The 60,948-nt window shown below is 43.1% G+C and overlaps 4 protein-coding genes across 18 annotated transcripts; 1 reads left to right on the forward strand and 3 right to left on the reverse strand.

Moving 5' to 3' along the window:
- Positions 1–8,948: 8,948 nt before the first annotated feature.
- Positions 8,949–11,514, reverse strand: LOC125006113 (potassium channel subfamily K member 15-like). Its single transcript, XM_047581851.1, has 2 exons — positions 11,232–11,514; positions 8,949–9,958 (listed from the first exon to the last, which is right to left on the reverse strand). The coding sequence occupies exons 1-2, from the start codon at positions 11,512–11,514 to the stop codon at positions 9,003–9,005; spliced, it is 1,239 nt and encodes a 412-aa protein (XP_047437807.1). The 3' UTR covers positions 8,949–9,002.
- A 6,256-nt stretch (positions 11,515–17,770) lies between these two features.
- Positions 17,771–20,796, forward strand: LOC125006112 (opioid growth factor receptor-like). The gene is made up of 8 exons (XM_047581850.1): positions 17,771–18,483; positions 18,695–18,757; positions 18,871–18,909; positions 18,997–19,051; positions 19,624–19,702; positions 19,779–19,845; positions 19,928–20,076; positions 20,162–20,796. The coding sequence occupies exons 1-8, from the start codon at positions 17,998–18,000 to the stop codon at positions 20,526–20,528; spliced, it is 1,305 nt and encodes a 434-aa protein (XP_047437806.1). The 5' UTR covers positions 17,771–17,997; the 3' UTR covers positions 20,529–20,796.
- Positions 20,797–22,081: 1,285 nt separating this feature from the next.
- On the reverse strand, positions 22,082–40,658 carry LOC125006788 (death-inducer obliterator 1-like). 5 transcript variants are annotated; one of them, XM_047583167.1, is made up of 17 exons: positions 40,341–40,658; positions 38,851–38,945; positions 38,023–38,137; positions 36,661–37,732; positions 36,024–36,447; positions 35,184–35,549; positions 33,418–33,634; positions 30,149–30,707; positions 29,874–30,033; positions 29,660–29,776; positions 29,368–29,514; positions 28,913–29,078; positions 28,304–28,814; positions 27,864–28,011; positions 27,603–27,692; positions 27,305–27,500; positions 22,082–26,274 (listed from the first exon to the last, which is right to left on the reverse strand). In XM_047583167.1, exons 3-17 carry the CDS (start codon positions 38,102–38,104, stop codon positions 22,673–22,675), a joined length of 7,857 nt encoding a protein of 2,618 aa, XP_047439123.1. In that variant the 5' UTR covers positions 38,105–38,137; positions 38,851–38,945; positions 40,341–40,658; the 3' UTR covers positions 22,082–22,672. The 5 variants fall into 5 exon arrangements, with proteins under 5 accessions (XP_047439123.1, XP_047439122.1, XP_047439121.1 ...); XM_047583166.1 differs by having other exon boundaries at positions 33,418–33,637; positions 35,184–35,546; positions 40,341–40,657; XM_047583165.1 differs by having other exon boundaries at positions 33,418–33,637; positions 40,341–40,654.
- An 818-nt stretch (positions 40,659–41,476) lies between these two features.
- Positions 41,477–59,367, reverse strand: zmynd8 (zinc finger, MYND-type containing 8). Of its 11 annotated transcripts, none has more exons than XM_047583173.1 (23): positions 56,948–57,124; positions 56,590–56,853; positions 55,985–56,264; positions 53,728–53,795; positions 53,325–53,476; positions 50,617–50,838; positions 50,331–50,444; positions 49,814–49,879; positions 49,514–49,606; positions 49,337–49,424; positions 47,643–47,698; positions 47,474–47,551; positions 47,239–47,354; positions 46,648–47,150; positions 45,847–45,981; positions 45,558–45,713; positions 44,893–45,429; positions 44,103–44,615; positions 43,182–43,378; positions 42,866–42,946; positions 42,702–42,780; positions 42,364–42,603; positions 41,477–42,191 (listed from the first exon to the last, which is right to left on the reverse strand). In XM_047583173.1, exons 3-23 carry the CDS (start codon positions 56,023–56,025, stop codon positions 42,016–42,018), a joined length of 3,711 nt encoding a protein of 1,236 aa, XP_047439129.1. In that variant the 5' UTR covers positions 56,026–56,264; positions 56,590–56,853; positions 56,948–57,124; the 3' UTR covers positions 41,477–42,015. The 11 variants fall into 11 exon arrangements, with proteins under 11 accessions (XP_047439129.1, XP_047439128.1, XP_047439130.1 ...); XM_047583172.1 differs by having other exon boundaries at positions 56,944–57,124; XM_047583174.1 differs by lacking the exons at positions 55,985–56,264; positions 56,590–56,853; positions 56,948–57,124 and adding an exon at positions 59,211–59,367.
- Positions 59,368–60,948: the final 1,581 nt, after the last annotated feature.

The following is a 60,948-nucleotide window of genomic DNA, read 5'->3' on the forward strand; positions in this document are numbered from 1 at the left end:
CCACAATATGGAAACAGCAAAACTGTATTTCTATGCAATAATCATGCCCCGTCTCACTGTTATACTATTCATCACAAAAGTTCAGATCTGTTTGTAGACTAGTAAAGTTGTGCACTGCATTGAGCCACTGTAGTAGGCCATTTCATTTTTTACAGCATGTCTGTTTTCATAGGCTTGTGCTTTTTTTGATCAAATCATTTTTTCAAAATGCCTGGCAGCAGGAGCCTCCATAATTGGGGATGAAGTAAACACATCAGCATGTTCATATTGGCATATTGACATGATTAAATATGTTGATGTATTGTTGCAGCCCTAGCTGACATTTCACTGTGCACTTAAAGAAAATCAAGGGAAACAACAAGGGTGGTTTGAAATTGAGAAATAAAAAATAAATAAATAAATAAATAAAAATGTATATACATGCATTAAATAAAAGAGGATGATAAGTTATTTTACATTACGTAAGGCAAAATATTGTTATATTAACCCTAAAAATTGGTGGTCAAACCTCTTCAAGACAGCTGAAAAAAATCCAATATAGCATCCAAAAAACATGACATCCAATCAATACTAGGACTTACTGGTATTAAAATGTAGGAATCATTTCAGATACCAAAATGCCAAAACACCTCCATAAATGAGCAAGAACTCTTAAGCATCTATAACTTCAGTTATAGCTTTTACATTGAAACAACTAATAACATTATCCTTGAATATCTGTAGTCCTTTAAGACTTCAACACAAAACTGGTCTGGACCACAAGTTTGCTTTTCTCGTTCATATCAAAGGCAACACCTTTGGAGCTCAGCAGAGATCTGTTGTCATGCACAAGGACATCTTGTGTGGCCGACAATCGGGTATCCCCCATAGACAGTGAATACATTTCCAATGATAAGGCGTGCCATGAGGGGAGTTGGACTACAGGTGCTTGAATTCATTACAGCAGTTCCCGTGTTCCCCTGGAGACAGCACGTCCCCGAGGATCCAAGGCAAAGCAAGCCCACATGGAGCCAGACTCAAAGGATATATCTCATCATTTACCGTTAAACTGATTTCTGCCAGCGTCAGGTCAGAAATAAAATACAGTTGCATAATGGCAATTCCATACAACTCCCTTTTTTTTCTTTCTTTCTTTTTTTTTTTTTTAATTTTTTTACAAGGGGCCATTCATGGCATGGCTTTAATAAAAGCATTAGTCTACGTTTGGCTGTAAGATTGCTCAAGGCACCACAATGGTTTCTTTCAAGAGACTATACCATTTATGAAGGACCGAGTCCACCATAACCACAGTAGCATGTTCTTTCACAGCATTTTTATCCTGTGAAACCAAGTCTTCCTGCTGTTATTCACACATTGACAAAAACTGCCTACAGGTTATTACTAATTAATAACATTGACGCTAGAGCTCTAGATGCAGCAAAACAAACTGTGTGTTTAATAGAGAAGTCACACATTAATTTCCCGAATTCCATCATTCTGTGAAGGGCTTACTTCTGACTTTATTCTACACGTGGTGTGAGTCTTTGAACTGCAGCACAATGTAAGGTGTGCAGCCTGCAGCTCTTCATCTAACAGCTCAATGCTGCTGTTCCTTCTTGTTCCATTCTTGTTCCTGTAATGTTTCAAACTGATTTGCTGGCAAAAAAAAAAATTGCAAAAGGCGACCATTGCCATTCACTTCATTTGATGAATGACACAACGACAGCTAAATTTTCTGACAAATCACAATGCATCACATGTGACTACTTCATAGTGAGTCGGTCTTGTCGGCCAAAAGCTTTCAGTGCAACATTATTTGCAACATAATTTTGATCTAACATTGTTTTCCTGGAAATGTTGCCACAGTAAAAACCTTGAGGGCTATTGCTTTAAAGTGGTATGATGTAATGCAATAAGTTAACTGACCCTTTTAAATGTTGAAATGTGGAGATGGTACCTAAAAGAAACTCAATATAAGTCTGTTTTAAATGTTCAGGGTGGAAATTTTTGCGTATACTTTTGCAACATACTCAGCGGATTGCCTTCACGGTGCTAGTGTGTGTTAATCCATGTTTTATTGTCTAGTTAAACCACTCTCTTATCACATTCAATGAGTTAGGATCAGCTCTGATGGACTACAATTGCAGCTCCATTTGGTTCTTGCCATTGCAGTACCACTTCCGCTGCCAAACTAATTTACTCCTGCCGCGGGCACTCTTCATAGTTGCCTTGGAAACAAAACTTATGGTATCTTCTTCTTTTTTTTGTTTCGTGAAAGCGAAGTAATTGATGCATTATATGCTAATCAGAAATAACAGTGTGGGTAGGATGATGTGGAAGTTCACCCAGTTGGCATACCAAGCAGATGCAGATGAGTATAAAGCTGTCTGTTTCCTGGGCAGACCTTTGATGATGAATGCCAGGCGCAGCTCTGCTGATGGAAACGTCTGCTTCCTGCTCAGCAGACCAGCAAAGACACAGTCAATGGAATATTAAAATCATTATATCTGGCAAAGAAAAAAAGGGGAAAGCTACGGAGGCAAGAAATGGTGTTGCAATAAACAGCAGCGATTGTTCAAAAGGAACCGTTTCATCAGACTGGAATTTATGAGATGCTGTGGTCACCAGTGGTATTCCCACAGCAGGCTTGGTGGACGCTCAATGGTCCCACAGAAATAGATGATTGTTTTAATTAGTTGTGAAGTTCTGTGAGATCTTAATAGCGAAACAGGCGCACATACTGGAAGAGCTATCACAGTTAAATGCATCACTTTTATGTTACCCTATGGACAATGGCTTAAATTGCTAAATAAATGTTCCTTTATCTCAGTGTTCCAATTTGTTTCCCCACACATCCCCAAAAGGCTTCTCTTTAATGAACATGGCTCTGTAAGAGGGAAACACAGAAATGGTTTGTGATACAGTAGCAATGAACTGGGCTTCTTGTGGTTGACAGGGATAGAAAAAAAAAAGAAAAAAGTGGAAAAAAACTAAAGTGCAGTATTGTAAATTATTTAGCGCAGGGGCCGTAGCAAAGATCTGAGTACTTGCTCATTTATGAAGATTAACAGATGTGGCAAATCACTCTGTTGTCAGTCTTTTGCTCGGCTGAGCTAAAGAACTATGAATAAATTGGGTTTCATATCTCCAGTGGGAATGATTCTTTATAAGGGTCTCCCATTCCTTTCTTCCCTCCACAGTACATCTAAAAAAATATATATAAAAGGGATACATTTGTTATCTAATGGAAGTGAGGGCCATTGTGTTGCATTTTTTTCTCTCTTGCCTTATCTTGCTCATTCAAATTCTGTTCCGACAGCCACTTCTGAATCAGTCTTATACCTTTAGAAGGAAACACATTTGTTCTGTGTAGAGCTGCACACAAGGAGTAAAGTGCGAGACTGCTGGACAGATCAGAATGACCTGTACAACAATGAGAGGCTAGCGGCAATAGATTTCATAGAACAGACAAATGTCCTCATCTTGCAACGTATTTGTTGTTCTACATCACTGAGACTCACATGCGCCATTACTTCTATGATAAGCTTTTGACTCCACTTTTTACCTCCTCACTTTTTATAATCTGTCGTCTGACAGAGAAGCACTTAGACCCAATGTAGACGCTTTCACACAGACATTAATCTGCCACTGGCCGCAGCCTTGCTTCCTGGCTGCAGATATATTGTCCAAGGAGAATAAGAGCTTCGCTTCACCACCTATTACTGTGTCCCTCTTTCTCCCATCTCCTGGTCACTGTTTAGACAAGACGTTATGTGCTCAGAGAAGCCGTCATCTCAGGAGAAAAATGGATAACAGCCACCTTGATTATTTTACATCATCTCCCGCAAACAAAAGCCGGGGATGATTCGTCTTCAGAGCTACTTCCTTTTACGCGCTGCTTTGGTAGTGTTGCCATGCTAACATCAGCCTTCTTACAGGCGTATTTACAGGAACAATGGAGCCTGTCAATTAGCACCACCAGCCCCAAGTAACACTGACGTAGCTGGGACTGACGGGAACGATCATAAACCAACATAGTCAAGACATTTAAATTTGATCTGGGGTAGAACAGACTAATGTAGCTATAACATGCCGTTTGGGGGTTTCCAACAAACAATCAAAACAGCATTTAATTAAGGAGATCACTGTGTAGAGCAGAAGTAAAGCTAAAACAAAGGTGATGGGACTTGGTTAAATTGAGACATTTCACCACTCATCCAAATGGCTTCTTCTATTTTTAAGTCTGTTTGTTCAGATTAACCTCGATTACATTGTTTGCGTCCTGGTAGTGGTCTTCTAACAACACATTTGAAACTCTCCAGACTCAAGGAGTGAACAGAGGATGAAAGTTTTGTGGGTTTTGTGGAGTGTCTGTGGTTCTTAGTCATCCAGGTCACGGTAAAAAAAAAAAAAAAAAAAAAAAAGGGCAACTGGACTTGTAGAGTTTCTTGAAGTAGTTTTTCATCACTCATCTGAGAAGAGTCTGCAGTCCTAAAAGTCTGGTGGGGAGTTGGGGTTTAAATATTAACATCTGTGGGTGTGGTCCAGCTGGCACTCGTATGACAAGGGTCTCTTAATGACAAGCTACTCATCTGTAATTGGAGGGCTCTGAGAGATGTTAAGAGTGTCTCAGGCCTTCGACTCTGTTTAGAGAAAGGTGCAACAGTTTTACAAACAGTAGTTGACTTCCTTTATTCATCTTTGAACCCTTCTCACTGTCTTAAATGTGCACATTGTTGTCCTCAAAAGAGTGTTGTTCATCTCGGAGAATCACAAATGTCTCTCGAAGAACAGCCCAACCCTCTGTTACCATGAATCTGCCACTGTCTATAGAATCAGAGTACAACAGTCCATACTTTGATTGTTCAGAGGTCTCCAGTGGACATATGGAAAATGAATGAATACCCGGGCAACTTGAAAACAGTCACTTAACAGTTTTTGATTATCATATACATATGCAGTTTAGCATGCTTGTGTATGTGGCGCCGTTTGTAAAGTTGCACATGTTAAAATGAGCACACAATCTTCCTACATTTAACTCCAAAATGCTAAAAAAAAATGAGACAGTCACTTTTTTTAATCACATTTACTAAATGTTAAATCCAAATATTAAATGTTAAATGTAAATGTTAAATGTTAAATCCAAATATTAAATGTTAAATGTAAATGTTAAATATTAAATCTAAATGTAAATTTTAAATCTAAATGTAAATTATTTTGAATATAAATGTTCAATATGAAATATAAATGTAAATATTAAATCGAAAAACTGACCAATATACCAGTAGGTTTGTGTATCTAGAATGTGCACTGAAATGGAAAGAAATGAATGTTGTTGCACCATTAATAGTCAAACACTCAAAATACACCGGGATGTTGTTCACCTCACTTGTTTGCCAGTTTTGTCAGTGTTGTCTGGCATCAGATTTGGATGACATTCGAATTCTCCTTTAAGGCTTAATTTAAACTGCAATTAATCAAGCAGCGCGACCTCTTTGGCATTTTGTGTCAAAGAGACAGTGTGTCAAACACACTGTCTGATTGGAGGAGACATCCACTGCGTAAAAACAGCCCTTTCACCCAGTTCGACACAAGCAGCAAATTGGCTGGAAATTAAAACTAATGAGCAATTACCCCACCAATGAACTTATATTAATGCCTGTTTTCTCCAGTGCTCTCTAGCCGAATCTCAGTTTCTACTTATTTAATTATACTGACTAAATATGACTTTTGTTTTTACTTCCTCCGTCTTTCTTTGTGCTCCCTGTGAGCTGCACAGAAGGCATTTTGCATTCTGATGCGCCTCAAAGAAAACGACTCATAATCTTCCAACTCCTCCTGAAAGATTATGAATACAGTGTACATAGACAAATATATTTCTCCATAATCAAAACATGGCAACTAGTTTTGGTTCAGTTTATTTGCACGTACATGAATACTTTATTCACACGCAGCTTCTATTGAGAACATCCTGCCCGTATTTCTGCCGTGTTGAAGCTATTTGGCCTTCGGAACAATTGGAGCTGCACTCTGCATGAACTGACAGCTTGTTTCTGATTTAATCTATCCTCTAGCATATGATTGCACATGAAAGACCCTTCAGCGCGCGGCAGTAATGACTTAACAGGGCGTGTTCACAAACAGGAATATCTGACAATATAATGAATTTTTCACCTATTCTCCTGGGCCCCAGCTACAACAGCACAGGCACGGAGACGCATGTGCACGGCTTTAATGGCGGAATCACAATCATCTGTAGAGGAAACGTCTAATAAGTTCTGTGTCGTTTTTAATTAACATTGCTGTGTGCAGGTTAACGTTTCCAACTGAATTTTTATGGATTTGCTGTTTGCACCACAGATCTGAGCAGTTTATTGGAGAACCTGTGTGGTGAAAACCAACAATGACACCTAAATGAAATGAGTTCCTGCAGAACTGGATTTTCATTAATGTGAACAGCACACTTGATGATGTGCATGGCCTCACCTGTCTTCTGCATTCAGGGAGATGGGTATTTTATATAGATCACTAACACCATCTTCAGCTCACTAACTGTAAAATCCATTGTATGCATATATATAAAAAAATACATTATCTATCCTAGCACTGATATAAAAGCAGCTCGGCCACTCAGGGAGCAATAAAAGAGGCTCGGGAGGGAAAAGAAACTCAATCATGGTTGTCGCAGTCCTTCACAGCCATGCACGAGGTAGCATAAGAGCAGAGAATCTTCATGCAGGGGTCTTTGTTTTGGAGTAAAGCTACTCATTCTGCATGTCCAATTCATTTCATGGCATCATTAGCCCCCCTCAGTGTTTTTGGTTTTTGATCAGCGGTCTGTGTAGAAAGTTTTCAACCCTTTGAGGCTCAAAGTGTTGGAGCAGCCGCGGATATGAGAAGGCATACGAGACATCATAACAGAATTAAGTGAAACAGCTCAATATTAATGTTGTAATTATGCAAATTGGATACCAGCTTTCATCGCTCACACAAAAAAAAGCACTCTTTATGCCATGAAGCTCATCTTTCAGACCCTCCTTTCTGCCGCATCTTCCTACATCACACTCGATAATGCTGGAAACCGATGCATGTCTGTGCGCCTGAATGCTCACTTAACAAGTAGTCAAACATCTATTCCCACAGAAGAAATCTGCGTCATAGTGCACCCTGCAAAGGAAAACTAATTTCTTGCTGTCATGCTTTAATTCCATATGCAACTCTGATGGCACGCACAATGGCTCCACACAGGCAGTCTTGTCTCCAGTGGAGGTGTAACACACATGGGGAATATTAGCACATGAGATGTATTTACATTAATGTCATTCTTGGTCCTGTAAATTCAAAAGAGACATTTAAAATACATAGATTTCAGCAAACAAAACATGTTCCAGAACTCATAAAACACTACCCGTGTCTTATGAGGATCAATGCTGCCCCCTCCTGTGAGAAATGAGAATAGAACAAAATGAATAAAAAGCCACCTCTGGAGTCTGCGGTTAATTACATGATGCAATGCAAAACCTGAGTGATCCTCGCACTGACCCTCCACAGAGAGGTCAGGACACAGGTCAGCCACTGATTAATAGATATAAAACTGTAATTTAAAATGAGGCCAGACTGATTCGAAACTCGTCCAAAAGGGCTGTGCACCTGGAGCTTTATTGCCCTTTCTCTGTGGTATTTAACAGGGCAGATGTTTGCCATCATGAATATGGCTCCTCTGTTTAATGGGCAGACCCTAAGCCATCGGTTCCTCCTCTGCTTTTTCAGGCAATGCAAGCTGAAATTGATCAAAGATTTGTTAGAATAAAAAACAGACAAGGTTCCTGTGACTGAAGTCGAGACGCTGTGGCCCTGCTGAGGAACAAATATCAATAGAGGAAAAATACCAGTGCGAGGGCTGCAAAGAGAGAAGCCAGCACGAGCAGCTATTTTTAGAGATCTGAGATCAAACAAAGATCGGGATTCTCTTTTTTCCTGTGTGTCTGTCTTGAACGCGCATTTGTACCAGGGAAATTATTTAGTGCTATACTGACAAAAGACCAGAAACTCACTAGAGAGGTATTAAAAGCTGAATGAAAAACTAATGCAAGGGCTGCTGACTCTGAGTCAGCAACCTACGTTTCCTATAATCAGCAGTAGAGCTGTGTAAGAATCTGTCATGGAGGCAAATTCAAGTAGGTTAAATACACAAAAGTAACTCAAAATTGTACTTGCACAGTATTTACATTTTACCACCACCCCACTACCAATACCATGTTTTTTTTGTTTTTTTTAATCCTCCCTTTGTAACACACTCATATCATCAGGGTTGTGCTTTAGAGTTAAGTACCACTGTCCAAACTGTTTTTTTTTTTAATTATAAAATATTATATATTTTTTTTATATGTCTCAATGGCTTGCATTAAAACTCAGGTTTTAACAAAAGCAATGTACGATTCCACCACGCGTCTGAGGAGGCAATTAAACACTCATTTGGAAACATTTCTAATTTGCCACCCAATCTGTTCAGTGACTCATTTATCACAGCTGAAGCATTCTGGAAATCACAGTCGACGAGACGCTGCCTTTTGTCAGTCACCTCCCGGCGTACAGTGCGTCTCCAGTTTCTGCAGCGCCGAGCAACAGGGATGGAAGCGTTACCTCGGGAACCCGGGAGAGCAGTGGAGTGAACGTTCCTAAGAGGAAACAGCCATGATTACAGAGTGAAAATAACAGAAGGTCACAGGTGGCAACGCGGCAGACAAGTATTCAAGCAGACATGTCCGCCTTTCTCAAGCACGAACTGCATTTTCTGCTAGGCGATCACACACTTTCTGTAACTTCTATCCAAAGTTAAAGAACAGTAAAAGGTGCGTAAACTTGGATTTGCAGAGATACTTTAATTAGTTTTTGAACATTTTTGTTCAGCATCAACCTTCGATGTAGAAAAAATACATTATAAAGAGTTTCATATGCTACAGCAGCAAGCAACGCTAATTTCGTGGTGCGTATCAAAAAGTTGAAAGTTTGTAAGTGAAAAGTCACAGCGACGTCCGCCTGGTGTGAGGATTGTAGTTGCCCAGACAGAGCGCTTCGCTGCTGGGGGAGGCCTGCGACAACACTGTGCAGGAGCTGCAGGAGGCCTGGTCCACCCTGAAGGAGATGGAGTTGTAAAAGACAGGGTTGCAGTGGCCGCTTGTCTGCTCGTTCTGAGCCTGAGAGGTGCTGCTGTAAATGTCCGGGCCACAGCACAAGCAGGAGAACAAGGCTCTGAATCTACTGGGCTCGGGGGGCAGAGAGGCCACAGATGGTATAAGCCTGCTTTCCTCTGCAGGAGAAAGGAGGAGGCTGATGCAGCTGCTGGCCCCCTCACTGGGGAGAGTAAGGTTACACCGGCTTCTACGTCCATCTTCGCTGTCTGTACATCTCGCCTCAGCAGTTTCTGACACCTCCCCGTCCTCCTGCGAGTCCTTAGGCCGCGGTCCCTGCTCTTCTCCCCCTGCGTCGGCCCTCAAGTCAGGCTCATCTGATCTTACAGTCAGAAACCTCAGCACCACCAGGTTAAGAAACGCTCCAATTACTGTCAACCCAACCAAAATGTACATGAAGCAAAAGGCCACATAGCCGGGTTGTCGTTGGAGGGCGTCTCTCTTCTGCAGTGCTACAAAATCCCCGAAGCCGATGGTGGTGAGCGTGATGAAGCAGTAGTAGTAGGCGTTAAAGAAGGTCCAGCCCTCAAAATGGGAAAAGGCCGCAGCTCCGATGCACAGCACGCTCATGCAGGACAGCAAACCCACAAAGACCATGTTCCCCATGGACACCTCCGTCTTCCGTAAGCCCAGGCCTTGCTTGGCCCTGCGCAGGAGGTATCGGACTAAAGTGTTGATCCTCTCGCCCAGGCTCTGGAACATGACCAGCGTTAGAGGAATGCCCAAGACGGCGTAAAACATACAGAAGGCTCTGCCCGCATCCGTGCGTGGAACGGCGTGTCCGTAACCTAGAGAGACACAGCATACCGCACGTCACACACCATCAAGTAGCACAATTTTACCTCTAAGATTCACAGTCATCAACATTTACCACACGTATCTCAACGTACGTCAGAGTCAAGACCTTAATTGACCCTATCATAAACATTACTTAAACCATAAATCCTAATTACGCAGTTTATATTGTTCAAGTTGGACTCATCAGTATATTTTTGCAGCAATAGATCAAATGATACTTGTGTAAAGTACAAGGCCACCGACAGGAAACATCGAATGAGGATGAACGGAAACCTTGTATCATCTTTCAGCTTACTGTTCTTCACTGCTTTGGTTTTGGCAGCTGGAAGTAAAACAGCTCTAGTACCAGCGTGTTGCACTTCCCCAGCACGAAACGATAAAGAGAGTATATAGCAGGTGAAGTCAACAATCTCAAAGCTAAAGGGAGATAATCTTCCCAGTGGTTGGTGATGATAAACAGAGGGTGAACAGTGGACACAATTCTTGTCTGTATTTTTGAACCAAAAACCACAGAGGAAGGATGTAACCTTTGCCACTCTAAAATATACAGTGATGTTTTGTCCCTCACAAACTTGCTTGCTTGTTATACAACTTTTACAGAGACACCACACTAACAGTCAGACAGGTGTCCACACAAGTCTGTACTCTAAACAGCATCTTCGGTAAGAAGCTACGATGGAGAAGTTTAGCAGATTTTTGTCACATTTTCCATGTTGGTAGCTTTGGTGTAATAAGGTCTAGTTTTATCCACATATTTCAAAAAAGCATTTGAGTTACTTGTGTAACATCATGCTGCTGTTCTGTGATGCCAGGGTGCATCTAAGTGCTTTGAGCAAAACCCAAATATCTACATTTAAACTTCTGGCATTCACTTGTGTGGTGAAAGGTGGCTTTAAATGTATTCTGGCTGCATCTTCTTTACTTACGATGTCACTTTAAAAGAAGCGGTGGTCGCTTTTCACATGGCCAAACATAAACACATTCAATCAACACATTAAGATACGCACATAAAAATAGCAATTATTTTGCCACGTGTTCGTTGGAAAAAAACGCAAACTTTTTACAACCACCTTCCAGCACTACAGTGGACGAGTTTCAGTCAAAATAACTTTCTTGAAGAGTCCCTTTAAGTCATTTTACAAGTTAGATTATTGTCCACCAGTTGCTTTTGAGTGGCAAATCCCGAGCGCGCGAACACACGCATCCATAAACGTGTGAACTAAAGCAAACACAGACAAAGCACCGAGCCATGTAGCTACTTACCAATGGTGGTGATGACCGTGATGGCAAAGTAAAAAGAGCCGGCGAACTTCCACTGCCTCCCGGCGCGGTGCGGCTCTGACAGGAGGACCAACCTCTCGATCTCCCCGTAGTCCTCATCCAGGAAGCCGTGCTTCTCCTTCAGCTCGTTCAGCTTCTCCTCCAGCGACTTTTTCCTGAAACTCTCGCTTTCCGACTCCAGCGCGACGAACACGGTGGCTCCTATGAGCAGGTAGAAGATGATGGAGAGGATGAGAGAGAGGGTCCTGATGTTCTGCGTCTTCATCCTCAACTACGGGGTAGTGCTTTGAGTCCTCGGGGAGGGAGGGAAGGAGGGACGGTGCAGCTGCTGGTGGTGCTCAGGGGGGGACAGACGCATCCTGCAGGGGCTTCCTTTATCTGCACAGACCTGATGTGTTGAGGCCCCTTTGGCCTGCTAGGATTACACCATACGTCTACGAGCTGTAATTGTAGCCTGTTGTAAAGAGATGAAATGGCACCAAATGTGTTCAAACAGTTACCTGAGCTGCTGACAGCACCTTGGCACTCCGTCTCGCCATGTGATGTTTGTCTAGCATCCCTACAGACAAGCACTGAACCTTGAGAGGAAAATAAATAAAAAAGAATCTAAAGGGTACATTTGCACTTGTTCTCTCTTCTTTTCGAATTGGACTTTTAATTGTAGGGCGAAGCATCCTCACCCCTAATATGATCCAAGGATGCTCAGATGGAGAGAGAACAAAACCTTTTTGTGTTTACACGGACAATAAAGCTAATTTGCATTCTGTCTGCAGTTGGGTAACAATAAGTGGCGAGGACAATGATGAATGTTAAAGTCAGCGTTCTTTTCTTATCGCACAGCTAGTGGTAGAATTGCAGATGGGTTGTAACAATACACCAGTGCGACCATGAAAGGAAAACACATACAGTACAAGGCTCCCCACATCTTAATTAATTAGTGACTTCATTAGTGTATTTATCTACTGTACAATACATGGCTTTGGGAAGGAAGGGCTGGTCAAGGGAGTTTGTCCTGTTGCTTAGTTTCAGCGTGAGGGGAGACTGAAGCAAGAAACAAAATAACTTTAATGAAAATGTACCAAATGTGGAACAAGAAGCACTGCAGGGTGGGCTGGTACAATAAAAATAAAATAAAAAGAGAAAATAAAAACCAAGGTACATGGAAGGAGACTAGAACGCTAGGAGAGCGAGAGCGACGGGTTACTCAACAGACCCTTATCAAGGGTCTAATAGAAGGACAGTTATATATAACAAGACAAACCAGTCAGAGGGCAAACACAGACACAGACAGAAAGTGAAGCAGGACAATGAAAAATGAAGGAACTACGAGCCAAACCAAACAGAGTTATAGTAAACATTCAGCATTTAACATTTAGATTTAACATTTACATTTAACATTTACATTTAGATTTAACATTTACATTTAACATTTAGTAAATGTGATAAGAAAAAAGGTGACTGAAAAATTCATGCGCAACTTTACAAACGGAGCCCCATATATGTATGTATATCTATCTATCTATCTATCTATCTATCTATCTATCTATCTATCTATCTATCTATCTATCTATCTATCTATCTATCTGCTCAGGAAGGTCATCACGGTGCAATTTGCAACGTAAACAAGTCCATCACCAGTCCATCTTTCAGTGAGCAAGAGACATGTTGTCCACAATAAGTGTATATTCATTAACTCTGGATTCTCAGATAAAATTTTAATCATCATAAAAATAATTAATCAACTGTTCATTAATCAACATAGAATGAACCCGTCACTCCCTGAAGGTCACTGTATGGAGACCAGGTCATATTCAAACATTTATGCTGTGATTCACTTCTCTTGTTTCCTCTTTACTTGAGTTGTAGTTGAGACTTTTCAGAACAATCTGAAATTACAATATTAAATAACAGAAACTAAAAACATAAAATTCTGTCAAATCTCACCCTTGAATGGTAAAAAAGTTGAAGGGGATTTATTGTATTTCAAAATTTACAAGTGTCTCTTATCCACAAAGTCCAGGGTTATCCATCTTGGGTTTAGAATTTTGCAGCTCTTACTGACTAAGTTAGGGATGTTTCAGCCTTAAGGGCTTAATAGACTGTTTTTAAATGTCATAAAAACCCTTCAAGAGGTCATCTTTAAAGTCCTGCTAACACTGGATAAAAAGTGTAGACTTTAAGATGAAAAAAAGGAGAGATACAATATTTGGGGAGTTTTGTATTCAGTAAGTGTTTTAATGTTGGACAATGTACGTGTCTGAATTTACAGGGAGTCTCTCCGAGCAAAAATAAGTGGGGGAGAAAATGGAGTAAGGTAGCTATGAATTTTGAGTGCCGACAGTGGGTACTGTAGAAGATTGGAAGATTTAAGTTCTTGCAAATTTCCAAGCTTGCCAAATAAACATAAAACTTCCTGTCTCTGAGATTTTTAAGCATCATCTCTTCTGGTTGTTAATCAGCGGCCCTGAGTTTGGAGAGGTTTGGGTTGCACGAGTGTGTGTTGTGTCTGCGGCTGCCTCTGAGAAGCACAGCAGAAACAGCTGGCCTTTCCAGACTCTACTCTCTTGATTATTTAGCCCTGTGAAGCGTTCATGTGCAGAGTATTCGCACTGCGCTCGGCTAAAGTATTACTCTGGGCGGTGAAGCATTAGCCGGTGGCAGCGCTGACCTTTATCAAGCACACTTAGTCGCTGAGTGATCCGCCACCGAGCCGTTGCCATTAACTAAGTCCAAAGCGCAGGCTGACTGAGAGAAATGATTTGCGTGTATGTGTCCTTGTGGGGGCCTCGCTCACGGAGCCTCGCAGAGCTCTCCTGTGGCATCTGCTGGGCTTTTGCTCACTGTCACGCTAACTGGGTTCGCGGCAGCGCAAGCAGAAAATAGGCCGACTGCTGTAGCCCCACGCTGCAGCTTATTAGAGTTCCATATTCTCCATGAAGTTTCCATCTATTTCAGGAGGGCATTGTAATTTGTGGAGACCATTCATGCACTAAAGCTGGCCATAAAGAGCCCGAGATCTGTCACTAAAACCCGCATTTATTGCCCTCCATTGCCCACAGAACATATGGCTATCTCTATACTGTGTTTCTATCTTCCACGGACAGAACAGGAACTCGGCGTACTTTGGTACACGCAAATGGATCTATTGCCGAGCAGACGTGAAGAGTGTGGCATTCAGACAGATCTTGACTTTCTCCGCTGGCTGTAAGAGCAATTATCTACTTTTGAAAGGAGTCCTTGAGAGATAATAGCCTCACATGACGGCACTAAGCAAGTCACTCAAGGCTTACACTGGTTTTATTCAAGATGAAGTCCTTGTGTACATTTCCCGCTGCAAGAAACAAATAATATACTCTATCAGACTGCATACACTACACAACAAAAGAAAAAAAAGATCTTAAAGATCAGTAAGTGCAGATGCAAGCAAATAATCATCTTGCACATTAAATATGATCATATGCATTGTGTGTAAAAGACATATACACCCACTGGCCACTTTATTAGGTACACCTTGCTAGTAAAAGGTTGGACCCCCTTTTGCCTTCAGAACTGCCTTAATTCTTCGTGTCATACTTTCAACAAGGTGTTGGAAACATTCCTCTGAGATTTTGTTCCATGCCTTCATGTTGCAGGTCCTGCCATCCGAGTGTCACAACTGAAATTGAGACTCATCGGACCAGGCAACATTTTTCCAATCTTGGTGAGCCTGTATGAACTTTATTCTCAGTTACCTGTTCTTAGCTGACAGGAGTGGCATCCGGTGTGGTCTTCTGCTGCTGTAGCCCATCTTCTTCGTGGTTCAACGTGTTGTGCGTTCAGAGATGGTATTGTGCATTTCTCGGTTGTAACCATTGGTTATTTGAGTTACTGTCACCTTCCTATCATCTCCAACCACTCACACCAACAAGGCATTTTCGTCAACACAACTGCTGCTCACTAGATATTTTCTCTTTTTCGGACCATTCTCTGTAAACCCTAGAGATGGTTGTGTGTGAAAATCCCAGTAGAACCAGCAGTTTCTGAAATACTCAGACCAGCCCGTTTGGCACCAACAGCGATACCACATTTCTTCCTCATTCTGATGCTCCGTTTGAACTTCAGCAAGTTGCCTTGATCACCTCTACATGCCTAAATGCATTGAATTGCAGCCGTGTCGATTAGCTATTTCTGTGAGCAATTGAACAGGCGTACCTAATAAGGTGGCCAGTGAGTGTACATACACAGCATCTCTGGTGAATCGTACCTCGGATTTTGAAGAGGAGCTGAAAAAACACAGAGGTTGGGGTAAGCACGGCCCAAAAGAACAGCGTGTGCATTAACAGTGCATGTGTGTGTGGGTGGGGGGGGGGGGGGGGGTTATGTTTGATGCGACACATGAATGGTGTCTGTTATCAGATCACAGTCATTGGAAGCTAGAGGCACTGGGTGATGTTGGCAAGAAAGAGCCTCCTAAATTCTATTACGCTCATGGCTGTGAGGGTCTGTGGCTGAATGTGATCCTGAGCCCAGCAGAGAGGACGGCGAGCTAAATTCATGATGGCTTTCAGCCGTCCTCTCATCCTCTTCCCTGTCACTCCTTCCACACTGAACAGTTCCATCCCCAGCACAGAGCTGCCTTTCTTCACCGGCTTGCTCAGTTGGTTGGCACCGCAGGCCTCGGAGCCACCTCCCCAGCACACTACAATAAAGAAGATATAGACAGCCTCTGCGTTGTTGTCCGACCAGTCCAGTCTGTTGTTTAGTTTAACCCCCCCGGAACTTGTAAGTGTCCACCACCTCCACCACCTCCTGTCACGCTCATGAACAGCCATGAACAAACACATTAGGTCATCTGTGTGTGCAATCTAGGCAAAAGACAAGTGACTTTAATATAAAAAGACCTGGGGTTTAACAGCTCCATCCATGAAGTAATGATGCTGCATTATCACATGCACTCATCTCATATCCCCCTGCTCTACAGTACAGCTTCTTGCATCACCTTTATCTTCCACAGGAAGACATTAAGAGCAGGATGTCCACTGAGTGGAGTCGAGGCACTCATCTGTCCAAGTGCCATTCCCGTAGAAAATGAGGCAGGGAAATATACCGCAAACATGATGCTATCTTTACACCGATAACAGCCCGTGGTGGCAGTGGAGATAAGGACAGCGGTTATGACGATCATATAATCCAGAGAGCCTGTGTATTTTTGTCAATGCTGCTTCGCCCTGAATTGTTTAAGATGGGAACCGAATAAGTGGCAGCTTTACATGAACTTGCAGGGAAACGTCTCTTTGGTGACGAGTCGTCGGACACACAGAGCGAAAACAGGCGTGAACTTTTCAGCTAATGTGGACCGTCCTGTGAGGCTTATTAGCCAAAAGGGCACGGACATGGTCTTTAATTCCTCCGCGTCACATCCATAGGGAGGCCCTGGCGACCAGTGAGAGGATGACTCTGATTAAAAAGGCTACTGTTTTCAGTATCATGCGAATCACTCAAATGGCGGTAAACTGTAGCTGCGTTCTGAAATTATATTATATCTGGACAGGATCAAACATCTGTTATGTCTGTCTGTGAATAGGCTACCAAAACTTTGTTACTCACATTTTAGAATTTAGGAAACAGTAAGTTGAATAAAAAAAAAAAAAAAAATGCAAATAATGTCAATAAAATCTTTATTTTATATAAATTTAGTTTGTATTTAGTATTTCCTGATTTTTATTTTTTATTGATTATTTTTTGTGTATATTTGTGTGTTTGATTTTTTTTTTATTATTTTTGAGAACTTATGAAGAGAAGAGATTATGGTTTGGTGCTCCTGTTTTTCAGTGAAATTCGTGGAAATGGACTTCCTTGCCTGCCTTGAAACCTCACGATTTGTGCTTATTAAAGTCCACTGACACACTCTTGAGACACTGCAGATCTCAGGTATGTTTTTGATGAGCCTCAGTTTGAAGAAGCTCCTCTCTGCAGCCGCTTCTAGAGGCCTCTGCAAATATGAGATAACAAATATAATGTTAGAAAAGAAAAGACAACACTTTTCTCCACTTTCAAGAAGTTGCACCGAGGGGCTTCGAACTGGACGGCCTGTTCATTATCAGACGCCTGGTTGCAGATCAACAAATCCCGATACAAATCTTACCAGCATCTTCCACAGTGCACGGTGCAGGACAGGTTCAGGGCCAGGGCAATCAAATGATGAGAAACAACTGGAGGTTTGTTGTTTATTCGTTTTTATTATTTTTGCATTTGTTCATTTTTGACTATAAAAACAGAGCATGAGAAAAGGGCGCCAGGTGGGCCTGCAAATTATTGCAGTTATTACATTTGTCTAATTTCATTTAAAGTTTTATTCATTTGTTTTCCTTTTTTAGGGCTTGCATCAGCGCTCCCTCCAGCAGGCGGCGCCCTAGGCGACCGCCTTTGCCAAGAGTCGGTGTTGTGATTGCAAAGCAGAAGAGTAGTGTGGTAAAGTAGGAAAAAAACAAACTTCCTCTACCATTGTGTGGCACAAGTAACTGGTCTCTTGACATTTACAGCTGATTTGATTATAAACCTTCCCCAAGTAAACTTAACACTATATAAAAGAATAAAACGTCTCTTAGAAACATGATGTGAAGAATGAAATGAATTTACTTGCTTTGACCAATTATCTGGCAACCTGTCATTCTATGCGTTTCGTTTTTCCGTAATAGAGACTTAAAGTGAAAGCGAAACAGAGGGACTCTGGGTGTGCGGCCAAGCACAGCAGCTTTACTACGCAGAGATGAGGCCGATGTCCGCAATCCACCGCCTGGTCATGACTTGTGCCTGGTTGTTCCGTGAAGTAGCAGGCCCTTTTGCTTACTGGGCTTGGTTCAAAATACTCTACTTAACTTCAAAACTCCTCGGATATGTCGCTAGACTTAAAGCAATAGTCTGGAGACAGGATGGCGAAAACGAAGTAATTGAAGAAAGGGACGGGAACCAAAGTCCGCCCAGAGAGTCAGCTGAGGATGTCGCGGTGGTGACGGACAGTGAGTGTCACCTTGAGGCCGGAGCACCGTGTGAGGAGGTCGTCGACCCGCAGACCCCCCAGCTGTATACAGAAGACCCCCCAGCTGAGGCTGAAGACGAGTTTGACGCTGAGGAGTACCGAGTCGAGGCCGCCGATGAGCTGTACTGCGACTATGATTCAACCTGGGAGACCAAGGAGGATACGGAGGACCAGGTCACCCCCAGGAGGAGCAGCGGTCCAGGACCCCCCAGACCTGTGAGTGACCCAGGAGCCGGCTCCAGCTCAGGCCTCCTCAACCCATAGGTTTCACTTTCGGCCACTGGTTGATTGTTTGAGCGTGTTTAGACTTAAAGTGTGTCTGGCTGGTGCATTTAATGTCATCTGAAGAGTTTTGACAGCTCAGTTATGAAATGTAAACAAGGCGTTTTTCTTGAATATTTAATCCAATCTCCTCTTTGAACTCCAGTTCAAGTTCAGCAGATTTGAAAATGCAGCAAGAGACATGCAAAACTACAGGCACGGCTACCCTGTAAGTCATTAACACACACACACACACACACACAAATACACACACATAAACACGTGAAGCACAAGCCATATTTTTATTTTATTTATTTATTTATTTTGTTTGCTTCCCCACAGTTCAAGTCCTGGAGGCAGCCACGGAGAAACAAAGCATCTGTAGGCACACGCACTCTGTTTTAAGTGTTTCATTAATGTGAATTAGTATGAATTCTTTAAGCTAAATTCTTTTTTTTTCTTGATCAGGACGACAGGCCTAACCTGAATTTCTACCTCGGATTGACAGCCTCAGTTCCCGACGGTAAGCCTGGGTGTAGTAAAGGAATTGCATTCATGATGGTGTGCCTTTAAACAAAACAGTGGCTACGGGTCATCACTCACCAGGGGTTGTGGCCTTTTTCTCACACTATCGGCATAACCTTTTAGTGTTAATACATGTGTATATGTATGTACATACTGCCTGACCAAAAAAAAGGTCGTCACCAAGCTTCTGCAATGTCACAAAATTTATTTCCACCAAGTGTTGCATGCATTTTTCACCAAGATCTTGTATTGAGCGTGGGAGAGTCAGAAAACTGCACGAAGCCTTCATTACGGTTGATTAAGAAATAAGAAGCTACTCCTTGCCTCAGTTGGGGTTAAATAACGTGTTGCCAGCTGACAGATAATTGCTCATGCAGTAATTAACCAATAGGAGGCTCATACCTATTTGCTTAGTTAAACTCAGGTGGCACCTTTTTTTTTGGCAAGGGAGTGTGTACGATAAGAGGAACAGTCAGAAACAGTCAGAAAAGTCTGAGCAGGTATGCGCCCTGTATGCAATATTTGGAGATTTAATAACGTGTGGCGACGTATGTATTTATTTGTTACCAGGAGTCAAAATAACTGATTTCCATGAACAATGGTTTGGGGAGTATGATACACTGGAGTATGTGCACACTTTCATACAGTGGTAAGTCACTCTATAATTACAAATGTAATGTAAAGAGACCAGACTTGCCCTGTAGTAACCTTTTGTTTTCAAATAGGTTGTTCCCGCTGCAGGAACCAGGGATGAACTACGAGGCCAGCATACTGACCAAGGAGGAAATTAGGGTAAACTGGAAAAAGCTACCAAGTTTAAATTTCAAATCGAAGCCCTTCGCACGCTCTGACAGGCATTCTGCGTCTATTCCAGGATTTTATTGCAAACCCCACAGCAATGCAAAACCTGCTGAAGTCATATAAGCTCATGTTGGACTTCTACGGTATCGAGTTGTGCGATGAGGCAACAGGGGAAGTCAGAAGAGCATCAAACTGGAAGGAAAGATTCAACAACCTTAACAGGTGAATTATAGGGAAACATTCCTCTCTGATAGTACACAAGTAAGTAAGTAATCTCTTTTTAAAATTATTGTTATTTGTCTGACAGCCACACACATAACAACCTGCGCATCACCCGCATCCTGAAGTGCCTGGGGACCCTGGGATACCGTCAGTACCAAGCCCCTCTGGTCCACTTCTTCCTGCATGAGACGCTCGTCGAGGGGCAACTTCCAAATGTCAAGGAAAGCGTCCTCAACTACTTTGTGTTCGCTGTCCTCGATAAGAGGGAGCGCAGGAACCTCATCAAGTTCGCCTATGAGAACTATTATCCGAGAGACGAGTTTGTGTGGTGCCCAAAGAAAATTCAGATGTTGTGGTCTCACGGCGACAACTCTCAGGAGTATCTGAGTGTTGACGGCAAAGCCGCAGATGTGACGGGGAGGGATTTCAGCGACACAGATGAAAGTCTATGAGTGATGCCTGCAGCCAGAGAGCAACGCTTGCAAGAGATTGATGTCAGGAGATAACGCAAGTCTCCTTAGAGATAACCCTGGTTGACTTGACTATCAATATTCACAGTTTAAGTTCTGGACTTTTACTCATATGTTCTTATTTTTCACACATGTATGTTGATAACTCGTGTACTTTCATGAGCCGACCAAATATGTTTTACACTGTACAAGTATCATGATACGGTGTCTACGGTTGGGTAATTAATAAACCTGAAATGATTGTTCCCAATTTCTCATGTCTAAAATCTTTATTTTGTTTTCTTATTCATCATGTTTACATCGTGTTCTTTTATATCTAATTGCCTAATATCCTAGATTTGGCATATTTGCAGTTTTTCCTATGAAAGTAAGAGGATATACTTACCTAATTAGACTCATATAACAGGCCAAATTATGGCCCTGAGTCTTGATTTCTGCTCTGATAGTGGGAGTTTGGCATCAACATAAAAGCATGAATCCATTCATGCTGCTGCCGGTGGTCTTATGGTGTGGGGGACTTCTGAGGGCTACTTCCTGCAGGTCAACGCTCCATGTCACGAAGCTAAAATCGTCTCCGGTCAGTTTATTGAACATGACAGCGAGTTCACTGTACTGAAATGGCCTCCACAGTCCAACAGAGCACCTTTCGGGAAATGACATCGCTGACATGCATGCAACAGACCTGAAATAACTGCGAAGGTGTTTCAGGTCAGAGTGGACCAAACTCGGTAACAAATGTTTCTAGCGGCTTTGAATCCAGGCCATGAAGAATTAAGACGGCTCTCTAGACAAAAGGGCGTCAAAGCAAGGTGTGCCTAATGAGATGGACAGTGAGTGTATTTATACACTCATCAGACATAACATTATGACCATCTTCCTAATATTTTGTGCGTCTTCTTTGTGCCTCCAAAACAGCCTCAACTCATCAGAGAATCTTTGGGTCCTATGGGTCGAGGGGATTTGATCAATTTGGGATGTAGTGAATTTGGAGGCCAGGTCAACACCATGTGCTGATTTTCATGGTTTTTGAGTTGTACCTAAACCGTTTTTGTGTCTGCCTGTGTCAGGTTGCATCCTGCTGGGGATGGCTGTTGACATCAAGGAGTGTTATTGCTGTGGGGTGGGTGGTATATGTCTAAGTAACATCCACATGAATGCCAGGTTCAAAATTTTCCCAGCAGAACATTGTCAGGTTTTAATGTTGTGGCTGATCCGTGTTTATTTGAACCTGTTATCATACGTAATGTATTACCACAAGTCTTGTTCATTGTACATTATTTATTCTAGTGTAAACAACCTTTATGTGGCTATTTATTGTACACTGGACTACTCCATGCATGACATTTGGTATAATATTTTGGTTTATCAAGATCCCATCTGTACTTAATGTTGATACAAACAGATGTAGATATGGGTAGTGAAGCCAAACACTGCTTAATACCCAAGATTCAGCACTGTGACAGCTGACAGGCATAACACAGGCATTCACACACTTTCACACAATACGACGCAGAATCACAACTGAGACAATGAGATTGTGTCAAACAGGTTTAATTGGTTGAGCTGAAACAAAATCAGGGACTTTTCATTAACAACCATTTATGGGGTGTATACGGTAGCTAGCTGAAGCCTTTCAGTTCAAAGCTAATGAACATATAAACACACAAGTGTCTCAGCAGTGTTGTCTTAACCTTCACATTATCTATGTCAGATATATGGCTTTTAGTTTTTCTACTTAGAAAAGTATGATTAAAAACATCAGTATATACACAAATACATTCATATTTACAAATCGCAAGTGGTGTGTTAATCAGTTACATTATTGTTTCCTCAAAAAATAGCTTTGACAAGGGAAGAGTGCATGTAAGGACATGTAGCTGACTTAATACGTCTTGTACACAAGCAACTTAGATGGCCTTCTGTTCTTTGCTGTTCAAATGTAATAAAACAAACTTAGAAACCATTACGTGACAAAGAGAATACAAATATTGTCAAATGCTTTTTTTTTCCTGGTAGGAACACAATTGTGAAAATTTAACGAAATACTGCTTATTTACATTTACAGTGATATATCAACTTGTGAAAGATTTAAGAGTCTCAAAACCATAATGTCCTTATAGCAGAGACTAAGAAGCTTTCTTGTCATTTTCTCCACTTTTATCACTCTCCTTGGGTGCACTGTGTTTACTGTCCCTCCTCTCCTCTTTCTTTTCCCTGCTCCTGCTCTTTTCACGACGGTTTCTGTCTTTGTCTTTATCTTTGTCTTTGTCCCTGTCCCGATCCCTTTCCTTCTCCCTTTCCCTGTCCCTGCCCCGGTCTTTCCCACGATCCCGGTCTCGGTCTCTGCTTCTGGATCTGTCTCGTCTCCTGTCTCGCTCGCGTTCGCGCTCTCTGTCACGGTTTCTCCCCCGGTCACGGTCATAGTCCCTCCGCTCAGAATCCCTAGCCCGGTCTCTTTCCTTATCCCGGTCTCTGTCCTTATCCCGGTCCCTTTCCTTTTCCCGCTCTCTTTCCTTTTCCTTTTCCCGGTCCCGTTCCTTTTCCCGCTCCCTTTCCTTGTCCCGGTCCCGTTCTTTTTCTCGCTCTCGTTCCTTCTCCCGATCTCTCTCCCGGTCTCTCCTCTTGTCTGTGTCTTGATCCCTGTGTCTCTCTCCCTCTGTCTCCCTGTGCCTCTCAACCTCCCGCCCTCTGCTCCGTTCTCTTTCTCGGCTACGCTCCGGATCCCGGTCCCTTTCTCTGCCTCTGTCCCACTCTCGCTCTCGGCTCCATCTCATTCCCTGCCCCCTGTCCCATGAGGGCCTGCCAGCATGAGGGCCTTCTCTGCCTCTTTCCCTTCGTCGGTCCTCAGACATGTCCCTCTGTCTCTCTTCAGAGGCTTGTGAGGAACCGGGAGCAAGTTCTCGATGTCCTCCTTCAAAGCTGCCGAATCGTTCTCCGCTGTGAGGTTCTGAGTCCTCACGCGTGGTGCTGCTCCTCCTCCTCATTTCAGGAGAATGGCGACGCCAGTGGTCATCCCTGTGGAGGTCAGGGCTGTGGGCTCCCATGCGACTTGGGGGACCTAAGGGACCCTCTGGAGGAGTTGGCAGTAGTGGCCCGCTGTGGCGTACTGGTCTAGCCTCATCTGAGTGCCTATCAAAGCGGTACCGCTCTGATCCTCCGAAAGGCAGAGAAAGGTGAGGTCTATTCTCCTGAGGAGGAGGACCTCTGTGCTCATCAAAAGATCCTCTGTGCGGTGGTGAGCATGATAGTCTAGAGCCCCCATATGGATTATGTGGACTGAAGACCTCCCCAGCGATAGGTGGACGTCTTCTATCTTCATACTGGTTGGGTGGAGGTCCCCCGTACGGTGGACCTGCCAAAGGGCCTTGATGGTGAGTGTTTGGATTTTGGTCTAGGTTTAGCTTGAAAGAGTTATTAGTGGAGTCTTTGTTATACTGTTCTACAGGTCCCCGAGGTTGGTCCACCATTGCGGGTTGAGTCCCATGATCACTGTACTGAGATGGGGGAGGAGCTCTAGGCCCTGAGAAGAGGGCTTGAGGAGGGAGTCTGTTATCGAAGTGACCAGGTGGTGGTGGAGCTGCGAATGGCGGAGGAGGACCTCTGTTCGCAGGAAAGTTAAAAGGTGGTGGAGGACCAGAGAATCTGGGAGGCAAGTTGTTCTGTCCATCAAATGAAGCAGGTGGAGGAAGGCCTGGATGGGGGCCTTGGTGTCCAATGTGCTGAGGGGGAACGACGGGGTCAAACATTTGAGGAGGAGGGCCTCTCTGAGCCATTGGAGGGAAGGGTGGTGGTGGTCCTCTGGGTGGCATGATATTCTGCGGTGGTGGCCCAGGAGGTGGCTGCTGCTGTGGTAGCTGGTTGCCTGGCCACTGGTTCTGATAGGGAGGGTATGAAGATGGAGGTGGGCCATATTGCTGACCGCCATCTCCTTGTATGGGGAGGGGGCCGCGTACAGGAGGAGGAACATGAATGGGTAGTGGAGGCCCTTGCATAGGAAGGGGGCCTGACATAGGAGGAATACCCTGCATGGGTGGTGGGAGAGTCACCGGTGGAGGCCTCATCATCAGGTTTTGTCCCTGCATGGAATGGGGAGGAGGGAAGCTGCTGGACGGTGGGGGAATGTCAGCTTGAGGTCTGTACTCGCCATCAAAGCCCGATGCTGAAATGTGATGGGGCATTCGATGCGCCTGGGTGTCGACTACCGCTGTGCTCTGAGTGAGTACCGGGATCGTGGACGTTATTGTGGTTGTGTTTCTGTGGTCATTATAGTAGCTAGTTTGTGCATCTTGGCTGTTCTCTTCATATTCAGAGACCTCACCAGCTTTTAAAATACTGGCAGCATTTGGCCAAATACTGTACTTGTCGATCTCTGTCTCAGGCTCGACTGGCTCAGCTTCCTCTGTTTTTGCTTCTTTGTCATCCATGTAGTTGACTTCCATATCGGGTACCACCTCCTCTCCTAATAAAGGAATTGACACCTCTGACTTCTCTGAGCCTGTGAAGGGTAGCGTCTCATCTTTCATTTCTTCTTCTGGCAGGGGTGTCTCTACGCCTTGTGAGGAGTCTGCAAGTTCAGTCGTATTAGGCAGCTGTGGTTCTTGCACAAGAGGCTGAGAGGGAGGAACGGGATCAGTCAACAGATCAGAGGTCTCCTCTTTCTCCTCAGTTTCATCAGATGGTTTCCTGCCACCTGCAGCCTGTCGAGGATCCCTGCTCTGTCTTGGATCTCTCTTCTGGTTGATCAAGGGAGCAACTGATGATGACTTTACTAGTTCTTCAACCTTTTTGCCAAGCTGAAGAAGCTGGTTACTGGCCAAAAGGGATTTAGCAGGTTGAGTTAAAAGTTTGTTTGTTTGTAGTGCACCAGGTATCATTTCCTGTTCTCCCTGTTTTTGCAATGTCTGGTCTCCAAGCTGCCTAAGGCTGTCAAGGATCTTTTGTGGATCAGGTGTACTTTCAGTTGCAGTCTTGGTTTGAAGTGGTGCTATAGTTTTGACATCGTCAAAAATAGAGTCATCCTCTGGGTCGTACGCCACATCATCAGCCTCACTCATTACCACTTCAGACGGCTTAGAGAGCTCAGGTTTGATTAGTACCTCATCAGGCTTCTTGGGCACATTATAGCCCCTACTGGGGTCATACTCTTCTTCTGGATCATATGGTCGGTCATCTTCATCCTCATCTACCGGTTTCTCTTTAGAAATCTGTGCAAACTGCCGCACAATGGGGTCAAGTAAAGTAGAAGTTGGAGCAGAGAGTTCCCCACCTTGATCAGATGGAGAGTTGGAAGCTTCTGAGTCATGCTTCTTTTTCCCAAAAAGAGTTTTGAGAAGGGTTTGAAGAGGTGTGGCAGATGCTGCAGAGGAAGCAACAGAACTGGATGAGGATGGAGATTCCTTGCCTGTCGTAGTCGATGTGGCCGGAGCTTTGACAGAAGATAAAAGGGAAAGAACTGAGGAGGTAGTCACAGAACTACTGGAGATCTCAGAGGAGCTAGATGGAGGTGACCCCGGAGGAGTTGTGCTGAAGGGAATTTCAAGACTCTGTCTTGCGCCTCTTTCTGCTCGGAGAGAGGGAGGTGGTTTTGGAAGGCCAATTTCATCTCCATCTTTGGCTTGGACCGTCTTGGGCCGTTTCTCCTCAGTTTCTAACGGGGCACCACCACGCTTTCTGTCCTTCTGGCAGATGAGCAGTCCCAAGAGGAGATTAGGACGAGCGGGTTCAAGCCCTGTAAGGTAAACAAAACAGAAATTTTGTTTGTAAATATAATTTCACAAAAAAAAACACTGCTTTCAATAGAACTGCTCAAACAAAAGATTTAATCATGGAAAAGTTACTCCCAAATTCTGTAAATGAGCCTCCTCGGTTCAGACAGAAAGAACAGGCCTTACTTAAGGCTTACTTAATATAACACAACTATGAAACCAAAGTTCTCTCATGAGAAAAAGCAACTGTTTAGGGGCAGACATGACAAAGACTGGTTGAATCAAACCATTTACTCAATTTATTGGCACAATTAAACAAGAAAGAGAGATTGCAACAGATGGTATAATGGCAGACAGTTATGTATTGTTGCAGGTGTTCAATAATCGGTTAGCAATCCCCTAGTTTAATTTGATTTTCAGAGGTAGTTCGATTGATGAAAGGAAAACCTCAGTATTTGATCATTTCTATCTATATGCAAAAATAGATTAACTGATATTTCAGATAGTAGGGCTGTCTTTTTACTTGCCACATCTGTATGTGTCATGTGATACTGATAATGTTGTACAGTTACTTAGCTTAAGAGGATATGTCTGGGATATGTGGTACTGTACACTGCTATTTTAACAGCAGCTTAATATAAAGTGAGTGACGTCTTATGTCATACAAACATTATGATTACATGTGTATTCAGCACTGTTTATATTAAGTCAGAAGAAACAACAGGCTGACACAGGCCTGAAATGACACCAACCTGTGATGCAAGGTTCCTTTATTAGAAATGTGTGATACAAAGTCAAATACACAGAGGAGAACAGCAGCTGTTACATGCACAGAGGTGTTTGTGAGGTGAGTCTCAACAAGGAGTGTGAGCACCCTCTACAGTACAAACTCATAAATAAAAAAATGCTCTCATTCCAGCCTGAGCAAGAAGGACATTTAACATACTCACCATAGGTACAGAGACAGAAACAACACAAGGATAACAGAATAATATACAAAACTAACATGGACTAAACACAAAGGTATACGTGTGTACCCCACTAAACGCTTACCTGGTCCATCAAATGGTAACAGTTTGGAAGGTAATGGATCCTTTGAGCCCAGCGGGATTAGATAGAGGTCTTTGATGCGGCGGTTGTTGTTAGCTACCACACCAAAACGTTTCCTGCTGCTAAAGTAAGAGAAGAGAGAGACATATGCCACCTCCTCTTCTTCTGTAGCCGGGTGGAAACGGATAAGACACAGCTCCTGTATGTAAAAAAAATAAGATAAAAAATAGCGTATGTTAAGCAAGGCATTTCAGTTCTTAAAAATCTGCTTTTCAGCACTATAATGTTAGCGCAAACAAACCTTAGAGAGAGAGGTTTTCAGTTTCCCAACATAGTCCCACACTGTGCTTGGAGTTATCCGGCCTCCAATATGAATGGTGTCTGGCAAATCCTGAATTTTAACAAAACAATTAAATGATGTTTATTGTATTTGATTATGCAGAAAGTCTTACTTTTAAACATGAACATGGTTTAGTATCAAATGTAAACCTCATTTCAATTCTAAATTCAGTCATATGCAGGGTTAAACTAACCAAGACATTTATGCTTAGGCAAAGATTACCTCGTTCAGGTGCTCGAAGGATCCTGAGACCAGGTAAGCCTTGGTCACAAACTTAGCCACTGACTGCATGTTGATAAATCCCTTCCAAATCTTCTCTTGACCATGGAGGAAGATGGCAGTTTCACCCTCTGGTGGAGGCTCAGATGTACTGTAAGACCAAAACCGTGTTCATTTTAGACACATCTGGATGTCATTTCTTAATATGTCAAGCTAAATCAGTCTATAAATCAGTAGAGTCACATGCTGGGTTTTCCGCCGACAACAGAAAAAAGGCCGTATACCACAATTGTCTACATCGGCCATAAAGTTTCTCTTACAAACTGTTGGTTGTGTAATATTAAACAAAAAAACATGAAAATAATGCTGACAATACAAGGCATCTGATGGACACCACTAGCATTAGTTAACCAGAGGAAGTGTGACGTGACGAGATTGATCACCTTGTTTTCAATGTTTTAGGCACAGCCACCGGAGGGAGCGGAACTGGCGGCATCGGCAGCGGTGCCTTAGGTCCAGCTTCCACTGGAGCAGTAACGGGAGTTGGGAGCAGCTCTGGTGCATTGCTAGTGGGTTTCGCTGGAGCAGTGTAAGTGACGGTCACCCCTGAGCTGTGCCTAGCCATGCGTGGGTCTCTGCGGGTAATGCTGACAGAGGAGACAGCAGGGGCGATGGTTACAGGGACCTGGGCTGGAGGCGCCATCATGTTGGCATCCTCTGGAGCAAGCTGTGGCTGTGATTCTGGAATAGCTGGTTCTATGTTGGACTGGTAGGACGGAGGGTGTTGAGAAGTTAAAGGATCTTGGTGTTGATATGCTGTGGGAGCCTGCTGTTGACTAACAGGAGAGACATCTCCTTGCCTGGATGAAAATGACTCTTGTCTGGTTGGCTTAGTTTCAGGCTTCTTGTTGAGTTTGGGTTTTTTGGCTGCAGGCTCATCTTCTGTCTTCTGACCTAAAGGTCAAGAATAAAAAAAGAAAACATGAATCTGTTGTAAAAGAAATCACGTTAAATACATAAAGATACTAGCTTCACATCCGTCTCTTATTTACCTGTGCATATTTTGCAGTTGACGTTAAACAGATGAGTCCTGTGTTCAGCAGTGGTGTCTTTGAGCATGTTACTGAAAATGTCTGGCATGCTACTGCCACTGTTTCCCTCCACAGCAGAGGACTGAGCTGCAGCTGAAGGAGTGGAGGAGCCAGACTCGTCTTGGTCCTGAGGACATAAAATTAAAATAATCACAGTCGAACAGATGATAGTCACTCAACTAACCTCAATTCTGGTTGGATACAATGATGTAAAAGCACAACATTTTGCGAAAAGCAGATAAGGCTCAAGAAAATAAGGAAACACAGGACAGGACAGGAGGCAAGTTACCTAGCTTGTAACATACTGGCATATGTATCATATTTACTACCAGTTTCTACAAATTGTGCTCGAGCAACCCCATGCAAGGTGAAAAGAAAGTGTGAAAGTCAAAGAAGAGCAGCTTGCCACCACTTACTGTAGCAGAAGCCATGCGAGAAGATGCGGCAGAGATACATACATCTGCATCAGATGTTGGTGGAGCATCCTCTATATCCATGCTGTGGGGACCAGAGTCTTGCCTGCTGCCCCGTTTAGACTGGGCCCTTGCACTGGGAGACTGAGCCTGCAGATACCACATATCAATTGTAAACCTTGTGGAAATAATTTAGTTACACAAAACACACTCAGTCTTTTATTATTGCGACTCCTAACAATCAGGTCTATGAATCTCAAAATAACTTGGCACTGATGTTAGTTTAAACATTTACCTCAGAAGTGTCGGGCTTCCTCCACTCAGACATTTCTTTGGAAAGCAACTCTTCAGCACTTAGTCTCACCAGTCTGAAGGGAGTGATCTCACCACCCACCACTCTGTAGAACAAGCCCTGACACAAAGACACAAGTTAACACAAGGAAAACTAAGCCACAAAACTACTAATTTACAAATTTTAAAAACCAGGGCACACATGCTTGTTGGCTCACTTTGTTTTTGGGATCTTTCAGGTTGAACATCAGGGACCTGTATTTGTTCTTGTACTTGCTGTCGGTGCTAAGGCACAGGTTAAACATCTCTTTCTCAATGGCGACTGCCAGTCTTCCCACCTCACTCTCCGTCATTTTCAGATCGTCGCTGTCACTTACCCTGGTGGCAAAAGCAAAAATAGAAACGGTTGCATTTCGGTCCGTTAAGCCAATGATTTCCTTCAAACAGACGGAACAACGGAAACACTCAGTGTAAGGCTTTGTGGAATACTCACCTCTTATAGAGGATGTCTGTCAACGAGCGCCGTATGTTCTGTCTCATCTGGTTGTTGGGCGGAGGCGGCAAGGGAGCAGAAGTGGGTGCTGAAACCGGAGGGTGAGGAGGTCTAGAGGACGAAGAGTGACTAGAGGGAGATGAAGAAACTGAAGATGGTGGGACCCTAGAAGATGGGGAGGAGTGACTGTGGGAACTAGTGTCTTTTTGTTGAGGTTGCTTCTTAGGAATGGTAAAGCTGGACTTGGTGACTCTCAGTGCTCCCGTGACGTGGATAGGTCCTGGAGGGAAAGCAGACTGGGCGGAGGACTGGCCTGGTTTCTTGGACTTTGCGGCAGTTTTGCTTGAGGGCGTCGCAGGCTTCTTGGACCCCTTTAAACTGGCGGCTTGAAGGGCAGGTTTCTTCCCCTTCAAAGACACCTTAGCTTTAGCTTTATTTGGTGGGGACTTCTTGTTTCCTTTGCTCGGTTTTGCTGACGCCGGGGAGGATTTCTCAGGAGCTGGGGTCAGTTCCTTCTCCTTCTGCTCCTTCTCAGTCTGCTTCTCTTCTTTCGGAGAGGCTGCAAACGAAGAACGAGATCCAATATTTTAAAACATGCCATCTTTTTCAGTATCAGCAGATGTGAGATGCAGCACTGCCTTGCTAAAACTGCAGAAACTGCGATGGCCGTCAATCAGAAACCAAAAACCCCAATCCTGAATGAAAATAGGTTATTTTTAGGTGATTATACGTTTAACCGCTGAAAACAGAGAACAAATGTTTTTTGGAAGAATACCCAAGTCATGATGCAGTCGCATAATTTGTGTAAACACATGGGGAAAACACAGAAATAAACTCAAAGCTGAAAGTTGAGCAGATCGATGAACGGCCCCTCTTTATTTGTAGCACTGACAGCAAATACGTTGTGCTGTTAATGCAGGTCGCAAATATCATTTGAGTGCGATGATCCTCAAGAGGAGGAGCTAATCAGTACCTCCTCTAAGACAGGTTGACTCATCCATATCCACACAGGTCAATGATTAAAGCATGAGCACAACCAACCTTGTATAAACTCCAACAGTGAAGTAGATAAAAGCAATTAGTGAAGACGAGCTCTGCCAGTTTCTCTCAGCTGAACATGAGAGACAAGCACCCTTAACCAGTTATCCATCATCTGTGACGCTGTTTCACAGTATTATGCTAAAGCATAAATGGAAATGACTTAACTCTGCTTGCACAGAATTAGAGTAAAAATCTAGTTGTATATTGAGCATAATATGCAGATAATCTCATTCTGCAAGAGAAAAATCTAAAAAAAAATACATATATTCATAGCACTAGGTCAGCTACTAACACTATCCAGAGTAGACGGAAATCATTAAAATAAACCAAACCTCACTAAATAAATATTACAAAACATACAACAATGAATTGTCTCTCCCAATTTGAACCACAACGGACATAGCAACAACCTAGTCAATATTCATTCTTTTGCAGATGAGCGGTGTCTATCGTGTTAAAGCTGCATAATTGTAAGAATATTTCAAGACGCCATACACCCAGAAAATATACGAACCACAATTTTTTGTTGAGTAATATTGAGACAGAAGCAATCCAGGTCAACCATTTTCCAAATATCCAAAAGTGGGACACAAGTCAAAGTATCACTTAACAAAAGAAAGGCTATAAATAAGTAAATCAATGAGCTGTTATTTCTTCCTGCTGATGACACAACCATCGGTGGCAATACTGATTCCCTGAACTGACCAGATGCACTGACACTCTAATAGTAACTATCCTGTCAGATATATCCGTCTGAGTTTCTTCAATAAGACTTTTATAAAGCAGAGCTGAGAGAAAATGAAAACGTCCACATTTCAGAAGTTTCCTTCAACAGGTATCAAATCTCATCGGATGCAAAATGTGAAGTAAAAAGTGGCGACGGCCGCTCTCCCTCTTCTAGGTGGCGTGCTCAGCCTGGTCTTCAGCTTTCATCTTCTGCTGTGGTGTTCCTGAACTTCACCGCGTCTCACCCGTCCCTCCAGGACAGTCTGGTCTTCAGAGTAGACGTCCCTTCACATCCAGCGCCAGGAGGTCCTCGGGTGCCACCTCTCCGCAGTGTGTGTAGAATAAACACTTGTATAAGCTTGTTTGAGCTCAACGGGTCAGGGTATCCTACAGCAAGCCAACACTGCTCACATAATCAATCGAGGCATCCAAAAATCTGTTTATCACCTTTTATTTTAAAGCCAGTTTCCCACGAGTAGTGAGGCATCATATTCAATATGAATGAAAAACTTTCAAAAAGTGCTACAAATTAAGGGCAGAAAAAAACAAGCTTGTGTTCAATAGCTCATACAAGCTCAATATGAGCCATATTCATAGGGTCTGAAGGGGGACTTGCTCAGGCACCTACCTGCTGGAGAAAGAGGGAAGGACTTTTTTTGGGACCAACACCTGAGGCGACGAACCCAGGAAGTGGAGAGACTTGTATAGGCAAATAATTTGAAATCTCTCTCTCTCACTCAGACACACACACACACAGCAATGCCATTCGCTACATCCATTCATCTTTACTACAAATTGGCCTCTTCTCCGTGTCTACCAAAGGTTCATAGGTCTTCACGTAAAACCCTGCAAATGAACTGTAAATCATTCAAAAGGGGAACTCCAGCAATTCAGTACTGCACAAACTGAGGGACTCAAATGAGTTGCACTGTACCACAAAGTGAAAAACTAAAATAAATGCAGCGGAGGCATCCAGATTTCCACCACAGTATAGGAAAAGGGAAACTCTGCATTTTCCTGGAATATGTCAGCATCATTTATGTGTTACTGCTGATATCTACATTTAACTGCTGTTTCTGTTGAGAATTTTAAGCCTCTGATTCAAAGTCAGGATAGTCCAGACGGCACAGTCGAGGAGGCTCATTTGTCTGATTTAAATAGCTCATCAGAAGGCATTTCTGTAAGGGAAATAAACTTAAAGGATGCGACCTGTGGAGTGCCCCTTTCAAAATAAATATTTTCTGGATCATTCGATACTTACCAAACACCACTTACCTGTCTCACAGCTGCCAACATTTCATTGAGTAACAAAATGTTTACATTATTAAAACCACAAAACCTTGCAAATCATTAAAACCGTCTAGAGTACACATGAGTTCATGTTCGTTCCTAAATGTACCGATCATTGCTAAATGAGGTTAGCACGACAGGAACCACATTTATACTGGAAGAACAACAATGTGGTTTCAACAACAGCCCAAGATCTTCAAAGAGATACATACACTTTTTGTTTAACACTGTTGGTGATAAGGGTGTAGTCTTTTCTGGTGTTACTGCAATGTAATTATGGTCGCTGGACCAGGATGCAGTGGCCGGTGGGGGCGGGTGTTCCTCAGCATGCTCATCTTCGTCGTCCTCATCTGACTCTGGACTGTACTCGTCCTCGCTGTCCGACTCCTCCCGGGTGGCCTTCTGTGCCTTCTTCCCACTAGCACCACTCTTCTGGGTGGACAGGAAGAAATACACGTATTGAAGCATTCACATAACTCAATAAGCACTGTCTGAGTAACATGGTATAAGTAGGTTGAGCTATGCTCAAACACATCTTAGATTCCATCCAAGAACTACTACCTAGACCCTTGATACATAAAACATCCAGCAGCCTTTGGCCGCCTCCCTTTTTTCAGACTGCATGCATAGTGTGTTGCATAGCATGTTGCATAGTGTGTGTAAGTTTGCACATAATTCAAAAGAAAGTTAATAGGTTCCTCTTACATTGCGCTGTGTGTAACATTTACAAGCATCAACTTCTGTAAACCTGGACACTCTTCTGTATAAAATGCACGTACATTTAACCAGCTAGATGCTGTTTAGCTTCAAACCAAATAAAGACAACTTTCCTGACTATACAGCACTTGATAAAATGAAAGATCACAATGCATTCTGGGTAAGTTATGCACCTTTAGTTTGCTTCCCCTTTCCCAGAAGACTTAAGACAGGTTTTTTTTTTTTTTTAAAGAATGCTTTCCATTATGCACATTATATACAGCCTCTTCTACACTGTTTAAGTTTATGAAGACCAGTTTTGCACTGTATAGGAACAACATATATTACTTAGATTAAGTATTTAGTTATGCACACATTAATAAATATTAAAAAACGTCAATCAGCCCTCATTCCCACCGTTTTTTTCATCTATAGTTTTTTCCGTATGCAGTCACCCCAGATTGATCAGGTCAGGAAACACCAAGCCTTTTGGGCGCACATTTTTAATATTTTAGCATTTACAATTACTTGTCAGTTTAATCCGCATGCAGCGCACTTGTCTTCGTCATGACCGAGGGGGAATGATAAAGCAGGATTTCCCGCTCTTTCCAAACTCTTGTGTCAGAACGTCAGGTGCCGCTGGAACCATCTCCCACCACAGCTTTCTGATGTCGCATAAGGATCTGTGTTGAGAGTTTCCTTGCAAATTTCCCAAACCGGCAAATTCTCACCTACTTCACACCCTCACTAGCCGGCTGTGTGGAGGTCTGTACCATTTTAATGTGAGCATTCGAGGGGCAACCTCATATTCACTTATTAGACAAGTACTTAAACACCATAACAAAGCAGCTGCCAGGTCCATTTGTTAAGAGGTACCATTTCCAAGTAGTAACAGCAAAGCTTTCTGAGCCAGTTTTAATCAGAACAAGACTTGCCTTCTTGTGACCCAGATGATGCAGCAACAAGGAAGCACAGCAAGGATAGTTGACAACACCAAGACAATTTTCTTTACATAACCTAAACAGCTATGTTAAAACTTTGGGTGTGTTCATTCTAGTCTTCAATGGTTGCTCCAAATCTGAGTATTCATTAAAACTAGTGATAAATCACACTAGCGAGAAAACGAAACATCATTTCTTGGATGTGGTGAAGTTATGAGATCAAAGGTCTAATGTCAGTGACACAGATATATACTAATGTCAATGAGAGCATTTTACTTATTGATGATACATCTCGGCTTTAAGGACAGACAAAGGTCAACATTTCAGGCAGACCGAGTTACCTTTGGTGTAGAGTTTTTCTGAGCCTTGGTCGTGTCCTTCTGCTTGGGTTCTTTGACATCAGTGATGGACTTCATGGCGGCCGCAGCATGTTTCAGGATACAATCGTTTCCACAGTACACAGAGTCTGGCTGGGCGTTGTTGTCACAGCCAGGTCCAATACATTTGGGTAGGGAAGACTCCTCGTCAGCCTTCAGCTTGGCCTGGTCCTGTGGAGCATCTCCCGTTGTTTTCACCTCCACATTTGACGCGACTTTCTGGTCCGTGTCTGCTGGCGGTTTCTGCTCTGATGCGGACGCCATCTTCTTTTCCACACTTGACGTGGTCTTCTGTTCTGCTTTTGGCTCAGCTGGCTGCTGTACTACCTGCTACAAGTCAGTACAAAATAATATGAACAGCTGATGATGGGACTGTTGTCCTGCATGAGGTAACAATGCCAGAATCATGTTATTGTCTTTACAACAACGGTGATATTTGGGAAAATGTTACAGGTTTGAGTTTTACACTTTGCTAAGTCACCTTTTGCACACCTGAACAATTTGTTTATCCACATGGATTATGTCATAATGTCAAGAATAGAGCAGATGTGGAGTCACAGGCATCAAATTAAACTTACGGAGTTCTAACGGACATATATAAAAACTACATCTCTACAGTCTCCACCAGAACACATCCAGAGAAACGGGTTGACAGCATACAACAAGGAATCATTAGCCATAGAATCACCATAGTATAGTACTTATTAGAATAGGAAATTGAAATTCACTAAGAGGTAGGGGATGACGGAACAATAATTTATTGTGGCAACTAGGTACAAGTTGTTATCAGTTTCAAGGACCTACCGGCTGAAAGATCTTTATCTTCTTTTTTCCGGTTGGATTGGTAGCCTTCTCTATCCTGCCTTTGATGCCCAGGTCCTCCACTGCCTTCTCCTCAGTTCCAGTAGATGTGGAGAATGCAGGTGTTACTGAAGTCTGTACAGCAGACGAACCAGAGTCAGCTCCACTGGCGTTGACTCTCGCAGCAGTTGCAGAAGAGTTTAGAGCAGAATTATTCTGAAAACCAACGTCAGCTCTGGGTTTCCCAGTCTCTGTACTTGTGGAGAGGATGGATGTGGCAGGCCTGACCACCTGGTTTTTCTTCGCAGTGCAGTTGGGGCAGATGTAGTCCTCCCCATTTCTCTCCATCAGTCGCCCACGGGCCTCAGTGATGCCCACACAGTCCCCATGAAACCACTCCTCACAGCGGTCACAGCAAATCATAAACCTATTGAGCAAAGAACATGAAGTATGTTCATCAAAACTTGTGCCTGGCTTTAGTTGTACATTTCAAAGCTAATCACTATTAACATTAGCTAAATACGGATGGCATGGTTAATAGAGAGAAAACATTATTGACGTTGTGCTAATATGTCCCAAGTCAACACTGAGCCAACTGTGAATATGGTACACAACACCCATTCTAATGAAAAAAAAATACCTTTTATTGTGTTTCTGACGACAGATGCAGTAAAGTGCATTGGGGTCATATCCTCCTTCATCAGAGTCAACTGACGATGACGACGAAGATGTAGAGTCGTCATCCTCATCGTCATCCTCCTCCTCATCATCCTCCTCGTCCTCTTCCATCTGGGGCATACGCATCTTTCCTGGAGTAGCTTTATTCACCGTTTCCTTATTAGTGGCTGGAGTGGTGTTCTTGTTTGCAGGGGCAGGGTCTTTAGCTGGAGTGGAATTCTTACTATTAGCTGCCCTTTTTTTATTGATGTAAGTTCTTATTGGTCCACGTTTTACCGACGTTGCTGCAGCCTTCTCGGCACTGTCCTTGTCAGTCTCCGTCTCTGCGTTGTTGTTCTGTCCAAGTTTGTTCTTGTCCTCCTCACCAACCTCCGCTTTCTCCAGGTCCGGCTGAGCCTGTGCCGCACTGTCGGCCCCTGCGTTTTCAGAACTAGGGTCATTCTTTTCATCCTTTTTCTCCTCACTGTTGTCTTGCAAATTATCCTTGCTGACGCCGTCTCTGCTGTCGTCCTCATTGTCAGAGCTTCCCTCGTCTTTGACCGTCACTCCACCACTTGCTCTGGTTTGCCTGCCACCTTGAGTTTTCTTTTGAGTCTGCTTCCTTGCACTGCTTCTTGTCCTTCTCTCCGGCGAATCTGGCTTGTCTTCGACAGCCTTGGAGTCAGCGCTGCCATCAAAGCTGGCCTCTGAGGCGGTCTCTGCATCAGTTGGAGTTTGGGAAGGAGGATCCCCACTTTCCAGACTGGGAGGGGCGCTCTTTCTTGAGCCTCTTTTGGTAGTCAAGAGGAATTCCTCTAATTTGTCTGTACGCTTAGGCTGCCTGCCACTCCGGCGCACAGGACAGCGATTTTCAGGGTTGTCGGTTGCTGCCTCCACTGGCATCTCTCTCTTTGCAACAGTTGACCGACGGAAACTCCAAGTCTTCTTGACCTCACTGCTGCCCTTTGAAGATTTATCAGGCTGCTCTAACAACTCTTTGGCCACATTTTCGCTTTGTGTTTTTAACTGTTCCTTCTGCTCGCTATCTCCAAAGCCTGTGAAGGAACAATCATAGGCGGTTGTGGGCAAAAAGAGTACAGTACGCATTCACCAGAGTGCAACATATCACTGCTGCAAAACTAGCAGTTGTTGTGTGTTCAGGCACACATATGAATCAAAAAGAAGTACTTCTTCATTTGGAGATTGGCCCTTACATCCCACTACATTTGTAATCATTTTTAAAGAAACACCTTAAACAGATCACAGAACCTAACACCATGCTTGTACCCAGTAATATTATTATTATTATATTATATATGTTGGGAAAAAAGCTCTTTCAAGGTACCTTGAGAGCAGTTATCCATATGGTCCTGGCTCTGCTCTGGCTCAGGAGCTAGAGAGAGCTCAGGGCCCACATTCCCCTCCATAGATGATGGAGTCACTACTTTGAAAGTGTATGTCTACAGTTAAGAGAAGAGCAAAAGAGACCGACTATGAGTCACTCTTTTCAGTTCATAAAAGGACAAATAGTGAAGGCTGCCAGGGTTGCATTCATAAGGCAGTGCTAGACCTGCTCTTAAAAATTAATTTAGATACGTTCGTTTCTACTATCATCAGACTCGAAAAGAATACTCGAAAACACAACGCCAATGTAAGTGCAATCTAGTATTAAAACAATTAATCTTTAGATAATGACAGTTCTTCAGACGGTATGCAGTCACTTTTCATATGATACTGAGTAGCTCAGTAACCTCCCTGGAGCCACTATAAAGAGGCACAGATTATATTCTAATGGCAGCTCTAACATTTTGGAACCCTATTGAATAATATACTTCACATTTGTCCTAATATTTGTCCTGGCTGTTTAAGGAGAGGAGAACCGATATTTGAAATTATAATTTGTCTGAATAAAAATTACATTACATTATATGCATAATGATTTAAATAGTCCCTTCAACAGTAAGTGAATTATATTTTTTTTAATTATAAATCTGAGCTATGTTAGCCATCAACCCATATTTAAGTTGTACAGGCAGAATTCAATAAATGATAGTTGAATCATTTATGGTCATTTCTAAGTAAATCGCAGAAACTGTACGTCACTTCGGACTCTCTGAAGTTGAGCTTGCTTTGTTCATATAATTATCATAGAAGGGGGAGAAAAACTCTGTACCTGCAGCTTAGCAGTGATGGGTGACAAAGCGCTTCGCCGAACAAAACAGGGGATTCACACCAGTAATCATCTGTCTTGATACAAGATTAAAGAATCTGCCAAAAAGAGGGGAAACACAAGTTAGGCTCAGTAACTCCTCTGCACTTCAAAGAATGACTGAAATTCAATGCAAAAATGGAGTTGAGCAGATGGAAGAAAAAATAAAAACACATATCTTCTGCAAATGTAACACACACACTGAGTATTTTACAGTTCCAAAACCACTTGAACATTTAATGGCTAAACTAAAATTACACTGTAGTATTAAGTCTATACAAATGCCAATGAAAGAACCAAATATCACAACATGTGTGCAACAAATAACCACCGAGTAAATCGTGCCAAGAAACAGTTTCCATATTTTGATAAATGCTAAGCAAAAACAATAGATAGAATGTGCTTTTAAATTGAGGTGTAAGCGAACCGTACACGCCCCTCTGTCTACACTGGGGAGAAATGCAGCCAAAGACGGGGATGGATTGAATTGATTCCTCCAATGGCGTGCGTGTGGTCACGACACCGTGCCACGTGAATGGGAAGGCAACAGTTACACACATACGAAAAAAAGGAGGGGCCCTCGGCGAACACCGATGTTCACATTTAAACGCAATTTAACAAAGAAATTAACTACTAACTTTCTACCGCGTATACCACGTTAGCTTCGGCTGCACGAGATGCAGCTTAAGTGCAGACGTTTCTGCTCGATACCTAAAGACGGGGGCTGCACACGGCCTCAGTGTGCATGTAGTCCAAAAAAAAAAAAAAAAAAAAAAAAGGAAACACATAAGGCGGCGGGATCACGTGAATAATTACAAAAATTACCTGTAGACACTGACGACAAAATCCAGACTTACGATGAACGAGCATGATAGCGTAACGTTACTGCGATAACCTGCTACACCTGCACTCTGACACTGAATCAATGTTCGCCAAACCGCTCCACGGTTTATCATTAACGTTAGCTAACGGAAGCTGCCAGGCCCCGCTCGGAGGGGAGGATTCAGGTATAACGCAAACATGCCATTACATTATTCGGCCATTTTCGCCGTCCCTCCTTTCGTTTTGCAACAACGAACCCCCGCGGTGAAAACGTGTCCCGTAGCTGAGCGGGCTAACGTTAGTTAGCGTTGCTAGCGATAGCGAGCATGGGCAAGCTAACCAGGCTAACTCATCCTCAAACCACTAGCACAGAGGAAACGTCCAAAAAAAGGACGGACAGCGACGCGAATGCAAACAATGAGATGCGAGAGCAACGTCTAACCATTACGGACGAACGCAGTGCAATTTAATAACGCAATTTAAAAGTAAATGTTACGACTAAAGTATGGCGCATCACGTACAACCTTGCACTAAACCACCCCTCAACAGCTTCACAAACACGGAGACACAGGCGCATCCCACCAAAAACAACACTAAACGACTAAAATGTTAAATGCGTTTATTCTACCCACCTACGCGATAGAAAATACCGACGATATGCCCTCGCTCGCTCTTTCTTCGGTTAGTCCTCCATTTTCCCTTCCCGTTGGAGCTAAGTGACTGCGGCAGATGGCTGACGGCTTACGGAGAAACTCTTTCAGCCAACACCGCCCCCCACTGGCCCGGAGGAGAACTGCACCGACACACACAAAACAAAACAAAACAAAACAAACGGGAGTAATGCCTCGACCTTACAGGTGTCAAACATACGGCCCACGGGGCCAAGAGCGGTCCGCCAGAGGATCAAATCTGCCCCGCAGAATGAATTTACAAAGTGTGAAAACGACATAGAAGACTGCAATTTTCAATGAAGCTAACTGCTATGCGAGTTATGAAATTTGCATTTATGTGACTTATGGGTAAGACATCTTTTTCATTCAAAGTTGAAAAATGCAAATTTTACTAGATCTGGACCAAATGGACTGAATATGTAAAACCAATCAGATCTGATTTCATTTGACTGTACATGTGCTTCGTGTGAACCTACTCTCATTTTTATGTGATACTTCCGACTGTATTAGGTGAAATTTGCCTTTCCAAATAAAGGGATATTTTTTTTATTTCTTTTTTTTTTTGAAAAGGAAAACAATAACAGCTTTCTCTACCCAGGACTAAACAGCTGACAGCAATGAGCCCAAATTGCACTTATCTTTCTTAAGAAAGATTTTATTTTTTCTTTAAGGATAATTTATTAAATGTAAACATCTTCCTAATTTTCTTCTTTGCATTGAATCAAATGAAAAAAAAAAAACTCTAGAGTTGTTACTTCTAGGCTGGCCCGCCCCACTTGAGATGAAATTGGGCTGTATGTGGTCCCCAAACTAAAATGAGTTTGACGCCCCAGGTAGGGGGTAGAGTCTACTTGGAGTTTAGGCAGACATCCTATGAGCTTATAAGTCTTTCAATACATAACCACCTTTAAACATTGATACGTTTTCTTTGTTACTGGACAATGTATTTTTTTCTTCCAACCAATGGTTTGATAAGCCAGCTTCAACATACAACATACTGTGTCTGTTTACGGACAGCCAGAGATTGCAGTTGTGAGCTGCCATTTGCCAAGAGATAGCCCTGTTAAATTAGACTCCAGTATGGCCATAGAAACAGCTTGTTTAAAATGTGTGTATTTGTTCTTTTCTTTACGGTATACAGCAGGCAACATTTTAATAACAAATAAATTAACACAGAATACAAAATAAGGTAATTTACAGACATTTCTGTCAGCAGTCCTCTAAGCTACAGCTGAGGTGGTCCTTCAACATGGGTTACATTTTTGCAGTTGTAAACAGTTTCACTGTTGTCCATTACACTATGTGAATGTTTTGTGACGCTCAAGCATGCTCGTAAGATCTTTATTCTGACAGCTTTCTGTATAGGACCTGCAAATGAGTGCATGAGTATACAGTCTCAGTTTTTTTTTTTTTTTTAACTGCCTCCCTCTAGTGGTTACTTTTTCTGTATACGCTGTCAGTGTAGTTTTAAACCACAGTGCGCTGGGGGCAGTATGTGAGCACTGAAACAAATATTTTAAATGAACAGAATTTGAATTATAAATTCATAACAGGCTCCCGAACAAACAATTTACATAGACATTTCTTTGCAGTGAAATAAAAACAATATATACATTTACATTTTCAAGTAGCTTGGTTATGACAAAGTGACGGCAACACTGTCAGTGCTCTTCTCCGTGTCACAGTCTTTTTCTGATGGTGCAGAGACTGGCGGTTCTCTGAGAGAGTTTGGGCCACTGCTAGCCTGTCCTAAACTTTTGTTTGGGAGGTCTGCTGTTGGCTCAGCCTCAGGTTCTTGCTGTGGTGCAGAGGCTACAAATAGAACAAATGTGACAAAATACATTACATTGATGACAAGAGAATTCTAATTGTAAAGGCACGTAAAGTACTGCAGACCTGCAGACAGGGTTTAGAACCTGGACAAGATAAAAAAAAAAAACAATTCTCTGTTTTTGTAAATGTCATCAACAGCTTGTTCTATTACCTGACTGAGTGCAGGACTTCATGTGTTCTGGCCAGTGGGCTTGCTGACAAGGATAATCACAGTAGCTGGTGTTCCAGCAGCAGTAGAAGATGGCCTCTTTCCTGCAGTTAGCGCACCACTGTTTCTTCTTCGTCTCGTCCACCGCCTGCTGCTTCTCCAACTCCATCTGCTTCTTCACCTCCGTCACTAACCTCTCTCTCTCCTGCTCCAGACTTTGCCTCATCTCTGCCATCGTCAGCTCTAGGTTGACGAACACAAACGGGGTCAAGTAGAACGAACTGCACAGCTTTTAGGGAGGAAGGTTGGGTTAGGCGGTAGATGATTGACATAGTTCTCACCAAGATTGTGCTTCATTTCTGATAGCTCTTGTTGATGCAGCCACTGTAGTTTTTCTATTTCAATTCTCAGACGTCTTATCTGCAGAAAGAAAAAAAACAGACAAGCGAGTAAGAAAACAGCCACGTGTAAAGCCACTGCTGTAGAGCTAAGAGTAAATACCCACCTCTGCTATTGTATTTCCTGAAGTACTCTTAGAAAGGTCATTGTAGATTTCAGTCATCGTACCTTTGATTGCATCCATTATCTGAGAAAGAAAGACGGTTTTATTACATCGTGTCATTGCAATTCCTTGGTCCTGTATAATCTTCAAGTTGCATTCAGTGCAGCTGTCAAAATGTGTAAATCAGAAACTGATGTGTACTGAACACCAGAAATAAAACAAATAGCTCTTGGGGTTTGTCAGGGAGTGATCAGTTAATGTTAAGTCAGTGGATTCGGTCCATCACAAAGAAAATATCAAGGAACAAAATTATACTAACTTTATTTGTGTACTTGGCAATGTCTGCAGCTACATCTGCGGAGGCAGTGGGGATGTACAGGTCGGTCGCAACTGATGAAGACGCAGTGGCCGTGCCTAAACTTGACGCAGCCATCATGGCGACAGACGCTGGGCTGCTGGATACCAGGGTGACAGTCGATGTGGATGTGGTGAGAGGAGTGTCCTTTTGTTGCACAGCTAGAATAGAAAACACTCTCCATTTATTTTTGACAAACAGATGGTGCAACATTCAGCAAGCGTATTTTAGCTACTATAGAGCCAAGTTCACTAATAGGTAGACGCTGGGTCCAGACCCCAGACCTACAGCTGTTCAGTGATTGGAAAAAGAATACATTTTGACAGGAAGTTTTAGTTTTAACTGTCACAGTTCGGTCGCCTTTAAGGTTCGACTGACAGAAGACTCCCAAAACCAGTTGCACGCATTAAAAATGATCTCATGTCATGCTACTCAGCGAATAAAATCTGTATTTCAACAAGCTTTACTGAACAAAAGAAAGTGGAGGGAATAGGATGTGAGAGTCTCAAACTCAAGCTACACTTTTTATGTTTAATGTTCTCGGTTATGTATTTTAATTTTTAAATGTAGCCCTCATTTCCCCTGGAAGGCTTTTTAGAATTTATAATCCTTCCAGTTCCATGTGAAACTGAGAATATATATTGTTAGAATATTATTGAATTGCACTGCTTTATTTTGACTAAATGCACACGCTTTTTACACTATTTAGTTACCTAAATACACGTGTATAGGAGTGAATAATAACACAGGTTAGATATGATGTTCCACACTTTTGCTTGAGGGAATTTTCTCTAAGGGGACGTCTTTGAATTTAAACTGAATACCCCTGCTGCACATACATACATACACGTACGAAACTGTTCATCTGGTGACAAAACCCATTACCTTTAACAGCCTGTCTGGTCTGATAGCGAGTGTTTTGTGAAGACTGCTGTGGCGATGACGAGGAGACAGCGGCAGAGCCGTTTGCAACCGCTTGTGTCTGGGTCAGCACTTGAGCCTGGCCGTGTCTGGGTGACGACGCCTGCATTTGAGCGGTTGCCACAGATTGCTGGTTTTGCTGCTGGCGCTGCACCTTCTGCATGTGCCACTTCTGAGAGGAGGTCTGGAACTTGGCGGTGGGGTTCCACACCACGGCTCTCTGCACCACCGGCACGGTCTCTCTGGGCAGCAGAGGGCGCTGCTTCTTCAGGGCGGGCGTCGTGGACGCCGAGGAGGAGGAGGGGGCGGTGGCGGTGGCGCTGGACACGGACGCGAGGCTAATGGTTGCAGGAGACGGAGCGGTGAAGGAGACCATGGTGACAGGGATGGCCACGGGGGACTGCGTGGAGACACTGGAGGGTGTGGAAGGGGCTGTGCTGTTTTGAGATGCGAGGGTTAACGTGGTCAGAGCTTTGCCTACAAGACAAAAACACGTGCATTATTCACCGTTTAGAAAACGTCTGTGAAGGCTGTCAGTCATCCGGGTCACGGTTTATCCAAAAACGTGTTTAAGAAAGGCAACAGGACTTGAGAACTTCACTGAAGAAGCTACGTCTCCTCAAAACTCTACAAGTCCACTTGCCTCTTTAAAACGTTTATTTGGATACACTGTCTACAAAGTTGCTGATGTCTTCTTGTTACATTCAGTGTTTATTTCTCAGTTTTCCATCAGCAGATGGGGTATAAGTCTCACCATCAGGTTTACCAGCAGTTGAGTCTTTGGTGCCGTCTTTTCTGCTCCTTTTTCTGTCCCTGCCACTTTGTTCCTCTCCGAGGTCAATAACCAGCTCCCTCTCTGAGTCAGAGTCCTCCACTGGCACAGTCTGCTTTGTCTCTTGTTTCACTTGAGGCTTTTCTTTGGGAGCAGATGACTCGGGAGGGGATTTGTTCTTCTCCGGGCTCTCCTTTTCCACATCTGTGCTTATTTTCTCTTTAGCAGGAGCATCGGATAAGGTTGCGCTAGCATGGCCCGCTGTAGGTTCAACATGGGATGCGACAGGCACATCGGTTTTACCTTCTTCTTCTTGGCTTAGGGGGGCTTGGTCTTTGGCTTTGGCTTTGGTTGACTCCTTTTGGGGCTCTCCTTCATTGGGTTCTGTGTCTTGGCCTTCCTTGGTCTTTTGCTCCTCATCACTGGCGTACTCACTGTCACTGGAGTCAGATTTATCAGAGTCTTCTGAGTCGCTGTGTTCGACGCCTTTGTACACATCCACAGATATCTCATCAATACCTGCAAAGCAAAGAAAGAGAGACCCCAAATGTCTGATTGGAAAACAACTACTATTCAAGCCACATTCATATGGTGCCCTCAGTTTTCAGTAGTAGTGCCATCAATACACACATGATATCTGTACTAACCCAACTGAGCCTTGCAGCTTTCAATGGTTTTGTCCAAGTTCAGTTGGAAACGGCTCTTGATCTGTCTTTTTGGGGAGGTGAGGACTGGCGTGGCTCCTTGTTTCTGCTGAACAGTTTCACTTAGCTCCTTCAGGTCCATTTCTGCTTTACTCCGATCTGGGAAGATAAGCAAGCACGGCAGAATTCATCAATACCAGCGCCGCAGAAGACAGATCTACTAGAAACGGGCATTGACGGGAATTGTGAAATTGATTCACATTACATTTTCTTACTACCATAAAATATTCACCTAGATTAAGGTTAAGAATGCTTCCAGTCTGTGGTGTTTTCTCCTGCTTGGCGACGGCAGGAGCCTGAGAGTGGAATGGTTTGGGACTGTCCAAGGAACTGCCAGCGGGACCAGGTCGAGGAAGGGCAGGCGAGGCTGTAGAAAGACACTTCCTGGTAAATCATGTCTCTTCTGATTAGACACATTGATAAAAGAAAAAAACATTACATACTGGTGTTCTGAAGAAAAAAAAAACATAGTCTATCAACCATGAATAATTATGAGCAAATATTAGGACATTTTACATGTTTGTTGAACATTTGTTCAACAATTATAATTAATTAATTATAAAATCTCTTCTAAAGAGATATTCTAAATTATATTAAATATGTGTGTGTAACCATTGTATCTTCTTACAGTTGCATTGTAGTGGGTAAGTCAAATTACTGCCTTATGTTGCTTGATTTTATATGAATTTAAACTCCATCAACTACAGTTTACATTCATATTATATATAACATACATTTCCAACACTTGACAAATTCACCCTCTTAGAGAGATGTGTGAAATGTTTGATTGATTTCAGTGTGATTCATTCAGTTATGGCCAAAAACATGCTTTGTGGGATCAAAAATCATTTGTGCAATGTTTCCTCAAGGTTTCTGCTGCGATATCTTGGTGATAAAAATGGGCTGCTCAGTCATACAAACCGGTGGAATAATGCCTAAGGACACAGTTGCCACTGGCAGAGATATAATAAAATGTGACACAGAGAGTCTTAACTGACTTTACTAACATGCTTAAATGCACTCGGTTAAATACCTGTACAGTCCATGGACTCTTCTCCTGCACTATATTGGCTGTTTGCTGCTTTACTCTGGGACTTCTCCCCTGTTTCCTGTTCCCCATCTGAACCTGTGTGAGCAGAGGAGTTGGTGCTCATTGGGGAGCGAGGCATATCAGTGAGAGGGAGCCGCCGCCCCCCCACTGCGTTCCCTCCCATTCCAGGCCCAGGCAACATGGTTCTGGTCAGTGGGATCTTGGGCGACGCAGTCATATCAAAGCTCAGCTTGATCTTCTCCTGTTTCTCGGGTTTGATGGGAGTGGATGAGGGATCGGCTGGATCCAGCAGCATCTGGAAGTTATTGTCAGGGGTGTAGGGTGTCCTGAAGGGGGCGTAATTAAACACCCCAAACTTCTTCCTCATGTTCTCCACATAGACCTCCATCTCTTGCATGGCACTGTTGAAGATGCTTTTGGTCTTCTTCACAGAGAACGGAATCTCTTTGGACATGAGGTAGCAGTTGTTTAAAGGAACCCAAGCTCTGAATGGTAAAGATGAACAAGTGTTTAACCACAACCTGATATTTGACTCAAACTCCACGTGAGAGAAGCAAACCAAAGTTCTGATACCTGTCATGCTGACCAAAGAAGCGAGCGTCTACCTGTCCATCTTTGTCCCGCAGAGCCTTAGCAGGCCAGAATGGAAATCCTTTCAGTTTGGCCCACACCAGAGGGTGCGGGTTACTCTGTAGACATACAGTAAAACACTGGAACTACAGAGTTGTATTCTAGTGATCTACATTTGAGTGGGTAAACAATCTGAAGGCATCATCAACAGAAACTTCAGGTAACTCGGCTAGCTTACGCAAGGCTCACAGAACCAGTTGTCTCTCTTTTGGCAAGCAGACAGATAGCACTCGGGGCAAACTTCAATCTCATTCATCTGCAAATAAAAAAAAGACACACAGAAAGTGAGTTTCTGTTGTCGGTCTAACACTGAAACGTGTTTGATCAGGAGCAGACTACGCACTTACCTCATGTTCACAGATCTTTACTATCACTTTAGCTGTAGCTGTGAGTTTGTGATTGCCTGGAAAAAGGACATAAATGTATATTAAACACTTTATATACAGGCCCCACAGATTCTCTCATTACATTATTAGTAGTAGTTGTTAAAATTATATTTTAGTAATTACATTATGCCTATAGTTATGTGTAAAACTGCACATTGTTCATATTCATTTCAGTTATCTTATATATGGTCTAATGTATGTACAGTGGAGGAAAAAAGTTTTTGGACACCCTTAAAATTTCACACGATCTCAGATATGATGATGAAATATTTGTGGAAAAAAAAATGTTTGTGTTTCAAAATGTTTGGCTGCATCAGACAGACTCATATTAATCAAATTAGATTGATTTTGTTCATTGTTTACAAGAAAAACTGTATTCTTGTCCCATTCTTATTGAATTACTACTTTTAATTCTTCTAAATTCATTGTGTTGCGCTTTGAAACAGACCTTTTGATAAAACCACAGATTTTCAATGGGGCTCACGTCTGAAGATTGAACTGGCCACTCTAAGACCTAGATACTGTGCTCCTGCAGCCAAGTTCTACTGGACCTGGATGTGTGACCATGGGCATTATCTTGTTGAAACATCCAGCTTCGCTCTGGAAGGAACCATGCATGTGCAGAAGGGAGCATGTGTGTTTGGAGAAAGGCACAATATTTGGGTTTGAGTTCAATGTTCCATCACAGCCAGTGAGACGACCAACACCAGCAGCACTCATGCATCCCCAAACCATGATACTGTCTCCACCATTTTTGGCAGTAGGTACTGTACATGCTGGAGACAGTGCTTCACCTGGTCTCCTGCGTTCCCTCACATTAGTGTGAGGAAGATAAAGTCGGAAACTAGACTCATCTGACCACAGAATCTTCTTCCAGTTCCCGACTGTCCAGTTCTTGTGTGCTTGGGCCCACCAACACCAGGCTAACCTCTACCTCTCATTGATCATTAGCTTCTTGACAGTCTTGTAGGACATTAAGCCATGATCTAAAAGTCAACCACAATGCGAGTGGAACACTGGACACCAGTTTGGTTTGACCACTGTTGTTGAAGCTCCTGTGATGTCATTCAGTGGTTTTCCCTGCACATCTGGATCAGGATGTGGTCATTTCTTAGTGAAGAAACCCTTGGACGTCCCAATCTTGGTTTGTCTTCCAAGCTGTTGCTTTGTCTGTATTTCTGCAGAGTGCATCCAACTGCTGAAGGGCTGCATCTGCACATCCTGGTAATCTAGCGGCAGCTGTGCCTTTACTGGTTGAGAATCTGTTTCTTCAGGCATGTTTCCTGCGTTAGGTTCCTTGTTGTAGCCATTTTTGTCTCTTAAGAACTTTCAAATGTATCGGCTTTATATAGACACGAAGCACAGCAACAGAAAAATGTGTCTTTTAATGAAAAGCACAAATTTATACTCAATACTCAAAATTCTTAGATTTTTTTTTTAAAAGTTTTAGTATTTAAGTGTGTTGTCTGTGACTATACTTAAATAAAGTGCACTTGAAGACCTAAGAGTGATTCTTAATGCAATATTTCACAAATGCATGGGGTGTCCAAAAAATATTTTTCCACCACTGTATGCTTTTAAATCTACCATATCATGGAATACATAGAGCCTTACAAAAACATTCTTTATAATAGCTCCTCCAGTAAGATACATACCTCCATTGTATATAATACAGTTATGCAAAATCCATTTTGCATCTGCCAGAAATGCCTCTGTGCAGCCATACATTTTCTTTTTGATGTTCTGTAGTGCAAAGAGAAAACATGCCCAACTGACAAACCGACCAACTTTTCAACACTGAGGTGTATCAAATACATGTGTCAGTATTTTACCTTCTCCAGGGTACAGAGATCCATCGGATGGAAAATGTACTCCGCGTAATCGGGGTGCTGCTCAAGAGACACGGGTTTCTGGAAGGGTTCAGTCTACAAGAACGAAGCAGCACAGGAGAAAGTGAAGGTAAATGAACTCTAAGGCTGAACTCACCACACAACTGTCCCCTTTCCCGCACATCAACATGCTACCACCATGCTGTTACTAAAAAAAACTCTAAAAGCCGCTTTAAACAAAAGGAGGAAAACTAGTGGAGGAAGAAATCATGACGGGGTCTTGTTAGTGGTGTAATTGATTACCCAATTAAAAGTCTTTCTCTGCGTGGAAGCTGCATGGGGGGAGCGAGATGACAAGCGGGGATGATCCTGAAAGAGAGCGAGAGGGGCAGCTGTATCCTCACCACCAGCTAGTATGTTTCCTTTCATGGTTTCCAGCCATGTCAGGCCCATTAAAATACAGTGACTCTGATCGTTAGTTCTGTTACTTGAAATTAGTTTCACATGCAACTCAATAGTATATCATGCTTGACTGATATTTGAACAGGTACTGTAAGTACTCCAGGGTGCAGATCTTAAAATCTTGCACGACTGATGGGAATACGTTTGGCTGCGTAAAGCAATCTGAAAAAATCAGGACTGGCCAGAAAAGAACGCATGCCAATATCCAGGAGATATATCAGAGCGTACAATTAGAAAAGAAATTAAAATGAGAACAAGCACAGTACCCCATCTTTAAAAAAGGCTGTCTGCCTTAACACAGTGTTATCAGTGTGGTAGCACAACTTCCTTAGAAAGACAGAGGTTACAGAATACTTACACCTGGCTGTTTCATCTTCTGCAGGGCAAACTTTAGTAGGTAAGATAGCTGGTCTATAGTTAGCATCATCATGGCTTTGCTCTGAGTCTCTATACACTCTGCAACTGTTATTTTCTAAAAGACATCAAAAGGAAATAAACACTTTGTTTATATCTTGTTGAAGTACAGAACACAGAATCTAGGCTCAACATACTTACTGTCAGGTCCTTCATTAACAACACAAATATCATTAAATATTGCTGTAGGTTTTACAACACTAGTATACTATGTCCATTTTGGTGAGTACCTCACACTCCGGACAGAACCAGTCGCCCTCGGGCTCGGCTGGTAGTTTGAGACACTTGGCGTGGTACACCCTGGGGCAGAGCTCACAGCAGAGCACCTGGCCCTCGCGGTGGCACAGCCAGCAGTAGAAGTCATTCCTGCCGTCCTGCGGTACAACATCAACAGGGTCTGTGGTGAGTGCTGGCTGCTTCACATAGTAAAAGGGACCATGTCTTAGTTCTGACTGAAATGCAGGCAAAAGAAACACAAGGTCGGGGGGAGGTCAAAATCAGGCCAGAGATTAGGAAAGCCAAGCAGACATGCAAAGCACCAACAAAAAGCACACAAGAGTTACCTTCCAGAACACAGACTTCTCCGAGCTTGTGCTTGATGGTCAAAATTCATTGTAATTTAAAATTACAAAAAAAAAAGATGAGAAAAAAAAGAAGATCTCTGTATTCATACGTGTAACTTGTCAGACTGCGTTTTATAACATAACCATCACCAATCAGCCTTGATTACATAGGGGTTGGAAAAAATTGTTTCCACGTGTGCATGTGTGAACTGCTGTAAGCGCAGAGCAGGCTAAGCATGCACATCCCAAATGCAAGCGTAATCAAATTGATCACGTATGTTTTTAATTTAAGCTGCAGAGAAGTTTTTCCAAGTTACTGTCATCTATAAAAGCATTTGTTCAAATTACAGGTACACAGAGTTCTTTTTTTCCCGAGCTAACTACGCAGTAGTTGAGCTGCTGCTGCTGCTCCTGCTACTGCTAATCTAATGAACCACTATGTATTCATGTAACAATCCTAAACATTACACTGTAAAAAAAAAACAGTGACATAACATAGTTGTAGGCTGTAGTGGACCACATACTGTGTCCTGGATCCTCGAATAATTAGAGTTGAGTTGTGAAAACACACAGTAACTTAAGGTCTAGTGTAGTGCTATCACGACACTTAACCCCTGAACTAATTAAACAGACACCTGGAGTTAACAGTGAATCACACAGCATTTTAAATGGGATGAAAATATGCCGTGTCTCAACTAACGGAAACCACAACAGATTTGAGCTCAAGTCTCCACAGCGGTAAGAAAATTTTCATATTTCTGCCTCAGACACACACACAAGAATTCATGAAGCCGCTGAAGTCAAATTAGCAGTATCATTAAGCGCACAATACCCCTCGGCCCCGACCGCAGAGCAGACCGTGCAACTCTGGTTAATTTCAGGGGCATGAGGGGGTCATTTTAGATTAGAACAAAAGTCTTTGCACACCAAAATATCTTCTTGCAGTAAACAACATTAATCATCGGAGCTGTGAGCAGCTTCCCAGTGTGTGTGTGTGTAATGTGTGTGGGACGTGGGGCAGGGCGTTCCTGCTAAAGAGCTTTCGTGCTCTGCAGCGCTGGCATGAGTAAATACAGGCCACAAAATATTGACAGAACATGAGCTCCTGATCACGACCAACCGCTTCGTCTTCACAGCAAAATATGTTCATCGTGTTTCTGTTGTGAAAAGTAGCATTTCTTTTTTACAGTACACACTTTAGTTTTTCTACTGTACCACTAACACCGCACAGTTATTTGCACAGCGATGCGGACGTTCATTTTCAACTGATATTAAAACTGATAATGTTCGCCCATGACCTCACATGTCCTACTAGGACAAGTGAGTGTTCACAGCACTTAACAATAAACAAAGTCCTTATGTGGCAACCGCCGCTAGGACAAACAGCTCCGCAACATGAAAGCAGAACGACTACATCTACGTCGCAACCGCATGCCTCCACCGCATGCCTCCACCAACAAGTGAGATTACATCCCAGACTCATTCATCTAACACAGAGAAAGTGAAGACTTGGAAGGCACACATTAAAATGGTTGGCAGAGTGTATTATCATGAAGCAGCTGATTCACCGTGTTATTATCCGTTACATATTTGTGTCATATTTTGCTATAACTAGAACATACTGAGCACCAGGTGATAACAGGTGAGTATCTGCTCCTGAACGGGGCCTAGTCACGAGTGTCCATCACCCACAGATGTTCCTATGAAAACCTTAAACTCCACAGCAGTCATTTGGAGCTGACGAAGCTACACGGATGAGTAGTGAAGCATCTTCAAGGAAACACAACGAGTTAAGTGTCCGGTTTGAGCTTAGTTTTCTAAATGTCTTTGTTTGTGCGGCTATATTGTGACCTTGATGCTCTTTTTTTGAGGGGGGAAGGAAACACGTTTTATGAGGCCACAGTGACCTTGGTGTTGACATCTGAGTCCCAAAGTCTAGACACTTCATCCTTGAGTGGAAATGGATGTTTGCTCCAAATTAGAAACCATTCCTTTGGGGTGTTTCTGAGATATAATGTTCACAGGAATGGGTTGTAGAGAAGCGCATGTAGACGACTCAAAGACACACTGACTCCTGCAACCGTTATTGTAGGTATGAAGATATAGGAAAACATTACAGTGACTGGAGTGAGGATATTTTGTTTGAGTCCAAAAGTATAATCTCGGGGCAGAAGAAGGGAAACCCTTTACTAGAGTGAAAGTTAAACCAATACTTTCCAGCATGCCATTATAGTCATACTAGAGGAGGACTTAAATCACTGATTCAAGTTTGACTTCTTGATGAAATATGAAGCACACATTCATCAATTTCACCATCTGTGTTGTTACTTTTACTGTACTTTTATTCGTATCTCGTGCTGTGAGTTGACCGGTACCTGGTCTTTGCTGCTGCTAACAGCACCAGGTTTTTTCTTCTTCTTCACTGGACACGGTGACGTCTCAGCCGAGGAGTGGCCGTTGGATGAGTGAGAAGGACTGGGCATTCTTCGCTTCGGGGCTGTCCGCTCAGTCGGCCCCGTGTCTGAAACTGCAGATGCAAACCGAAAGTTACGGGGAGGACACGCTGTCTAAACTCCATAATGCAAGAAAAGCTACCACAAACGACATTGAGAGGAGACGGGGTTATAAAGGCAGTACACCTGATGCATGCCTTTAAACCAATCGAAACAAAACCACTTTATACATCACAAGGGTAGAAATAATGCAGGTGAAAACATAAACTGTGTATTTGCCAAGCTTCAGTACCTATAAGCAAACGTTCTTGTTGTGCGTTCTTACCTTTGGATCGTGTTGAGATCTCCATATCTTCTGTCTCTTTTCCAGTTTTTTCCTCCTCCTCTGTCACACTGATGCACAAAAGAGCATTGTCTTTGTCTATTATTTGTTATCACTGAGTTAAAAACAGAGAAAACACTATGGTATATCACGAACGTTACAGTATGTTCTCTAGTATACCTGTTTTTTAAGAAGTAACTTGTTGAGACAAAGTCTTATAAATAAAAACCCACAAACTTTGGACGTCTCTTAGAACTACCAGTTGTAAGCTCCATCAGTGGTGATCAATCAGATTTATACTGTTGGTACTATAATGCGTCTCTCCAGAAATGTATCTATCCTACCTCTCATTCCCCCGATCCTCCTACAATTAAGATAGGTGCATTTTTGCCAACAAGAGTCCGCTTACACTGATAACAGTTAGGTTTCTCAGTTGGGAATAAAAGCCTTATAAATCCTTAGAAAGAAATTAATGAGAGCACATCCATATTTCTAGCAAAGTGTTGTGCCTGAAGGCTCGCTAGGAAAGATTAAGTCCAACAGTGTCTGTAAATGGTCGCGTTATTCAATAAGAACTCATTTCAAAATAAAATATGCAGTTGATGAAAATATCCATTACGCTCCCCTGTTGAAGCCTTTCACTTGCTCAATAACTCCAAACCAAAAGAAATTATCGTGGGACAGCCCTGCATGAAGACAAATGAGACACTGAAAAAGAGCCTCCGAACGGCCTCACACTAACGTCCGGTCTAAGACGCCGGTAATGAAAGCTTTTTAACAAGAAGACTTTTCTTCTTCCAAAGCAAACATGCTGTAGGTCGTGATAGAAAAATGCAACCTGGTTTAAAAAAAAAAATGGAATCATTAGTGTTTTTGCTCATTTTAATTTGATGCCAGCAGCATGTTTCAGAAAGTACAAACAGGGCAGAAACACATGGAAAAGTTATGTGTTAAAAGAAAAGAAAAAAAAACACTGGTGGAACATCTCATAGTTAATAAGATGAACGGGCAACAGGTCGGTAACACGACTGGGTATTAAAAAGAGCATCTCAGAGTGGCTGAATCTTTCAGACGTAATGATGGGGAAGGATTCGCCATTATTCTCAAGACTGCCTGGGCAAATAGATCCAATTTAAGCACAGTAATTCAGAGACTGTATCTACAGTGGGCATTATTATCCTCATTCATAAGATATACTATAAGATTTATAGAATCCGGAGAAATCACTCTGGGTGCCAGGGACATGGCTGAAAACCAATACTGAATGACAACAGACGGCACCACTTTAAAATCAAATACGGTTCTGTAGTAGAAATGACGGCAAGGGCTCAGAATTACTCCTAAAAACCGCTGTCACTGAACGCAACCCATCCACAAATTCAAATTAAAACACACGCCTTATCAAAGCTTCTTCTCCTGATCTTCAGAGGAGTAGGACCAGTTTGTTTTCACGACAGGTCATAAACCATCATCCACGATGGTTTGAAAGTGCATTAGTGACAACTGGGCTGCAGAAAAGATTAAGCACCGCGAATTGTTGAAAGTTGTCAAAGCAGCTGAAATTCTTCATTGGGCAAATGTGGGGAAACATTTTTCTTTCAAACTCAACCAACTGGTCTCCCCCTCTCAGTTCCTGAACATGAAGTGCCACTGAATAAAAGCGGGGACGCGATACGGCGACCGACGTGGCTCTGCCCCCACTGTTCTTTTGAAACTTATTGCGGTGCATCTGGTTCAGAATGGGCGCATGCTTTTCACAAACAGCTCCTTTGTTGACGGGGTTTTATTATTTGCGAACCGTTGCATTTCGGTTGTGCTGAGAATAGAATAATATCACATAAGCCATGAATCAACAGCTTAAAGACAACGTGTGCAAACATGCGCAAACTAACTGAAGGAAAGCACAAACAAACCAATCCTGGAGCAACGGCAGCTTAATGTGTGGTGTAATTATCCCATTATAACTAGTGGCAGCCTTTCTCCACTGGCCTACAGCTCTATAAAGAGTAAAAAAAAAAAGAAAGAAAGAAACACAGCATTTTAAAGTATCTGACATCCCACAAGTGTAGCAACTAGACTAAGAAAGAAGCTATATTCATTGATCAGCTGACCTAATAACAGACACCCCATTATAATGGGCTATATAATCACAGCCTGTTCTCTGTTGGGAAATGGAAGCCACAATCTGCTGCCAACCCCCTTTTCATTAAACATGATGCCCAACAGGTTTTTTCTTAGTATCAATACAAATATGATTCACCTTGTGTGCAGGCACCCTGCTGTCGATTCTATTGTTACCATTTTTCTCTGACGCCACGGCAGATGCAACGACCTCGCTGCTCAGAGGACTTCAGCTCTCATTTTCGTCCCACTTACACTTGAGGGAGGAAAGCACCATTTGAACGCACCGTTCTCAACCAGTGGAAACAAAACCACTGCTTCCATTCCGCCTTATCCTGCTTTCACCAACCCCCACACCTTTCATCTCCCTCTATCACTAGAGAGAGAGGGATGACATGGCACACGGAAACACGGCACATCTGCAGACACAAACAAGAGAAGAGTGACATGGCTTTACTGGCCTCCTCCTCTAAACCTGTCTGGACAGCCTCAGACAGTTTACCCCCAGCAACATCCTGCCCTGGCCGGACCAGGAAATACAGCAAACAAAGGGAAGGAGAGACAGGAACAGGAGCAAAAAATCTATCCGGACCATCTTGACGAGAGCACTTTTTTTTTTTCTTCTTTTTAAATCAAAGACCACAGAACATCCAACACAGCCCATTGTAACCTACTGAAACATCCCTCTCCACACCCACCATTACAATAACATCCATGCCTCAATGTAGGAAATTAACAGCGTACCTTTTATCCTTATTCACACTCAGATTCTTCAGCTTACTCTTTTAATCTTTATCAATTATTGAGGACGTTGGGGGATGAGGGAAAAGATGGGTCCAGGTTTCCCAGAAGGCCTTCTCTCCCTGCTGCTCTCTCCTGCAATTGTCAATCTTTAACCTCGAACGAGGGCTGCCGATTGGCTCGAGCACCACACGGAGGTACCTGATTGGGCGCTGGGCTCGGTCTTCCACACAGGCTCCCTTCTCCCCGCTCTCCTCAGCCACAGTGCTGCAATGCAGAGAGGACTGATCCTGACTGTCACTAAAAAACTCCTGAAATCCAAGTCCCCCGCTCCCTTAAAACCCCTTAGAGACATACATACACCGGCTGTGTGCCTTTTGTCAGACGTGTACGATGCAGCCCTGCAGGCTTGACAGGGAGTGGATCAGATTCCCCCTCTCGCTGTGCTCCTAGCCTGTGTATGTGTATGGCATCCATTTTGAAGGCACACTCTCTCTCTCTCACACTCTCTCTCTCTCCGTCTCCCTCTCTCTCTCTCTCCCTCTGTCTCTTTCTCCCTTTCTCTCTGACCACTGCACACACAGCACGTACACACAGCACCAGTGAAATCTGCTGTACAGGACCACATGCGGCTCATCATGTGCCACGGCCGCGCTGCATATCAGAGCGGCGGACGCAGAGATGGGTCTGAAAATGTCACAGGGCCTCCCAGACGGCGCGGTAGGCGCGACCTCCCCTCTCCCTCCTTCTCTTAACGCCGCGCACGCCTGGAAATCTAGAGGACTGGGGCGGTGTGACGTAATCTACCGTTGGTGCGAACGCGAATCACAACAACCCAAATAAACAGAAAAGCAGAATGTCAAGGTCGACTCCATTGTCTGCAACGGTCTGAGTGCGCTCGCTCGCCTTGGGTTTTTCGCCTTCATCGTGCAGTGTGATACATATACACCCACCAGAAGGCAAACTCCTCTGCTGAGAGCGGAAAGCCTCCCTGCAGTCGGCTAAAATCTCAGTTGTGGGCGTGTATCCGCGGCCATGATAAGTCACATCCAAGCTAGATAGATAAAGGTGTGATTTGGAAACTTGGAAGCTCACACTGAACGCACAGTGACAATGAATTGCCAGCGGAGTGGGAGCCATCTTTGTGTACATTAAGATTTTAATGAGAGACGAGGTGTACATATTATTTGAAGCTTCTTTTTTAATGAAAAACCACATAGGAGAGATGTCACTAATCCCAGCAGACGCCAAAACTAAATAGTGCTGCAGATTGAAATGTGCCTGCACCAATCCTCACGCCATAGTGGAATGAAGGGATTAAACGCATTACCAGGCACCATTCACAAAGCACTGAGAGGTAGATTTGCTGTTCCAGTCAGTGCAGGCTGCCTCTGAACCCTGGTCAAGCAACGTTATGTGCCCCATTACAGCCAGGCCACACTTCCCCCTGTCATATTTCAAACAGGCATCCACCAAAAATAAAAACACATATGACATATTCTAGTTGAAATACACAATGTGCATCGATAAACCATCACAAATACATAAAAACATATAACTAAATGTAAATATATATATGTACATATCTGATGCATGCACACAGACAACCAACACCAGCACCACCACATATAAGCAGAATTCAGTCTAACCTCGTCGACTTCAAACAGGCTTTCAAGTCCCTCTGGATGAGGTTTCTGTGCAGAGCCTTTTCAGAGGAAGTCCTTCCCTTCTTCTTTCCTGCTCTCTAACATACAAATACCCAGTGTGCTTGGAGCAGAGGGACGGAAAGGGGAAGCTCTCTAAAATGGCTGACACTCGGCAGCAGAGAACAACACTGGGAGGCAGTGCACACCATTAGGCTCAGGCAATTCCTCCAGCACTGTCATGGAAAAGCTGCTGCAACGCATCCAGCCAGCAGATGACTAAGATTTTAGGGAAACTGCCGCACAAATTGCAGGTTTGGGCTCATTATTAAAGGCAGGCATTGTTGATTTCCCAGTTGAAAAAGAGCATCGTTCCGGGGTGGACGCGTTAAACGTAGGAAAAACTAGCCAATTGCGGCCTTTTTGCGGCCGCGGTCCTCGTTTGCCGCTTTAGCCTGGCAAACAATTAGCGGCAGGGCCCTGGTGCCTTGATTTCAGTCCAGTTTGAGGCCTAAATTAATCTTGCTGCGCTGTCAGTTTACCATCTGTTAATTCCTCTGGGGACTACCCTCTGCACTGCTCCCTGTCTCTCTCCCATCCTGCCTGGCTCCCTCACCGGGGCCTGTCATCTTGACAGGACAGGCCAGGGACAGCCACACAAACTCTCCTGAACTTCACAGAAGAGACCAGCCTTTCCAAGTCAGTGCACTATAAGCATACACTGACCTTGAACTTGATCCATGACCACCCACTGTAGATATCCAGAGAGCCACCCAGTCAGCAGAAGCTGTGTTGAACTGTACCATGCTATGCTCTCCTTCCAAGCTCCACTCCTATGCTGTGGGGTGATAAATAGTCTTCCCCCTCCCCCCAGTCTGTCACACAAACCTGTATTATTACTCAGGCACATATCACATACAGTGGCTGGTGCCTTGTCAACAGTAAGCAGCATATGTGGAAAAAAATGAAAATAACGCTTACCTCTGTGGATGCATGGCTAAAAACTCTGTGTGGTATGTCAGTGCTTATTAAAACATGGAGGACAGCCCTGTCAGCCCTCACCCTGCTCAGAGCACAGCCACGGCTCTCCTAGCTGTCCGACTCCACTGCTCCGATAAGAGCCGCGCTGAGACTGGTCCCACGTGCTGACAGAATGCAAGGGGGCCTCTGATTGGCTGGTGCATTTCCTGGCTGCCTGTCTTTTGTTCAGCACGGGCAAGCTGAAATGCAGTGCAAAGAGAGCCAGGCCCGGATCAAAATAATCAGCCGCTGAACATGTCAGCTAGGAGGAAGGCTGAATACGGCCGTTGTTGCTCCACGAGGCGCAAATGCAGAGGAGAGCTGTGGCGCAGCTGTAACGTGCTGTCGGCATTTGCACGCATTAAAGGACAGGCCTGTGTGTTCTTAAGAAGGAATCTGCCTCACAAGTTCCCACCCTCAAGTTAAACTAAACATCACTGGAAAGATAAAGAAAGGGTTACATAAATAAAACCGAAGGGTAAGCAGGAACTAAGTCAAATATACTCTGATTGTTTGACCTATAAAGGTTTGAGTGCAGACTAAATTACAATCATGTGACTCACCTGGCATTGGCCTGTGAAGCGGTGTCACTACCGGTTAACTCTATGGTTCCTGAAATGACAGGCTTTCAAGTTTATGTTGTGCGATTCAACCGCAGTGAACAAGACTTTTAATTACTAACTAAATATACATGTATGTTTTACATTTGCCTTATTAACTGTAGGCAGTTTACCTGCATTTATTGTTATCAGAGTTGTATTACCAGTTCTAGCATTTCTTAAGAGTGAGTTATTCATTGGAAATTCAACTTTTCACTAAAGGGGGGGAAAAAGAGGTATTCTTACGTATTTCACAAAGTCATAAATAATTTTGGACTTTGTTGACATATGAATTTATATGCAGAGTCTCTCTTTAAAATGAACAAAATGTACTCTCAGTGACCGAGGGGGAAAGACTATCACAGAGGGATTCAGACATTGTGTTTATAGCTTTGTAATTTATGTGAAATTAAAGGTAAATGTTTGTAACAGACTGAAAATTAATTCTTTGCAAATGTGTGGAAAGCAACCTGCACTACACACAGTGAGTAGTGGATAATAAAGAGATTTTGAGATCTCTCTCTATATATATACAGTGGTTAAAATAACAGTAAGTATTGAAGAAGCCACAATTTTTCATAGTAGACATATTTCTTAAAGTGCTATTGAATGGAATATTCACCAGGTGTTGGTAACAACCCAAATACTCATTACATAAAATGAAACCAAAACAAATAAGTTCAGAAATGACGTTATGGGAGGTGGAAAAAGGCATGGAAGACACCAGTTAAAATCTATCAGTGATCAGAGAGCCATCCTGCCCCTTGTCAGTGCAAATAAATATCAGCTGGTTCAGTCCAAACTGATGGCCTATTAAAAAGGTGTGTCATTACCAAGGTGTTACACAAAGAACATCTCATGATGGGTAAAAGCAAAGAACTCTCTCAAGACCTTCACAACCTTATTGTTGCAAAACATTCTGACAGCGTTGGTTACAGAAGGATTTAACTTCTGAACGTTCCAGTGAGCACTGCTGGGGCCATCATCCGGAAGTGGAAAGAACATCATTCGACCATAAACCGGCCAACACCAGGTGCTCCTCGCAAGATTTCTGACAGAGGAGTGAAAAGAATTATCAGAAGAGTTTTCCAAGAGCCAAG

Source organism: Mugil cephalus, chromosome 4, assembly GCF_022458985.1.
Source record: "Mugil cephalus isolate CIBA_MC_2020 chromosome 4, CIBA_Mcephalus_1.1, whole genome shotgun sequence".
Lineage (NCBI taxonomy): Eukaryota > Metazoa > Chordata > Actinopteri > Mugiliformes > Mugilidae > Mugil > Mugil cephalus.

What these genes read in the sequence shown, in the direction of transcription:
- zmynd8 (XM_047583171.1), bottom strand. Translation starts at nt 59,035, where the DNA reads ATGGTACAGTTCAACACAGCTTCTGCTGACTGGGTGGCTCTCTGGATA. An exon ending in GGTTCTGTCCGGAGTGTGAG is followed by an intron (nt 50,445 to 50,616) that starts GTACTCACCAAA and finishes GATGTCTTTTAG; the next exon opens with AAAATAACAGTTGCAGAGTG. An exon ending in AGAGAAAGACTTTTAATTGG is followed by an intron (nt 49,607 to 49,813) that starts GTAATCAATTAC and finishes TCGTTCTTGTAG; the next exon opens with ACTGAACCCTTCCAGAAACC.
- LOC125006788 (XM_047583165.1), bottom strand. Translation starts at nt 38,104, where the DNA reads ATGGAGGGGAATGTGGGCCCTGAGCTCTCTCTAGCTCCTGAGCCAGAG. An exon ending in AGATAAAGATCTTTCAGCCG is followed by an intron (nt 35,550 to 36,023) that starts GTAGGTCCTTGA and finishes ACTGACTTGTAG; the next exon opens with CAGGTAGTACAGCAGCCAGC. An exon ending in CCTAAAACATTGAAAACAAG is followed by an intron (nt 28,012 to 28,303) that starts GTGATCAATCTC and finishes TTGGTCTTACAG; the next exon opens with TACATCTGAGCCTCCACCAG.
- LOC125006113 (XM_047581851.1), bottom strand. Translation starts at nt 11,514, where the DNA reads ATGAAGACGCAGAACATCAGGACCCTCTCTCTCATCCTCTCCATCATC. An exon ending in CACGGTCATCACCACCATTG is followed by an intron (nt 9,959 to 11,231) that starts GTAAGTAGCTAC and finishes GTGTCTCTCTAG; the next exon opens with GTTACGGACACGCCGTTCCA.
- LOC125006112 (XM_047581850.1), top strand. Translation starts at nt 17,998, where the DNA reads ATGAGGCCGATGTCCGCAATCCACCGCCTGGTCATGACTTGTGCCTGG. An exon ending in GTGCACACTTTCATACAGTG is followed by an intron (nt 19,703 to 19,778) that starts GTAAGTCACTCT and finishes GTTTTCAAATAG; the next exon opens with GTTGTTCCCGCTGCAGGAAC. An exon ending in TGACCAAGGAGGAAATTAGG is followed by an intron (nt 19,846 to 19,927) that starts GTAAACTGGAAA and finishes CGTCTATTCCAG; the next exon opens with GATTTTATTGCAAACCCCAC.